Source organism: Zosterops lateralis (assembly GCF_965231275.1).
Source record: "Zosterops lateralis genome assembly, chromosome: W".
Classification (NCBI taxonomy): domain Eukaryota; kingdom Metazoa; phylum Chordata; class Aves; order Passeriformes; family Zosteropidae; genus Zosterops; species Zosterops lateralis.
In genome coordinates, this window is record NC_139801.1 from 182,270 (window position 1) to 249,434 (window position 67,165).

The 67,165-nt window shown below is 44.6% G+C and overlaps 5 protein-coding genes and 2 long non-coding RNA genes across 7 annotated transcripts; 4 read left to right on the plus strand and 3 right to left on the minus strand.

Moving 5' to 3' along the window:
* The first annotated feature begins 1,665 nt into the window (after positions 1–1,665).
* Positions 1,666–5,620, plus strand: LOC310922210 (signal peptidase complex catalytic subunit SEC11C). Its single transcript, XM_083882648.1, has 6 exons — positions 1,666–1,819; positions 2,490–2,599; positions 3,040–3,189; positions 4,336–4,455; positions 4,985–5,042; positions 5,440–5,620. The coding sequence occupies exons 1-6, from the start codon at positions 1,778–1,780 to the stop codon at positions 5,491–5,493; spliced, it is 534 nt and encodes a 177-aa protein (XP_083738774.1). The 5' UTR covers positions 1,666–1,777; the 3' UTR covers positions 5,494–5,620.
* A 3,959-nt stretch (positions 5,621–9,579) lies between these two features.
* Positions 9,580–13,841, plus strand: LOC310922212 (gastrin-releasing peptide-like). The gene is made up of 3 exons (XM_083882650.1): positions 9,580–9,752; positions 10,231–10,481; positions 13,584–13,841. Exons 1-3 carry the CDS (start codon positions 9,611–9,613, stop codon positions 13,635–13,637), a joined length of 447 nt encoding a protein of 148 aa, XP_083738776.1. The 5' UTR covers positions 9,580–9,610; the 3' UTR covers positions 13,638–13,841.
* A 5,335-nt stretch (positions 13,842–19,176) lies between these two features.
* LOC310922209 (retinal homeobox protein Rx2) lies at positions 19,177–20,808 on the minus strand (the record flags this gene model as incomplete). The annotated part of the gene is made up of 3 exons (XM_083882647.1): positions 19,177–19,629; positions 20,191–20,420; positions 20,541–20,808. 3 exons carry the CDS (start codon positions 20,806–20,808, stop codon positions 19,177–19,179), a joined length of 951 nt encoding a protein of 316 aa, XP_083738773.1.
* A 7,582-nt stretch (positions 20,809–28,390) lies between these two features.
* LOC310922211 (complexin-4) lies at positions 28,391–36,366 on the minus strand (the record flags this gene model as incomplete). The annotated part of the gene is made up of 3 exons (XM_083882649.1): positions 35,818–36,366; positions 33,854–33,941; positions 28,391–28,618 (listed from the first exon to the last, which is right to left on the minus strand). The coding sequence occupies exons 1-3, from the start codon at positions 35,982–35,984 to the stop codon at positions 28,391–28,393; spliced, it is 483 nt and encodes a 160-aa protein (XP_083738775.1). The 5' UTR covers positions 35,985–36,366.
* A 2,190-nt stretch (positions 36,367–38,556) lies between these two features.
* LOC310922205 (protein ERGIC-53-like) lies at positions 38,557–51,572 on the minus strand (the record flags this gene model as incomplete). The annotated part of the gene is made up of 13 exons (XM_083882643.1): positions 38,557–41,456; positions 42,506–42,627; positions 43,363–43,513; positions 45,689–45,759; positions 45,866–46,062; positions 46,866–46,998; positions 47,590–47,648; positions 48,004–48,127; positions 48,911–49,010; positions 49,736–49,797; positions 50,262–50,369; positions 50,453–50,607; positions 51,389–51,572. The coding sequence occupies 13 exons, from the start codon at positions 51,570–51,572 to the stop codon at positions 41,420–41,422; spliced, it is 1,503 nt and encodes a 500-aa protein (XP_083738769.1). The 3' UTR covers positions 38,557–41,419.
* A 529-nt stretch (positions 51,573–52,101) lies between these two features.
* On the plus strand, positions 52,102–54,119 carry LOC310922219. The gene is made up of 3 exons (XR_014592346.1): positions 52,102–52,340; positions 52,874–52,926; positions 54,047–54,119. It is a non-coding gene; the product is annotated as an uncharacterized lncRNA (long non-coding RNA).
* An 8,475-nt stretch (positions 54,120–62,594) lies between these two features.
* On the plus strand, positions 62,595–65,710 carry LOC310922218. The gene is made up of 3 exons (XR_014592345.1): positions 62,595–62,651; positions 64,128–64,288; positions 65,017–65,710. It is a non-coding gene; the product is annotated as an uncharacterized lncRNA (long non-coding RNA).
* The last annotated feature ends 1,455 nt before the right edge of the window (positions 65,711–67,165 follow it).

Sequence of the window (67,165 nt, forward strand, 5' to 3'; positions counted from 1 at the left end):
TATGGTATGAAAAACCTTCTCAGAGGAATTGCAGAAAACCTTCTGCTGGGCAAAAGTCAATACAACAATTCAGTGGCACCTGCCATTCGTACAGAACACATAACTTTGTTACACACCTTTTAAATTAAACTCTTAATTGCACAAAGAAAACTCAGAATCTTTTCACCACCTTTGTGTCTGCCCTTGTATGTTTTTCTTCTCTCTTAGTAATTACTTCTGAATACTGCATCTGCTCAAATGCAATAGTAGCAGATGCTTTTCACTGAATATTTAAAGGATAGCAGGAGAACTAACCTGAAATCACGTAAACTTAGAGGAACTCCTGTGTAGTAAGTAGAAGAATACTGGTGTCACGGGAAGAATACTCAGGTGAGAAGGTGAAGGATCTTATCTAGATCATGCCTAGCTGGTGTCCTTGGAGCTTTCTTTCCACTTTGCCATTTGTGTTCATTCCTGAGAGCATCACACTTTTCCCTATGATCTAATGCCAGTTCTGTCTCTCTTAGTCAGTCCTAGTCCATCTTATCCAACTGTTTACCAACATTAAAGTCTTGGTGAATTTCTGGCAAATTACAAAAACACCACTCTGGTCAGACGGGTTTGTTTCCATTTATCTTAGCAGCATTTCCATGTGTTCTCTGCTCTCCCATTCTCAGTCTTCAGGGGCTATCTTTAAACTTGGTGGATGCCTGATTCGGTTTGGCCCATTTAATTCCCAGGAAATCAGGCTCTAGGCTGACCTGTATCTGTGTGGCTGCTTGCTGCTTCAGGCTCATGCAGTTATTCAGTGACGAACTGGAAATGAGTGTGAAGTCTACCTGTGCTGCTGGGGGTCTCACCCACTGCCAGGCACACTCTGAGCAGCCGCCGGGCCTGCGGGGGGCACCGAGGGGCTGCCGCACACGGGCGGCTGCGGCTTTTCTGGACCTCTGTGCTCTCCTCTGATCGAGGCCGTGTCGCGGTCCCTGAGCAAAACCGAGGTCACCGCTAGCTGCTGCCATGAGATGATTCCGCTCGCAGCTGGTGAGGGGGACAGCGCGAAGCCCCCTCTGATCCCTCACGCCTCTCACGGCCCCGCCCGCCCCTCACGGTTTCCCGCGCTCAGCACAGCGCCCCCTGCCGGCCACCCCCGCCCGCCCCTCACGGTTTCCCGCGCTCGGCACAGCGCCCCCTGCCGGCCACCCCCGCCCGCCCCTCACGGTTTCCCGCGCTCGGCACAGCGCCCCCTGCCGGCCACCCCCGCCCGCCCCTCACGGTTTCCCGCGCTCGGCACAGCGCCCCCTGCCGGCCACCCCCGCCCGCCCCTCCCGCGTCCGCGCGCTCGGCACAGCGCTCCTCCTTCACAGAGCGCGCGCCCTTCCCGCCAATGAGCTGCGCACACGCAGCGGCGGCCACAGGGTGCCCGCGGCAGTCGCCTGTCCCAAAACTCTCACCTCTCCCCATCCCCGGGAGACCGGTGAAGCCGGCCCGATGCTTTTTTGGCGGGCGCGGCTCTTCCCGCCGAGCCGAGGGGTCTGAGCGTTCACCGACGGTCCCTCGGTACAGCCAGCTGCTCAGGCACCTTTTAGGGCAGGAAGCGAGGGGCCTCGTCATGAGGACCCTTCGCCGCGATGCATCTGGGCGTTATAGTTCACCTGGCCGGTGAGGTTCTCGGTGCGCCAGCAGGTTGGGAGAGGAAGGAGACTACAGATCCCAGAAAGCAGCGCAGGTCCCGCTGTCGTTCCGGGCACTGCGCTGGGGGCGCAGGTTGTGCTGGCCCAGGAGCGGCGGGGCCGCGATGGATCTTTTCGGGGACCTGCGGCGCATGAACAAGCGGCAGGTACCGGGGCTGCCCCCGCGGCTCTCACCCCTCCGGGGAGCGGGGGTTTTCAGACGCCACCGTTGTCCCCGTGTGCTGCCGATAAAAGGAACAAAAAAATGAACACGAGTGTGTGGTTCAAGCGCATCCGCTGCTGGAAGGGCTGGCGGAGGAGGAGAACGGGGGGGCAGAATGTCAAATCAGTGATTTTTTTAGACAAGTTTCAGTGTGACAGTAGCAGGAAACGATCCTTTGTCGTCTCCCGTCTCGTACAGCTCCTCTTTTTAAACAAAAGTCGCTCTTAGAAAGTCAGCCTCTGCTGACAGTCCGGTGTTCCACATATCCCTTTGGGATATTCCTGAGCTCGGGAGGGAGCCGGGGCCGTGTGAGCGAACCAGGTTTGGTTGTTTGCCAGGTCGCTTCCCCAGCTCTATAAGCCTTTATCAGAGTGTTTACCTCTGTCGCTGACACACAGGAGTGGATTAACCCAAGACTAAGGCACACAGAGGATTCCGGCTTTATGCTGCAGTTTGGTGGATTCTGACATGGCAATCTGTGCCACCAGGCTTGTGTTTGAATAGAATTTTAACATAAAAGCCTAGAATTTGTGGTGCGCCTGAGTTGAAGTTCTATGTTGTGCTTCTAAATACAATATGGTGCCTTTAAAAACTAATTTTCTTGTTTCACGCAGCTATATTACCAAGTCTTAAATTTTGCTATGATTGTGTCTTCTGCCCTAATGATCTGGAAGGGGCTGATCGTGGTCACTGGCAGCGAGAGCCCCATTGTTGTGGTGCTCAGGTGAGTCAGTGGAAAGGCTTTCTGCTTCAAGTCCAGGTATTGTTTTGCCTTTTGTCTCCTTCCCCTTCTTCCCCTTGGATACATTTGGAGTTTAAAATCTCACCTGTTTAAAGAAGGACTTAAACACTTGCTTTCTTCTATCTGCGTTTGAGCTCTGGCAGAAGTCACGCTGTCAGTAGCCATGACCCAGTTTCCACTGAGGTTTGTAGGAGCAGTAAATGTGTGAGACTTTTTAAAACCCAAGTTCCTTCACTTCACCTAAACTGCAGATTGCTTTCTGGGATTTTGGTTCTCTTAAAGGTCTGAGCAGTGTTACTGAATGGTGAAGGTACAGGTCTCAGTTAAAATTGTGGGTTTATCTGTAAGAATTAAATGTTCTTTGTTGTCGTGGTGCTTCTTTCATTTATGTCAACAAACTCTCTCTTTCTTGCTGTTTGTAGTGGCAGCATGGAACCAGCTTTTCACAGGGGAGACCTGCTATTCCTGACAAACTTCCATGATGACCCAATCAGAGCTGGTGAAATAGTTGTTTTTAAAGTTGAAGGCAGAGACATTCCAATAGTTCACAGAGTTATCAAAGTACATGAAAAGTAATGAAACTTGGCGTTCTTTTGTTTGTAAAGCTCCTTTCCTTCCCCATGGCTTTCAGTGACAGTTTAATTGTGGTTTAGTGTGTGAGAAAGGCAAGTGAGGATAAGCAGTGAGAAAAAGCTCAGCTGTATGATGTGATCCATTTCTGTCCCCAGTTCTGTGCCACGCTTCTTGAGGGTCTGAGACCTTTCCCTCAGCAAAGCTGCTCAGGGTTGGTGCAGGTGAAGGTGTGCCCAGGAGGAATCCTGGCAGCAGGGATGTGCATGGGGGCAGAATCCACTCCTATGCTGGTGCAGTGAAGATTTTGGTTGTAAGAGCAAGTTTTTGACAGAAGATGGAGATTCACAATCAGGATGCAGCCTGACAGAATGTGTGAGCTTTGCTAACTGAAGTTTTCCAAATTTGACTCAGGATAAAGAAGAGTTTCTTCTTACTCTTGTGTCTCTTGGCCACACTGCCCACAACAATTCTTGCTGAAAAGCAGCAGAGAGAGGGCTTGGTTTGGCCTTGATTGCAGATGCCCACTCTGCTAAACAGTTCCTTCAAACCACAGTTCTGCTCCTAGTTCTGCACAGTGAAAAGCTAAGCTGCAGCTGGCAAGCATTGACATTTTTGAACTTTAGCTCCATGAGCTGAAGGTGTTTATTTCTTGAGTAATATCTCTTCTTCCATGTTTTTTAAAATTTCCAAGAATCACCTATTTTTATTTTTTTTTTATTACCTAATTTGTCTTTATGAGAACTCCTAATTTCTGTACTTGAGCAAAATTCATTTGAAGACAGTAAACTTAAGAAGTTTATTTGAATTTGTGTTCTGTGGAAGATGCTGATAAACACACTGGGCTTTTGTTGAGGAAGTTCAGTGCCTGGATGGACAATATCCCTTTCACGTCCATTGTGTAATTGCTTACATCAATTGACAATCTAGAAGTGTTGTAAGAAACGTTTCTTGTTAATATCTGTTGATAGATAAAGTCAGTAAACTTTGTAATGTTAATGATTTAATGGTGCTTGTTCAATAAGCAGGGCTGAAAGCAAACATTGTTATCTAATCTTGTAGCATTTTCCATCCTCATTTGCTTTGTAGATGTTAATTGAGATTTTTAAATTAAGTGCTATTTAGTTTATCACCTCATTGCCTTCTAGAGGAAATGGGAACATCAAATTTCTGACTAAAGGGGATAATAATGAAGTTGATGATAGAGGCTTGTACAAAGAAGGACAGAACTGGCTAGAGAAGAAAGATGTTGTTGGCAGAGCAAGAGGGTAAGTAAAGCAAAATGTACTTTGTAATTAAATAGAAAAATTAGCTCTTGAATTGGTTCTGCTGTTGATACAAACCAGATCTGATGTATTTTTAAATTTCTTAAATAGAACTGTAATTTAAAAAGAAAACCTAAAAAAGTTGCTTCCTATAGTACTCCCAGTGATGTGGAGTGTGGGGAAGAAAAAGGACATTTGACAAATAGTCCACCTGAAAGTACAAAATTAATTGGCTTCTGCTTGTAATTGCTGGAAATTACTAAGAAATCATGTTGGCATTCCACAGGAATTTTAATGCAGGTTCGAGCTTTTGACTTTGTTCCCTTCTCCAGCTGAGCTGAAATCTTTTCAGAATTTCTGAGATAACTTTGATTAAGGAAAACAAATGAATTTTACTTCCTATTCAGGTCTGTATTAGTCCCAGGTGTAAATGATGAGATTGCACCGAAATATTCCAGATTGCGTAACATTAAAATACTTCCATTAAATATTTGGGGATTAATTTTATATTCACCTGTTTTCTCACTTACAGGTTTCTGCCCTATGTAGGAATGGTAACGATAATAATGAATGACTACCCAAAATTTAAGGTATGTATAGTGACGTTTTGAATATTCAAAGTGCTAAAATAACAAGTACAGACAGTACGAACCTTGCTTCTAAGTATACATGTAATTAATACATTTGTGTATGTGGTTTGGTACCTAATGTAGGATGAGCTGAGTGTCCTTGCTTACTGTTGGGCAGTAGAATTTGTTGTTTGTAATGAGTTGAAAACATGTTGTTTATTAGAATTTTGTTAGTTAAGTGTATCCAAATATGATGCCTGGTTATGATGAATTTGATCGCTTTAAAATCTTCCTGCAATTCTGTAGGATCAGAGTCCTATTTGTGTGATGTTTGAGAGGGCACCTTTTGAACAGTTTGTGCTTTCAGAGCTCAGTGGAGAGGAGTTGTAACGAGTCTGTGTTCTGTGTTTCTTTGCAGTATGCTCTCCTGGCAGTGATGGGAGCATATGTACTGCTCAAACGGGAATCCTAAACACAAGAACAAAGGGAAATATACAGGGGGAAAAAACTAATATATTTCAGATGACTTCATTTCTGTATACGGTTACAAACTGTGCAAGCTTCTGTCTTGTCTAAATAAACGACACCTAATGAGTGAAGCTGTTGGCTGCTGGCTAATTACAAAATGGCATATTTACCACCTTCTACAGACTGCTTTCAGCTAACCTGGCACTGATTTGGAGGACTGTCATGCTGGAGCAGCCAAGGGCTCTCTTGCCATGCCACAGTAGGTTTTTCTTGACTGGTGCTGCATCTGTACCCACTTTTGCCCTCGTGTTTTCTTGGGGGGTTATTTTTAATCTGTCAGTGTCCTCTTTTCTCCATCATACAAACTGTTTTGATCAGTGCTTGTAAGGACACAGAATCTCTGAACAGGTAGTAAGTAAGTTCTAGGAGTTTAGTCAGACTTATGGCTAAGTTGGCTGGTTGTGGCTGACAAAAACAGCCAAGAAGGGGAGTTTACTCTAACTTGGCACTGAGCAGTGGGGACTCAGAGCTTTTTCCCTTAATTTGACACTTGCTCTTCATGGCGTAAGGAAAAAAGCCCAGATGGCCTGATTTCTAGAGGCCTGGTTTTTAGGGACTGTGTGCATTGCTAGCGTTCAGGCTGTTGACGATTCTGCCTTTTGTGTCCTAGCTCTTAAACAAACCTAACAAAAAGGTTTGCTGGGGCTTTAATAACACTTGTAAATTACTGAATGAATAGCACAGTAGTACACTTCAGGGATATTGCCAAGAAGGGGAAACCAGAACTCTTTTGCCCGTTTGGAGAATGTATTATTCTCACCTATCATATAACACCTGAGTAGTGTTAAACATAAAATTGATTTTTCATTTAAAAACTTACCTGATCACTATCTTTTATGAAATTTGGTATTTTTCTCTTACCTTCAAATGTCAGTGTTGCACCTTCAACAAAGCAGAACTTGTTTTCCTTGCTGGCTTTGTTTTTGTAGCTTGCATAAGGAACAGCACGATGCTTTTTTCTTCTGGAGTTCTGTTTCTTCTGTAATCCCTTACCTCTGCAAAAATACTCTATTTTTCAATAATGACACCTTCTCTGTTGTAAAGCTTATGTTCAACAGACAACTGCTGAATTTCTCCAAGTAATATTACTTCTTTTGTGTCCTACTAAGCGGTTTTCATGTCCAACTGTATTATAAAAATTACTTATTTTGTGTCAAATTGTATAGAAATAAAATTGAGTATAATAAATGGCATGGCAGGATAATGTTGGGATCCTTAATGCAGTCTTCCTGGAAGTGTTTCATCCCAGTTAAGAAAAAAATACTGTGTTTTTTGGAGACAGGGTATGTGGAGTAAGATTTTTTTTCTTTCTCTTGGTATTGCTGAAATCCAAATTTATGCTGTCCACCTACCCCAATGTGAGCACAGTCAGCTCTGACTTGGAGAGTGCAGCTGAACATTTTGCAGCTGGCCAATGTGACATTGGGGTCCAGTCACAGGAATGGCTCAGAGCTGTGCCAGGGGGGATCAGAGTGGGTCTTAGGAAGCATTTCCATACTGAGAGGATGTTCAGACCTGGAGCAGCCCCCTTCAGGAGAAGGTGGATGCCCCAGGCTCAGCATTCCAGCAGCACTTGGACAATGCCCCAGCTTCTGGGCAGCCTGGAAGGGCTCAGGCTGTTGGGCTGGATGGTCTCTGTAAGTTGTTCTGGTCCATAAATGCTTCCCATTTGAATTCTCCAATTACTGAACCCCTCCACCACAAAAATCATAAACCCAAACTTGTGGCTGCCATAGCAGCCTGGCACACATTAAAAGTGCAGTGAGCAATCGCTGTGGTTAAGCTTCAACTTTCCAGGGCTTCCCAAAATGCATCACAAACAGTATCAGCTATCTTACACTGGGCCTTATTAGATAAATGTTATTATTTCATATTATTCAGTCTCTATAAAGTTGTGGAGCTCTTTTCTGAGAAATGTCTTCAGTTCTTCAGGGAACTGTTGCAGCACGGAGTCGATCTTGAGGTTATTTGCAGAACACCTGTCCTGAGTGCAGGTTGGAAATGCTGGAGATTAGTCTATTCAGCATCTTCAACATTTACAGAGTATTCCTCAGTGATCACACCTGTTATTACGTTGGAGATAGGCTTCCACCAGTGTTTGTTCTGTACATACATCCTGTCTGTGTCTAACACCAGGATCTCTACAAAGAAAATGATGAAAGCCACACCATTCTTATATTATCCCTTTTTATAGCTGTCAAATGTGCGTTGCTGATAAAACAATGATGGTTGTCTAAAATGTAAAGGAGGCAGATTAAAGAGTGTTATCGTGGTAATAGCATTTGAGAACTGTAAATGTTTTCCTGCCATGAAGCACTGCAACGTTTTGCTTTGCCATGGGATATATAAAATTAGGAAGGGACTTTTAAAACAGAGAGAGCTGTTTCTTGATGTTCAAACACAAATTTATGCTATCAGGCTTCTTCTCAAAGAGAAAGATTGTCTTGAGTGGGTTGAGTCACTCACAGTTCATAATATCCTGTGGTTGTACCTGGTTACTTTTTTGTTGGGGAGGGTCCAGAATAATATTTCCCAATATTGTCAAGTTATTATTTTTCTTAGAAGGGTAATAAATTAAGAATTAGGATAAATCCTTATTAAGAAGTAAATAAATAATAAAGACATAGTACATATACAACATCCAAGAAAGGTTTATTTGTTTGCGTGGTATTTTCACTAAAAGATTTGGGACTACCGGGCAACAAGGAACTGAGTAAGAATTCATGTTTGGTTAGTTTTGGTTTTGTTTTCTGAAAATGGACAGTTTCCTGAATTTTTCCATTTCCTGCCTTGATTGCTCCAAACAATTAAAGTTTCTCTGGATGGCAATATTTTATTTGATCAGCTGTCACTCAGCACAGAGCACATATCTGTAGCTGTACTGCAGGCAGCACAGTGAAACTTGAGGCATGAGAATACTCTTGTGAATTAAGCAGGAATGCATAATTAATAACCAAAAGAAAAGAATGAATCACATTAATCAGTAAAAGAAGGCGAAACAAACTGTGACTAAACAAGGGAACAATTTGGCTCAATACAGCAGGATATACAATTGACTTCAAAAGGAATTGTACAAGAGTTTACAGGAATTATGTTAATTCACATCCGTGGGAGCTCCCAGTAGGGATAGTTCAGTTCAAGTCATGTGGGGCTGCTGGGGGAGCTGGCAAGTTCCTTACAGTCAGCTCTGCTCCCTGTGTGTCCCACCTCCTGCCACAGTTCTCTAGACAGCAAAATCATCACTTAAACTGCACCCATTACCCGTCCTTCATCCTGTCCCTGCTGTTCTCCTGAGGACAAACGGCACATCGGGACTTCCATCGGTGCTCACCCCCCTTCCCTCCAGTGAAACCACTTTACGTGTTCCGTTCCAGGGCCTTTCCAAGGTTATACTGTCTCCATCTTTTCCCGGCACTGCCTTTTCGGGCAGGAGTTCTTTCCATCCATTTACCACAGAGTTGGCCAGTTCCAGGTGCCTTGGGGCGCTGCAAAGTTTAAAGGGTCCCTGTGCAAAGAAAGCAGAAAGTCCTGTAAATGCGCTTCCACGTCGGTGTCATTTGTGGCAGGAAATTTAGGTGATACTGGAAATTAAAACGAGCCCTTTGCGCGAGATTTTCTGTTGCAGTGAGGGACAGCTTTTCCTCAGGTGCAGGTCCCTCGGGGCGGGGTGGCCTCGCCCCTGCAGCTCCCGGGTCCCCCCTCGAGGAGCTCCCGATGCCCCGAGGTGTCCGCGCCGCCCCCAGCCCCGGCCCTCGCCGAGCGGAGCCTGCGGGACCGAGAGAGGGAGAGCGAGAGAGCGGCCCCCCCGCCCGGGCCGGCCCCGCCTCGGCTCCCCCCGCGGGCCCGGAGGAGGCGCCAGGCGCGGGGGCTCCGCTCCGGATAAATGGGGGGCGGCGGCGGCAGCGCTCGGGAGCCGTGGCGGGGCCGGAGCGGAGCGCGGCTCGGGCAGCACCGCGGCAGCGCAGGGCAGGGCAGGGCAGGGCCGGGCCGGGCAGCGCAGGGCAGGGCAGGGCAGGGCAGGGCAGGGCAGGGCAGGGCAGGGCAGGGCAGGGCAGGGCAGGATGCGCGGCGGGCGGCCCGCGGCGCTGCCGCTGCTGGCGCTGCTGGCGCTGCTGACGGCGCAGGGCGGAGCGGCGCCCCTGCAGCCCGGCGGGACCCCCGCGCTCACCAAGATCTACCCCCGCGGCAGCCACTGGGCTGTGGGTAAGTGCGCTTTAACTCCTTCAAAGGCACTGGAACGTACGGTTCCTGCGTCCCGTGTCGAGGCGGGGTAAGTCTAAAACCTTCTCTGTGCACTTTTACTCCAGCAAATCTTACCAAGCACCTCTCTCTATCTCCAGGCAAAGTGCTTGGTTATCGCTACCCCTTTCTTAGCCACGTTTTCTCTGACAATATAACACAACAGACAGAAGAAATTAATTGTGTGTGACTCTGACAAAATCTTCAGTCCCAGTCGTGCTGCAACTCGACATTATCCAGCCCCTTCCCTTCCCTTCCCTTCCCTTCCCTTCCCTTCCCTTCCCTTCCCTTCCCTTCCCTTCCCTTCCCTTCCCTTCCCTTCCCTTCCCTTCCCTTCCCTTCCCTTCCCTTCCCCAGGCAATAGCAAAGTCCTGCTGATGTTTGAACAATCAAATCTTTACCTGTTTTGGTTAATTTTGTGCTACTGTAATTGTTGTTACAGGACATTTAATGGGGAAAAAAAGCGCTGGAGATTTTCCTTACGGTTTTGAAGAAGAAAACAAGACACCATTTTCAGCATTACCTAACAATATCAAGCAGCTGGAAGAGTATCTGCAGTGGGAAGAAATCTCAAAATATTTGCTAAGGCTGCTGGAAAGGAATGAAAATAAAAGTGGTCACTTTTTAAAAGGAAGGCTTCCCTGGTACACCAGGAACACCTGGGAGACAGATGACAATAGCAGTTGGAAACATGTAAGTAAGATAAAACCTGTAAAGAAACTCCATGTGTTCAATTTTTGGGTTACAGTAACATAGTGACTTCCTCAATCCTCTTCCTGGTGGATTGTCCAGAAAAGCAGCAGAAATGCATCTCATGTATTAGACATCCAGTACAGTAAGCCTCTGCTCTTGATTACAGATTGTCACTCACTGATTGTATTTTTGATTACTTCATTTGCTGCTGGGTGTAAACATGGCATGCATTCAGCACTTTTTAGTCCCTGGGTTCCCTTCAGGCTGCTTGGTTGGGCCATTCTTTTCTCTTCATGCACAGGTGATCCCATCAGCACCACGTATTGCTCAGCAAAGCCAAGATAGTGTGGAAAATAAGTGTGAGGGCAGGAGGAACCACATCACACTGACTGTCCCCTTCCATCACCCTTCAGGATGTTCTGCCTTGGGCTGAGCAAAGCCACGGGGCTGCAGAATTTTCTCTGGTCTCAGATTTGTCCCTGTCTCCTTTGTCTTTTCTCCAGCCCATGGTGCTGGCTACTGCTGTGGTCGTTCCTGGGTTTGCTAAAGGCATCTGGGGCTACTGATAAGCTGCCCCTCCTCATCCTCAAATTCATGTTCTTCCTAGTGCTGTTGCACAAAACAACAGGGTTTTGGAACAGATTAATCCCTATTCTTTTGGGAAATCCTATAAAATACACTGTGAAGGATAACAGTGAGGTTTTACAGAAAATAATTGGGGTCTAATGTAAATCACAGGATCCACAAGAAAACTACTTCACTTATAATGCCTCAGGCACAGTCATGGTGATAAAGCTGCAGAATTCTTTTGGGTGACAATGAAATAGAATAAAAAGATTAATACGCCCCCTTAAAGACATCAATGGAAAGATTTTTTTTTTTTCCCATATTCTTCTGCAATATGATGTCATTAATATTCCTGGGCTAACTTCAGCCCGGTTTCCCTCCTGAAATCCTGGTGCAATCATATTAGTGAATACTTGGGCTTTTATTTGAATGTGGGTAAAAATTCACTCTTTAAATTAAGCTCTGATTTAAGTCTCTCACAACAGTGATACGAATGCTGCCCATAGGTTTCTTTTTGGCTGTTGGCTTTATGATAGTGATGCATCATAGTAACTGATTATTAATACTATTTGAAAAAGTAACTATTTATTCCATCTTCAGTTCTGCAGTTTGCAGCTTTGTAATCGAATTAAATTAACAAATCCCCTTATTTAATGTAAAGAGGGAAATGTTCTGACTTCTAAAAGTGTCTGTCAATAAATCCTACTTAGGAAGGCTGGAAGTTGCCTTTGGTAAGTTGAATCATATCCATATGTGTGTACTTTCACTGTAAATTAACGTCCACCATAAATTAATATTTCTGTGGTCAGACATTGAACATCCTTATGGAATAATGAGATTATTGCCTTAAGCATCCAGATTTCTGCAGGGCTTAGTAAAAAAGCTCATGTTTTTCTTGAGACTAAGATAGAGATCAATTCACAGAACCTCATTTGGCCATAAAACCCTTGATTTCTATATTCAACAATTTCTTTGTCTCCATCCTGAAGTAAAATCTAACGAAAGTTGCTGTAGCTGTACTTTCCTGCTGTTGGACACAAATACTTGATGATACACAGCCTAGGTGGGATATGATGTCCTGTTTTCCCCTTGGCTTCAAGAAAGCACCTGAAATTTAAGGTATTTCTGAGATCTTCCTTCTAGATGAAGAAAACATGAAGATCAAAAGGAATGTACTTTACTCTTTTGAGGGCTGATAGTTTCCTAAACATTTAAATAATGAGAAATATTTTTATTTAGAAGTTATTTTGAATAAAAGAGGCCTTATTTACAAAGGTAGAACTCCAATATACAGAATGTGACATTCATGCACATAGGGGTACAAATGCGTAAGTAACTTTTGGGGGTTGATTGTGTAGATTTGTCAGGACATGAGGGGTTTCAGGTGCACAGACTTGGTTAGACATCACCTTGGGGAGGATTACCAGGTACAGGAAGCCGAGAACGATGACACAGCACATCCAGAAAATTTGTCCTTGGCATGAAATACTTTTCCAGGCATATTTTGTGTGAGTTTGGAATAGAAACTTGTTCTAGGAGGAACCAGACACCAGATTTGCAGCGGGTTACTGTTCCCTGTGCAGTGGCCTGTTGGACTGAGGTACTAAATGTCAGCAAAAGAAGGTAAATAACGAACCCTGCTGCCAGCTTCTGGAATGGCTGTCCCAGGAGCACGTGCCCACCAGGGGCTGCAGTTCCCGTGCACTGACAGAGATGCCAACCAGGAGTCTGTGTCTGCAGCCCTGTGCTCCACCTGCTGCACACAGCAAAGACTGGCTGTGTTGGGAACAAACAGTCTCTCCAAGAACTTTGTTTCATGCGTGCTTTCAATTTTAGCTGATTTAATTCAAAGCTTGAATTTTAAATTTAAGATCAGGAAGTCCCAAAGCCAGAAGTAAATACAGATAAGTACCTCAGTTCAGGGTCTTTCTTATTAGCCCAGATCATCCAGTTCATCACAACTGATGCTCACACTGGCTGTACATTTCTTAAGAAGAAAAGAATTCTTTCTAAAGGACTCACCCAAAGGAGAGAAATGAGTGACACACAAATAGTCAAAAAATGGAAAAGGTGAACCCAATATTTCTTGGAGTTTGGCTTAAGATGGTGCACCTGTGTTATTTTCTTTTCAGTTAATACCTTGCCTGCTCTTTATTCTGTGAATAAATTACAGTTAATGTAGTTAAAGGGGATGAAAATCTCTCCTGCAAGTTGGACTAAGTGCAAAAATAAGTTGGAAAATAAACTTTAAATTGTTTCTATTACTTGGCTTTTTCACACTAATGAGACAGGATATAAATGAGATGGCACATAGAATTATCTAGGAGAATGACTTTCCTCCTACTTTTGCACTTGGTTATTACACTAACCAAGACAAATGGGGTCTGTTTCGGAAAGATTATTAGGAACATGTTTGTTATGTGAATGCACAGAGCAGTTATCTATTAGGCTTATTAACTTATAGTAGGTTTATTAACTTAGTGAATTACTTTTTTCGGGACTGGTCTATAAATAATATATTTCTCATTTTATTAGATGATGGACTATCTGCTTCAAGTTGTGAATATGAAAGAGAGCACTCCAAGCTGAAAGAAGATCACTAAATCATGAAGAAATTGAATACTTTCTGTAAGAGACTATATTTCACAAGCACTTGATTGTATCAGATAATCAACAAAGTCACTTTTCTGTACACAAGAATTCCTTTGTGTAAAGTACTTAAATACACATATTCTTGTATGGTTCAGCAAGGACTAAATCCTCTTCTTCATTTTCAAGGTGGCATTTTCTCGTTTGAATGGCTTTGATATATATATATTGATATATATATATATATATATAATTGTCACGGAAGGGTCTTCCAATTAATTATATGACTTACTTATCGAATCATTTAATCTCTTAGTTTGAAACTACATGACATCGCAACATTCACAATAAATCGTGCCAAGAAAAAGGGGGAGTTCATGCTTTTATTTCAGTCGAGCAGTGAAATTCGCTGTGTAAAAGCCCGTGGCAAGGGCCGCTGCCTCCCCAGGACAGGGCGAGTTGCCCTTTCAGCCGCTCCATTGGGGCCCTCCGTGCCCGGTGCGTGCCCGGGAGCGGCCGCTGTCCCCGCTGTGCCCGCCAGGCGGCGCCCTCGGCCCGGCCCTGAGGGGAGAGTCCGGTGAGCCCGGGACCGGCCCTGAGGGGAGCGCTCGGGTGAGCCCCGGCCGTGAGGGGAGAGCTCCGGTGAGCCCCTGAGCCCCGGCCCTGAGGGGAGAGCTCCGGTGAGCCCGGGACCGGCCCTGAGGGGAGCGCTCCGGTGAGCCCCGGCCGTGAGGGGAGAGCTCCGGTGAGCCCCAGGACCGGCTGAGCCTGGCCCTGAGGGGAGAGAGCCCGGGACCGGCTGAACCCCGGGACCCGCCGTGAGGGGAGCGCTCCGGTGAGCCCGGGACCGGCTGAGCCCTGTCCTGAGGGGAGAGAGCCCGGGACCGGCCGAGCCCGGCCGTGAGGGGAGAGCTCTGGTGAGCCCGCGACCGGCCATGAGGGGCCATTGAGTCCCGGGACCGGATGAGCCCGGCCCTGAGGGGAGCGCTCCGGTGAGCCCCGGGACCGGCCCTGAGGGGAGCGCTCCGGTGAGCCCCGGCCCTGAGGGGAGAGCTCCGGTGAGCCCCGGGACTGGCTGAGCCCCGGGACCGGCTGAGCTCCGGCCGTGAGGGGAGAGCTCCGATGAGCCCGGGACCGGCCGAGCCCCTGAGCCCCGGGCCGTGAGGGGAGAGCTCCGGTGAGCCCCGGGACCGGGTGAGGCCCGGCCATGAGGAGAGAGAGCCCGGGAGACCGGCTGAGCCCCTGAGCCCGGCCGTGAGGGGAGCGCTCCGGTGAGCCCGGGACCGGGTGAGCCCGGCCGTGAGGGGAGCGCTCCGGTGAGCCCGGGACCGGCTGAGCCCGGCCCTGAGGGGAGCGCTCCGGTGAGCCCCGGCCGTGAGGCGAGCGCTCCGATGCGCTCCGGTGCCAGGTGAACGTCGTGGCTGCGGCTGTTTGCTGTATCTCAGTCGCACCACTGCCCGGCTCTGCAATCCCAACTTTAGTGGGGCAGAAGTGTCGTATGACACAGGACTGTCTGCCAAATGTCAGCCAATTTTGACATAATGCCTTGGCAGAACAGAGATGCTCAGAGAGGGGACACAGTATTAATTCTACCAGAGAAACTGATAAAGTCAGCGTCCTGGTCTAACGAGCTTTTAATTTCGTTGTGTTTTGGGGTTTTTTGGGGGTTTTTTTTGTGTGTGTGTGGGGGGGGGGGTTTGATGGGGTTTTTTTTTGGGGGGAGGGGGGGTTTGTTGGTTATTTTGGAGGTGTGTATATGTTTTGATTTGTTTTTGGTTTACTCCACTATTTTCTCCTATGCTAGCATTTTGTGGGTGGATACTCTGTGGCTGACAAACTACTGAAGGAAGTCCCAAGGTTTCTAACAGCGACAAAGGAAGAGGGCTGACTGTGTAGAAAAGAGAAGCTGAAACACTGTAGCTGAAGGGAATCCCCTTGAATTAAGGCATGTTGGGCTCCATAGTAGGTCCCTAGAGCTGAGGAAATACGTAACCAGGAGCTTTGAACAGCTACTGGAGATGTTTCAACAGTAAGAAACTGAACGTCCATAATTGAAATGCCTGTCAGATGTAGCCAGGGCAAATGAAAACAAGATCGTTCAACTTTCTGCACAGAGGAAGGGAACAGTATTGCCCTCAACCCCAGCGGCTAGTAACAGAAATTCAAACTCTGGCTGAGCAATGTGTGTTTTCATGTCACAGGGGCTGTGAGCTACCATGGCAGTAGCACACACAACACCCAGCCTGCTGCTCTGGAGGGAATGACAGCTTCTGAGCCATCCAGCAGGGACTGAGGGTCCCTCCTGCCACAGAGACAGTCCTGCTCCACCGGGAAGCCAATGAGCTGAACCTCAAGCCAAAATTAAAGAGCTCAGGTATCTGCTAGTTTTCTTGAATACTGACAGGAATTTGAGCAGGGATAGGGAGAAGGAAGGGAGACCAGAATACACTCTTGAGAACAAATTCCATCATGGCATTTTCCTCATAATTATTCATTCCCTGGCAGTCTTTTATCTGTATTGTTCTTCCTTATAACCTCAGGTGTTGCAAAGGAGTCAAGTATAGACACTAAAAATACTATCTTGCTAATACAGTTTAAGCAAAAGGAGAAAGAGACCACTCAGAAGGCCATGCTAATAGCCTTAGCAAAGTTAGAGCAAAGAAGTGGTTAAGGATCTAGATGATTTAATCCAGTTTTAAGAAAAGGTTTTACAGTGAGCAATTAGATGCTGTTTAAGGAATTAATCGCTAATGGGTCATTAACTCTGACTGGTATTGTACAGTTAACAAGCCGAGGCAGGATTATTAGACTCAGCACCCAATTAAGGAGGAGAAGATATTTACAACAAAATGAACAAATGGGCTTTTAACATGGAATGGGACAATTTGAAAGAAAGTATAGGAACATGGAGAACTAGACACCCTAGAAGAAAGATGTGTTTGCATATGCCTCTGTCTCTTTGTTTGCCCACTTATGTGTAGCTGGTAAAATACTCATTTTTAGCAATAAACTCACAGCTTTCCTTGAAGAACATGATTGCACGTAGTCGATCCACTTACAGGGTTCACGTGTACAAGGTATAAGACCTGTTAATATGCCAATAAAAGAACAACCATCATAGCTTGCCATAATCTTTACTTGTTTGCAGGTGCTGGATCAGGACCTTATTAAAAGTGAGCAGGTATTTTCAGCTGCTACTTCTGCTGCCCTGTCACTGTGGTTTTATCTACTGCCAGTCTTTGACTATCTCAAGTAACCAAGCATCAGCGCCGGTGACAGCTGATCAGGAAGTCAAGGGATTCTTTCCAACAGCTTTACAGGATACAGAAGAACTTTAGGTAAGAGAAAGGGAGGGTAGTAATGCCAAAATGTGGGAAAGCACTTTTGAAATCTTGGGGACTTGCTTATTAACCATGAGAAATAAGCACAGGTGAGAACCTTAGGGCAGCAATTTAATGTGCTCACCTACAGGAGGGTTTTCAGCTTCAGAGCCACAGGTGGACTCCAGCCAAGTAATGACAAGAGAGATTGTTCCTAACCTGAGAAGGAAGAGTGTGCAGAGCCTGTGCAGTCACTCATTAGTGTGTGTCTCTTGCTGACACAAGCCAGGCAGGCTATGCAGGTACTTCTCAAGCACAACAAGCGGAATCCTTCTCTTGCAGCCACCAGAAAAGCCATGCCTTCTTGCAAGGTGATGCAAGCAAAGCTCACCTGTGAAAGGACCACTAGAATAAGACCTAAAAACTGAAGCAATACAGTTTCAGTTCTCCTCTTTTACTCAGGTGTCCTTACTAGAAGTTAGCAAAATACCTCCTTGGTCCTGATGGCAGCAATGGCAATTCTTTTCCTGGCAGCACTTCCCTCTCTCTGCCAAGAAAGTAAAGAGATGTGTGCTGGGAAGGGTGGACACTGCCACAAACGCACACACAGTAGAATTGTCAAGTCCACAGCCCAGCAGGAAAGTCTCCCTCAGCAGGGCTTCTTTCCCCCAAATTCAGGGGGAAGCACTCACTTGGTTTCCCTGCATGCCCTGGACGAGCACAGCTCAGGGAAGGGAAATAGGGGTCCTGAACACAGTGTGTGTGCTCTGGTCCAGAGAGGCAGGTTGGATCTGCAAGGAGGCTGGGGACAGAGGAAAAGGCATTTGAAAACAAGAGGGATTCCTATTATTTTCTGTAAAAGAAGCTCTCCATACAATAGATGGGGGCTGCTGTGGAGAAGGCTATGAAGGGATGTTTAGAAACTGCTGTCTAAGGTTAAAAAGCTCTCTGAAGTGAAGCTGAACAAAGCTGACATACTTGTTTCTGACAGGACTCTTAAAAGATACGCACAGATTGTGAAAATATAATTAGACGCCAGCCTTTGTCTGGCCACAACGAGTGGGAAATGGTGAAAGGAGAGGTCTCCCAGCCTGCATTGAATCATCCCTAGGACACAATGAGGGCACTTGTGAATCCTTCTCTCTTCTCTAATGAGAAACATTAATTGCCACAACCTCCCGAGTGTGTAGTGCACCCCATGCCCAGCAGAGGAGAAGGGGTATTTCATTACAGCTTCTCAGCCCCATTACAGACAGTAACGGAGATAATGAAAAATAAAGATGGCTCAGTTTTAGGTTCGGCAGCCTGGCGATGGGCACTATGTGGGCAGGAGAGCAGGCACGGCCCAGCTCTGTGCCAGCCTCCAGGGGCTGTGCTGGGCAGCCAGAGCAGGCAGGATGTAGCCTGCCAGGCCCCAGCTGGGGGTAAGTGCCCAGCCAGAGACTGTCTGTCTCTCCTGGTGGGCAGCTGGGCTGCAGGAGGCAGGGGCTCTGGAGGTCCTGCCATTCCCCTTCTCTACAGAGGCAGCAAAGGACTGTCACTGACTCCAGCCTGCAAAGCACACCTGAGCCTGGCACAGATCCACAAGGGCAGTTGTGGGAGTGGTGTGTCTGGCCCAAGGACTGCCAGAGCTCCAGCCCCTCTGTGCCCCGTCCCATCTGGGCGCAGTGTCCATCATGGGGCTGCAGCCCCAAGTGCCACAGCCAGCTTGGTCAGGGTTTTCTTCATGGAGGAGTACAGAGAAGAGCCCACAGCCAGGCATCTCCCACCCCTCTGTGCATCACATGGAGTGGAAGGCCAGCCCAAGATGCCCATTTAGAAACATGATGCACAGCCTCCATGCAGATGGTGCCATTAAATGATGCAAAAGCAGAACCCTCTCCCCAGGTACAGCAGTCCTGTGCTCTCAGCCACTTTACACAGCTCTTTGCCCTACTGTAGCTTTTATTGCAACTAAAGCATCCAGCCAAGGAGGGAGAGCAAAAGAGATTGTTCTTCCTAAGCTATGATTGGCCCCCTAACTCTTCAGGGGTCATGGAAAAGGGAATTAAAAGGGCCACAAAATACAAAAGCAAGTCAAGGTGTAAGGGAAAGGCTGATGGAAGGGACGGCCCTCCCGTGCCTGGCCATCCGCGGCAGCCAAGGCAGGGTAAGGGGGTCCCTTGGGTGTTCTGGGATGTGTCTTCCCCATGGCTTTCTCCCAGGTGCTGAGAAGGAGTTCAGATTGTCTGCCAGGGTTTGCCGATGGACTGGATGTGCTCCTTGGCCTTCAGCCGCAGGGCGGCAATGCTGGTGTTGCGTGGGTCTGCCTCATCCAAAGGGAACTTGTCCACAAAGGTGGCCCCACACTGATAAGGCGGCGGTGGCCCCATGGCCCCCAGGGGCTGCAGCGCATGGGTCACTGCTGGAGAGTTCAGGAAGGGCGGTGGTGTGTAGCTGCCGGGCAGGCTCTGTGGCGAGGCCACAAAGCCAGGCAGGGTCTGCAGGGCTGTGCTGCTGGGCACCGGCGGGCTGAGCCATGTCTCCAGGGGCAGGCTGCTGCTCAGAGGACCCATGGGTGTTGCCTGTGGCGAGCGGTTGAACGAGAGGATAGGTGAGTCTTGCAACTTCATGGAGGTCACCTCTAGTTTCTCCTGCCGCCTCCACTTAGCCCTTCTGTTCTGAAACCAAACCTGCAAACAGAGCTGTATCAGCCAGACCAGCCAGACCCCAGGCGGTGGACAGAGGCTTGCCCCTTGCTGCAGTGGTGTACACAAAACAGAGCGAGGGAAATATGCCTTTCTGAGCTGGGGCGGAAGGGAATCTGGGGAGCTCGGGCGTTCCTCCACGACCCACAGCCCTGCGCTAGATGGAAAACAGTTCCTCAGCGGAGCTGGCCCGCCCATCCACCCGCCACTGCCCTGGCACAACAGCGGGTTCAGCGGCCCCGGGCCGGGACACTCAAGGGCAGCAGCAGCCGCGACGACGCGGCTGCCGGACGCAGGTCGGCCCCCAGCCCCGCGCTGTCCCGCCGACCGGGCCGGCCCGCGGCAGCCGCGCCCAGCGCTCCACTGGGGCCCCGAGCGTGGCCGGAGCCGTGGCCCCGAGTGTGGCCGGAGCCGTGCTGCGGTCCCTGGCCCGCGCGCCGTACCGGGGCTGCTCCGGCCGCCGGGACCACGGGGCTGCGCCGAGCCGCGTCGGGCCGGGCCGTGCGTGGTTTCCCGGCGCCGGGGACCGTCGGGGCCGGGCATTACCTGGACGCGGACTTCGGGCAGATTGACCTTCATGGCCAGCTCTTCGCGGCTGTACACGTCGGGGTAGTGGGACTTCTCAAAGGCACGCTCCAACTCGTGAAGCTGGTACGTGGTGAAAGTGGTGCGGTTTCGCCGATGTTTCTTCTTGGGCTGTTCCTCTTCCGACGGCTTCCCCTCGCCGCTGCTGCCAGCGGGCAGCTCGGGGCTGGCGCTGCCGGGACAGTACGGCTCTGCGAAGGGAAGACAAGGGGGTCACCGGCGGGATCTCCCGCGGGGCTTGCCCGAGAGCGTGGGGGAGCGGCGCCCACCCGTCCGCCCCCCGGAACCCGGCGTTGGTCCACAGCGCTCACCTTGGAAGCGCTCGGCGCGGCCCTGGGGCTCGGCCGGCGGGGGCTCTCCGGGCATCTTGGGCAGGCAGTGCCGGGGCCCCCGCCGGTCCGCCTCCTTGGCGCTGCCGTCGGGCGGGAAGGCGCCCAGCAGCCCGTCTTCCTTGGTGAACCCCAGGATAGCCTCGATGCTGTGCAGTCTCGACGGGTTTCCCCCGGGGCTTCGCGCCGCCGGGGCGGCCAGCGAGAAGGCGCCCTCGGCCATGGCGAGCGGGGCGCCGGGCGGGTGCATGAGGCGGCCGGCCCGGGGCTCCGCCGGAGCGCTGCGGTCCCACCCGGCCTCCGGGCGGCGCGGGCAAGTCTGGCACGGTGTCGGCGGGCGGGCTGGCCTCCTTGGGGCGGGGGAGGAGTGCCGGGGGGCGGTAGGCGAGAGAGAAGGCGAGGCCCCCGCACCTCTTCAGGACGGAGGGGGAGGCAGGGTATCCCCCGGCCCCCGCCGGCCGCCCCGCCCCTCCCCGCGGCCCCGGCCCCGGCCCCAGTCCCAGACGGCGCCGGGCGATGCCATCCGGGGCCCCCGAGGCGGGGCGGGGCGGCCCCCGCTGCAGCCGAGGGCTGGCCCGGGCCGAGCGCCGCGGTCGGCGCCCCGGGGCAGGGGCAGCGCTGCCGGAAACCTCGGTGGGACGGGCGGCGAGAGGCGCGTCAGGCACGGGGGGACAGAGCCGGGACGGCGGGAGCCGCTGCCGGGGGCGCGGTAAAGGGGACTCAGAGAATGGGACGGAAAGGAGCGGGAGCCCGGGGTGCTGGGCCGGAGGACAGCGGGTCCCCGGCACGGCCCCGCGCTGCTCGGCGGTTCTCGGAGCCTCGCTGTGTTTCTCTTGCCCGACGGCTACAGCCCAGTTCCCTCCCGGACGGTCTGTAAGCGCGCCGGTTTCACGGCGGCCGCTCGATAGCTGCCCCGCTGTGGCCCCGGCCCGACTCAGGGGCACCGGGGTAAACGCTGCTGCGCTGGTGCTTTGCGGGACACTCGCCCTGCGCCCGATTGCCTCCAACGGCATTTCACAGACCGGGTGCTTCTGGACAGGATGGACGCAGGAGGTGGGCTCAGCCTTTCAGACTTCACAAACCCGAGGAAGCTCTAAGCAATATTTGCGGGGAAGTTTTCCAGTATGCTGCTATAGGACAGAGCCTGTGAGAAGACCTGATTCTGTGACCCTGTACTCCATGATGCTAGTGGGGCCGGGGGCGTAGCAGGCAGGGCATGCCTTCATGGGGGATGCACAAAATGTTTTTAGAGGTAAGGCCGGGAGCCAAACCCCACACATCACTTTGTACTTGGCTTGTGGAAGACGTGGACCCACCGTAGGACCAACCAGGTAACAGCGTCACGTCTCCTGCACCGATTTTCTGCTTCTGTCTTTCTGTCATTTTATCACTTTTCACACTACCACTTCCCAGTTTCTCTGACGCACCAGCTACCTTTTGCCCCAGCTTGTTTACATGACAAACCCAGTACCATCCAGAGTGGTTTTTAGTCTACGCTTAGCTTTGAAGATGCTTCCATTTGAAGCCTCAGGAGAGTGTTATGTGAAGGAAAAACACCAGTGCTGCTGCTCGTTCTTTCAGATATATTAGGTAGTCTAATAAGTATGACCTCTCAATAAATTAGCATTTTCTTATTCATGTTCTGCTCCAATAGGCTCCATATCATGTAGATTTTCCCGGAGGAATCACTTTAAGGATTAGCAGTGCTTGTTTCTGTCAGTGTCCACACCTTTACAGGTTTATGTTCTGGTGTCCCAGAGTTGGTTTCTTTTAGGGGTGCAGGGTTTTTCCTAGCTCCAGGTGAGGTTTACCTTCACTAACTGCTTGGGGCGGTGGTTTGAGGCTGAAAGAATTCAGACGTCCTTTTTTGCAGAGGGAAGAGGCCAACAGAAGAGACAAGAAAAGGTTAGTGTGGCTTTTGTGGACTCTATAAAAAGCCAGTCAATACCATTGTAGGGACATTGGAGAGTACTCAAAGCAATCAGCCAGGGGCCATTGTATTCCTTTAATCTACATGTGTGTTTCCCAGGAACTCTATTAGCGAAGATGAATGAACTGTGCAATGTCCCTAATTTCTTCTAATTTGAAGCTGGGGGTTTACAGCACTCAAAACCAGCACAAAACACACCTGTCCCTCCAGAAGTCCTGGGCAAAAATGGGAATCGGTTTTGCTTGTTGTAGGTAAGAAAGATAGCAATGTGAGATGAAGGAGCAAAAACTCTTAAGTCAAAGGGCATTGGATCCTGGCACAGATGCTGCTTTTGGGGTACCTGTCAAAGCAAAGTTGTGAGTTTGGGTCAATACTCGATTTTTTTTTTTTCTGTTCATCACAATATGAAGGCAGCAAAAACCCTTCCAGCCCTGAAGCAGGGTGCTTGAGTCTCCCACGGGACACAAGAGACATTCCTCCCTGACAGAGAGGGCTCCTCTTTCCTCAGCAGTAGAACACTCCACTTGTGTTTTCCATACGGAGCTACATTTGTCACTGTAGCATCCTCCTTGCAGGCGAGTGGAATTGTTGGAAGAGGAAGCCACTCCCTTGATCCCAATAAAAATAAAAAATAGCTGAATCAAACCCATAAACCTGTAGCAGAACAGAGAGAGCTCTGACTCTTCCCGCTCTAGATGTCTTTTCTCTCTTGCCATGCTTCAGGCACAGCCTGTGACACGCATGAGGCATTACAGTGCTCCAGGGAGGGAAGAAGTCTAATGGTTCCTCTGATTACACAGAGGGTTTAGATAGGCGAAGAGCAGTAACTGAACATTTCCCTTTGGGTCTGATGTCCTGGCTGTCGGTTGAATCCGTTGCAGCCCTCTGGGATATGTATCATATTAGTATGAAACTGATCCTGTGGTACATCACAGCTTTGCAAAGACCATTGACCTTGGGAAACTTATGGGGGCAACCAGAATCAAATTTGAGAGCATTCTTTAGGTGATGAAACAGGCAAGGTTTGTTGCTTACCTTTCCAAAAGAGACCCCCCCATTCCATAATCTTTTTTATTTTTTTGCAATGTATTATTAAAATTTCTGAAGTTATGCTTGGAAAGTAACAAAAGTTCTCAAGATGGACAATCTGTAAAGTGCAGCTGTCTGCCATACCTCTTTTCTGTACATGTACAGTGAAGACTAAAGGGAAATAGTTTTCATCCTGTACTCGCAGTTGAGACATAGGCATGGGATGTAGTTTCACACAATGAAACCAGCACCATAAAATGCCACAGATTCCTGCTTCCTTTTCTCCTGCCTTTTCTTTATGTCCAGATGAAATAATTGCTGCCTTGCAGAGCAGAGATTTGAAGCTGAAGTCATGCTGCAGGAGAGACATCACTCTCCAGACCAAAGATGTGCAGCAGCAAGGGCCTCCCTGAAAGATAAATGTGGGTTCCAAGGTCAGACTGCAAATCAACAGGAGGGAAGCAAGGAAAAGGAGAAAATATTCACCTAGAGGGAACCTGTACCCTCCTGCAGTTTTCATGCTCTGTATCATCCAGAAAATTGTTAAAAACAACAGAAAAAGGATTTGTTTTTTCCCTCCCCAAAAATTCCTAAATGTGCAGTTTCAGAACCTTCTTGAAAGCATAAGGTGGTATGAGGAAGATGCTGCTTCCTCCTGTCATTGCATCGCTCACACTTTCTTGTTTTTCTGCTGAGACTTTTCTTGATCTGCTCAGGATAGTCAGCCATGTTTTCCCCACCTCCCAGGGTCTGATCTGGCAGGAGTTGCACAGAGATCTTGTTGTCCTGCTGTCTGTTGGGGCTGTGGGTGTGGAGTAGGCTCTGAGAGCCAGGCAGCCCTCTCTGGTGGGAGCACCACGGAGTGGATGCAAGGGTGCTGGCATTTAGGCTTGCCATGCTTGGAGGGAGGTAGGGGAGTTTCATGCTATAAGGCTATATTAATGCAATCCTTCTTTACTTGTTTTCCAATTAGCCTAATTGAATTCGGATTGCTTAAAAGTGGGCACTAGAGACATTTATCTTGATGGGATGACAGTCTTGAGCTCCAGCGATCCTATTAACTCTAAGAACCCAAATCCCAGGTAGGGGCCATCCAGCAGTAGCTGCCATGTGACCTAACCCTTTAATCTACTCCTGACAAAGACACACGGACACACAGACATGTCCCTGTCCATTCTCACACGTGCATAGCCGCATGCAGAAGTATACATGTGCATTTGTGCACAGATGTGGGCACATTCTTAGGCTCATATACCAGCACACGTGCACATGCACACACATGCCATGGCTCTGATGTGACCTATCGCCAGGCAGAGCTGCATGTACCCAGGGTGGCCCCACCACCTCCTACTCATGTGCTGCCCCAGGCCTGTGGCTGGTGGCTGAAGACAGGAGCAGCCGGTGCTGGAGGGATGAGTCCTGCAGATGCTGCCAGGAGCAGGCAGCCAACTCCAGCAAGCTGAAGATCAGGCTCCTGCTGAGGGCAGCACAGATTTGCCACCCTGCCCTGGCTCTGCCACTCCAGAATGAATGTGGCTGCTCTGGTCTAAGGCAGACCTTAGGTGGTGCCTAAGGCAGCTCACCAGTAGCTCCCGTGCCAGCAGCACTTCAGTGGGGCTGGGGCCCATCCTGTGCCCAAGCCACCTCCCGGTGCCACTTGTCTCTGCCAGCCCTGAGACTTTTTTTTTAAATCTCATTAATCATTTGTTTGGTGATTCTGACTGTACTTTCTTCTCTGACTCTTTAAACTGTGAAAATGCTGATCCTATATCTGCTGACAAATTTAATTAGATCGTTTAAAGCACAAAATGCTTTCAGTAAGATTTTTGGGATGTCCCAGGCATATTTTAATTCAAAGGTCAAAACCCTCAGGCTTGTTTATTTTGGTGTTTTATAGATAGGACAATTCAGTCTGTAAAGCAACACAACAGTGTGGAGATACCACCTAGATATATACCAGTGCAGAGGGAAATGCGTTGAGCCTCACAAACTTCAGGCTGATTGAGCTGAGCTGGTGACTATTTTATCTACTTTATGTAAAGACCTCCTAAAAGACCCCACTTGTCTTTCCACATAGATAAATAGATTCTGTGGTGCTATGTGAGAGCAGAATCCCAAGAGGAAAAAATCGGATCAGAAATCTTGGTGGTTTTAGGCAAAATAGCTCTGATGCTTGAGGGACCTGCTGAATATAGGTTTTCTTCACTAAAGAAATTACCTGTTGGATGAGAGCCAGCACCAGGACATCCTCTGGAAAAAGCAAGGAAGGTCAGAACTTGTCAACTCAATGTTTCTTAGGTAAGAAAGAAATGAGCAAGAAGAAAATGCATATTTTCTTAATGCTACAATGGGGAAAATATTGGATAACAGGTTTTCAAGCAAGTCTGTTCAGTTTGTATTTGAAGAGTGATTGATGGAAGGACTTTCCCAAGCTGTATTTGTAGGATGGAATCTCAGCTTCCTTTTAGTGTTAGCAAACTGACTGTGTTCAGGGAAATTAGAGACTACCTACAACAACATTTAACATGTTGGGAGGAGTGATTTTAGAAAGTGCCTGTGGGCTCAGCAGAAACATCAAGGAAAAACTGGCAATCAACTTGAAATGTGACAAAGAATTCTAGTCAAAAATAGGTGAAAGACTTAGAAATAAATGTAATTTGCCTTAATCAAGCATGATCTGTATGTGATGAACACACTATGCTGCCCTCCCTGTTTTTTTGCAGACATGTAGGCAGGCACCACTGTGACTGTCAGTGGTAAGGCAGTAAAGGCAGCAGTTTTTCTCTGGCCTTTTTCTGTATGTCAGTGTTTGTGCCAGTGCACCAGGAGGTGGTCAGGGGACTTTCCCTTGCCACCTTGGCACCTGGGAGCTGTTGGAGCAGGAGGGAGGGGAACCTCTCTCCCTTGCCCTTCTCTCTGCCTCACCACAGAGGTGACTTTGCCAAAAGGAAAATTTGGCCTCCTTTCAAAGTGACTAGTAAAACACTGCAGGCATAGCACACGCTCACATCCTCCCTGAGATTCTGTGTCTGTCTGCCCCTTGTCTCTGTCCCCGTGTAGCTGTGGGTGATTGCTGACCCCTCTACAGGGACAGGGACCATCCCAGGCAAGTGTGGGAAGATGCTCTGTGCTGCTCAGGCTTGGTGGGCTGCCTGCTGCAATCATTGCTTTACTATGGGACCTGTGTTATCTAGACTTTGCCTCTTCCTGGAGACAATTCCTCCCTGGTGATGGGACCTTCCAGGATCCATGGGAGACCTAAATTCTGTCCCCAAAGTCCTGTAACTCCCTGGGGCTTGGCAGAGCCCCCACTGCTTTATGGGGCTGGAGGACATTACCTGAAGCAGGCAAAGGGGGCTCAGCACAGAGTGGTTTTCACACCTGGAGTGTGCTGTTGTATCTTGTGCAGTTCACAAACCAGTACCTGAGGCCAAGATCGAGGAAGAGAGGAGAGGAGAGGAGAGGAGAGGAGAGGAGAGGAGAGGAGAGGAGAGGAGAGGAGAGGAGAGGAGAGGAGAGGAGAGGAGAGGAGAGGAGAGGAGAGGAGAGGAGAGGAGAGGAGAGGAGAGGAGAGGAGAGGAGAGGAGAGGAGAAGAAGAGGAGAGGAGAGGAGAAGAAGAGAAGAGAAGAGAAGAGAAGAGAAGAGAAGAGAAGAGAAGAGAAGAGAAGAGAAGAGAAGAGAAGAGACGAGACGAGAAGAGAAGAGAAGAGAAGAGAAGAGAAGAGAAGAGAAGAGAAGAGAAATAAAATATACTTAGTGCATTTGTTAATTTAAAATTAATATTTTTACTTGATTGGCTGGAGACAGAGAGAGAGACAGAGAGAGAGAGAAAGAGAGAGAAAGACTTATAAAAACCTGTAGGAAGATGCTAGACATATTCATTTCCAAATTTAATTCTCAGGCTAGTTCCTGGAGAACTTACAAAGCCATTCATTTAATATAATTTCTTGAGAGTAGCAGCCTGCTATGTTCCATAGACACAGGTAGATTTAACATTAGTGAGAGCTGTACCTTTCCTCAGGTTTAGGTGCTGTACCCTGACATAACCCTCCATGTTTACCCTTCAATGGAGACAACTCCCAGAATCAGCATGGGGAGCTGGTTTTAGCCTTGTGCTGGTACCCCAAGCCCCAGAATTTAGCACACAGAGCAGACAAGCAGAGGGTCGCTGCTGTCCCTTGATGTTTGAAGTGTCTTTGAGAGGCTGGGAAATGAAAGCAGACTGGAGAAACCTGCACTGCTCCAGAGCAGGGCTCACTGAGCTGAATCAAGCCTTACTTTCCTACAAGTCCCCACTCAATGTATATGACAACATTTTTGACCCAAGCTATTGAGGTACATACTTTACTTTTTGCCTTTTGCTACACTTAGTACAGAGATGATTTTTTAAAAATCAAGGTTTTGCAGCAAATATTAATATCTGAACACTGTGTTTGCCTCAAGATGTTTGAAACAGACATATTTTTGTAAGAAATATACGTGTTTATTTCTGAAAGTAGGATTAAATGAGCGGTTCCCTCTATGTGACGTATCAGAAGTACAATTTTGTTCAAACATACACATTTAATAGCATTTCAATCACGTGGAAAAAATGGAAAAAGGCACATTTTTTCCCCATTATTAACTTCTTTAAAGCCATTTTTTCCATGGGGGAAAAAGTTATGTTCAAAACTGAGGATCAGTTCTAACTTCCTTCTAGGCAGTCCCAGCAGGTAATTTTTTACTCTCCCCTCAGGGTTTTAAGTCTCTCTCTCATCACTTTTCTATATTTACACTGAATGCTATAGACCTACGTGCATCCCTCTGCCTGCTCTGCCTCTGCAGCCCCAGCAACAAGACTGAAGTTACAGCCCTTGGGTAGTGGTGGCTCTTCTACATCATGGAACATTTCTGCTCAGCTGCCTGTTTCATCTCAGTGAAGGTGGCTTGTGCCTTTTCTTTGATGGCGTCCATGTCCATGTTCTGGATGTTCTGCAGCTGGCCCAGGATAGAGTCCTTGTCCTCTTCCTCCTCCTGATCTTCTGCCACCATCTTCTGAAGGTCTTCTGGCAACCCCACATCATCTCCAGCCATTTGTATTTGATTCTCATCCAATTCACTCTAAAGTAAGAAATAAAACCAGCAGATGAGAGTATTTCTGCTCTCCCAGGATCTACCAATGAGTCTCTTGTTTTGTTCTTTTTTTGGTTTTTAGGGAGAACCAAAACAGATGCACAGATTTTTCAATCAAGTTTTTTGGGTGCAACTTGTGAATTCAGGGCCTCAATCAGCCTCCATGAAAGTTCTAAGATTTTTTGGACAATGTCAATTATATTTCTTCAGTCAAAACTAAAGCCCTGAGTGTCACTTGCCATTTTAGAAATCTTTGCCATGGTGATACCACAGGAATTCTATTCCAAGTTATTTGTGTGCCCCAAAACCATGCTGCAGGACATTACTGAGCCTGTCAGCTGCTGTGTCTGTCTGCTTCTGGTCAATGAAACAAGAGCTTTAGAAAAGCTGTGGTACCATTTCCTTATTCAATTGCTGGGGAGAGGGGTGCGTGGGGGGCATTTTTAGGTATCAGCAGTAAACTGAAGCCTTCTGGAAGAAAGATGCATTAAACTTCAGAATTAATTACTGGTGAAAGGGTCCCCATCTTCCCAAACTATCTCTAAACTCTGTCTAGGTCTTTGATTGGCCTCTCTGAGTTGTGATGAAGAGCAGGGGCTTCCTGGCACATAATCAGTGTTGCAGTGCTGGTAAAAGTGGGGTAATAGAAGAACTTGGACAACAAAAGAGAGGAGGGAGGTTGGTTGTGAGTCTGAGAAAGCAGAAGGAGACAGGAGAAGAAACTGGTTAAGCAATTAAAAGGGCTGAGATGCAGCAAGCACTACACACTTGCTTCCTGCCTGCCCACTGAAACACTCCATCAGTGGGATTATGTCAATTTTTCAAACAATGGTGATTTTGTTCACGTTTTCTGGTGGATTCTGATGGATCCAGAGTTCAGAAGAACAGGATATTTTGACACAGTTCACACATCAAAGATAAGCATTAATGCTTCATTACATCTCCAAAATTAAGCATGACAGCAGCAAAGGCCTGATATGAATAAGCAGCAATGCTATCAGCAGGAGGTGTTTTTTAGACTGAGGGGTCTGGACTTTGCATGAATGAAAGGACAAATGAATGCAAGGACATATATGAGCAATGTCTGTGTTGTTGCAGGCCTTAGCAAGGACTGGCAGACTGGGGGTGGTCAGCTGCATAACCACTATTTATGGTTCCATATTTCCACATTTTATGTTTGCAATGACTGTATCTCTCTTTAATCTGATCTTCCCCCATATCTCCTGTGAAACTGTGGAGAGGTCTAGCAGGATTGTTACTATGTGGATAAAATGGTGAGGACATCTCTTCACCTTTTGGGTAAGGATTGCTGCAGTCAAATCTGTGGGAGCTAGAAACAATCTCTGAAACAGAAGAGGTATTTTTTATTGATTGTGTAGCAGGAAAAATTATGTTAAGTTTTTATTTAGCAACTGATGGCTATCAGAGGAGTTAGCCCTTTTGAAATCCTCACCAGTAGCAGTAGAGGATGATAAAAAAAATGTGATTACTGAAAAAGTGCCCCTAATCAGACAATCACACGTTCTTTCCTTTAGAATTATTTCTAAATTAAGGCATCGTCACTGCATGCTAATCTAGTGATTCACATCTTTGGCAACGTGAACCATTGTCTAGCATGTTCTTACACCAAAGCCCAGTGTCCTATGGAAGTCTGAGATGCGATGTGCAACAGTTTGGGACTTCAAAGTGTTCTCTGACCAAAAAGAGAATATATTGAGATATACTTAAAGCAGTACAATTCCGCCTAAGCCACCTGCCTCTACCCACTTGGCATTTAGCTTTAATAGACCTAAGATGAGTTTCAACAGGGTGGGGTTCCTCAACAAGAAGCAAAGAAGCACGTGATGCATGTATGGGCTCTTCTCTTCCTTCTAAAATTTGAGTATTTGATTCTTGTTTGCTTTGATTTGAAATGGAAAAGTGAACAGAGAAACAACATCTATTCTACTAGATTAAGTATGCCTGGCACTGGTCTCTTGCCCCAAGGCCAGCTGGCCTGGAAAAACCCACTGGGATGCTATTGAACTCTGTCGCCCTATCAAACAGGGTGGTCCCATCTAACTGCCGATTGGGAATGCCTGTCCCAACTCCCAAACTGGCCGTGGGAACTGCCTGGGAGAGTGCCCAGGCCAAAACTGGGTCAGACATTATTCTGACAATTCAACAGCATAGGCGATAGAGTCCGAGTGCATGGTAATATTTTTGACCCTGATTATGCATCCGATTCAGTCAGTCCCAGATGTGTTTTGCTACAGATACAATAGATTTCTTAACATATACTATGAAACACAGGTGGATGTGAGATGAAAACCTCTAAGTATCTGCTTTGTTACCATTTGATGGTAAAGTCTTCTGCCCAAATTAAGGTGCAAAGGTCCAGTTCAAGGATACCAACTTTATTTTGTAGCATTAAGTGTGTACAGAAATGAGAAAAATGTGAATGAGCGAGAGAGGGGGAAGGATTAAGATAGTGCAAGCAGGAGATGGTCACCATCTGATATCACACGGGAAATTCAGTCTCTGGCTCCCGCAGGTAAAGGATGCAGTTTAACATTAGACAGCTCCATGCCCCCCGGGCAGGAAAAGCAATTTCTCTCAGGGAGAGACAGCTTCTTTCACTAAAAGTTTTGTCAAGCTCCCTCAAAGGGAGACGACGCCCTCCAGACGGGGAGAACAATCAAAGTTTGGTATTGCTCGTTAAATAGCACTTTCGGTTCTCTGAACAATGATGTTAAAGTCTTCTGTTCAACTTAAGGGACAAAGAGGAGAAAATGCTGTTTTAACCCTGTTTATATGAAGTCTGCTTGTAAACAAAAAAGATCAAAGCTCACAGATTAATCCACAGGGGAACCAAACTCTTTTCCAGCATGGCTGTGTGATGTACTGCTTTCCTTATGCCTAACTTAGCCTGTCATAACATTTACCTATGCTGATGTGCAGAGATCCTTAGGTAGCTGACTCCAGACCTTATCCTGTGATTTATCACTTATAATGCACCAGTAACATACAAAATCAGAGCTCACCTTGCCTTGACCTGCAGGTGGGACTTAAAATTGGCAACGCAGCAGCACCACCATCCTTGTGCTGCAGGTACCTCACAAGTAGGTACGAGGAGCCAGATGTTGTTACCAGCAGCCTTCCTCCCCAGAAATACCCTCAGAGAATCCAGAGAGCACAGCCTGGAGCACAGGGCTGGTGGGTGGGGACTGCTCCCTCCTGACACTGGAACTCTGTTTTCAGCTTACCATCAACTCATGCCCCCGTGTTTAGACCTTGCAGAAGTTCATTGATTACTGAATCCCACTTCAGGAAAAAGGTAGCAAGTGGATAAGAGAGTTTGGTGAGTTTTGGTGTGGGGTTTTTGTTTGTTTGGTTGGGTTTTTTTGTTTGTTTGTTTAGTTTTTTTTAATCAATATTATTATTAAAATATTAATGTCTGTATTTATATAATATTTTTTAATGTTTTGTATGGATGTGATGCACTAGATATGCCAAAGATGAAAATGCTGTTCACAGATCAAATGTCTCATGGCTAAAAACATCTTTCTGATGACAAACCTAAGTTGACAACTCTGTTAATAGGATTAGGTTCATTAAGGGTCTACTTTCTCTTATAAATCTGGCCCAGATAGCACAGAGCTTTAGATTTACATGGCAAAGGGGGCCCTGCTTAGTTCTGAATTTCATGCTTTTACTTAAAATGCTTGCTAGTGATTGATACTGGTAATATTCAGTGTTTCCAGCCCATACTAGGCTACCTGAAATGACTTTCAATTTTCAAAATACTTAATGCATTATCACAAGTCTGAGAGCAATTTGCTGCCAGAATGTTGTATCACAGCATTGAATTCTTTTTCAGGGACATATAGCGTGCATGAAATAATTTCATTTTCTTCCTGCTATAACATGTTTTCATAAGGGCTGATGAAAACCAAGAAATGTTATATAGCGAGAAACAAATGTAGAAGAAAAGTACCTTGCAATATTGTTTTCTGGCTTAGAGCTACTCTCCTACCTTGGAGAAAATCTTCTATTGTTAGTACTGAAATATGGTCCCAGAGAGCACTTAGTACATGCCAAAGCCAAGATCCTGCTGGAGATGGGTCAGATCACCACTGTGTACTTGTGTGTCTATGAGGTGCTCAGGCAAGGGGGACTGGTGATCTGGACACCATCTCAAACTGAAAAAAGCTGCGAGTGGGAGAATTTGAAAACCAGATACCCAGCTCCACTGATGTTTAGTTGAGACCTGGGCACTCGAGTATCCTGGAGCTTTCCAAAGCAGCCCCTCTTGGAGCTGAAAGCTCTGGCGAGACGCTGGGTAAATGCTGCTCAGGAGCTGTCTCAGCATACGCCTCCAAAAGGAAAGCAAAGCTTAATGATATTTTACTCCTCAGCTGCTAATTAAAATGCTGGTGTTTAGAGACTTAGGCCTCCAATCCAATCAATCACTTAAAATCTTGGACTTTTTTTTTTTTGCATAATTAATCTTTCTGTAATTAAACTCACCCGCAAGGCATGTTGTCCAGCTAGAGCACAAAAGAACCAGGCTCTTAGGGGTGGAATACATCTTACCTGAGTTCAGCTGTCACCTGGCCTCCCTCTAGAAGAGACATAGCCACTGGGAGGTGACCCAACTTCACCTTAAATACTTATTTAAAAGTTTGAATATGTGAGGATACACGTGCTGGTCTCTTTCTGTTGATGATGAGTCCCTAAATTACTTGTTTGGAGTAAGCACTACAATTTTTAGCAGTTAAATTTACAGGAGATGGATTCTTTGCCTTCCTCCATTTTAATTAATCAAAGAGCAGTGGAAAGTACTGATTAGAAAATGAGTGGCAATGACTCACAGCTGGCAGGTGAGTAATACAAATAAACTCTCAAATTGCTAAGAACCACCACACATATCCTCAAGGGGTATAAATGAAACATGCCAACATCTTCCCAGTAGTGACAGGTCAGAGCAAATGTGTGATCCAAACCTCTCGAAAGAGTACTCTGTCCTGTATTACCTCTCTCCTGCCCGTGGCAGAAGCTTACAAAATATCACAATAATTTAAAAAATATTTTTAAAGTTTCTTGAAGCTTTTGCTTTCAATATTTTGGTTTTCCTGGAAATATTTGACAGTGCTGGGATCACTAAAGAAAAAGGAATGGGCAGTGTAAAATTGGTTGAAATTTGGTCTCTGGACTAGATGAGCTCATGAGCTGCAGGCTTACCTTGGGCAGTCTGTACTTTTCTCTCAGGTGAACCCTCAGAACGGCTCGCTCTGCTTTTTTTTGTGCAAATGCTGCATCTCTTTCCATCCTGGAAATCAGAAAAAATGTTCCTTCAAGATGCTAATAAAGGCAGTCTTTTGCACTGAACCAGTTGCTTGGCTGCAAAAAGCTACACACCAGAGTTCTTCCCCAAGATAAGTAACTTGTCCAAAGGCACAAAAGGAGCAATACCAATGAAGTGATGCCAAGGGGCCACACTTCCTGTGCTTCTGTCACCTGTGAGTTTTCCTGGTCTTTCTTTGTGCATTCATTGTTTCACAAGGGCAATGAATTCTAAAACTTCCCTGTGTGGAAAAGCACTGACTTAATCTGTGATTTTATAAAATGTTTTCATTAGATTCAAGAACTGGTCTGCACCCTTTAATTTTCTTAGATTATGTATGTATTTATTTGCAAAATGTGTCTTCTCAAAGATTTTTGGTAACACTTGATAACACTCACCTTTCACCTCTCTCTCTCTTTAATTTATTTTTTCCCTAGTAGCATTTTCATGGAAATTCTATTGCAAAATTGAGTATAGGTATTTTGGCACAAAATATTCCAAAAGGAAATATTACTTTTCCTCTGCTTCCAAAATGAGTTTTTGGATTTCTCTCTCTTTAAAAACAAAACCCCCACAAACAAACCTAAAATCTTAGAAGAACCCAACGCTTGGTTGGTTACGGGTTCAAAACTGCCTGAGCACAAGTTCAGCAAGGCATATTTACTTTTCCGATCTCTACTCCTGCACAGCTGAACACCGGGCAAAATCCAGGGAGCACTGAACAAAGAACATGCTCTGCCCATGTCAGAGATTTCTGACACAGAACCACACCTCATCCTGAAGTAATTTTTTTCTCTTAGAGTTTCTAACTGTCCTGTAGGGGTACTCCTGCCCTGCTTTCTCAGTGCAGTTCAGCAGGGAAAGGACACATGCCCCACTTCAAAACAGTATAGGAGTAATTTTTTTCCTCAGGCATTTCCCTATCCCAGGAATCCTGTATTTCTTCTCAGTCTCCATAAAGCATCTTCCTGCCAGCAGATGGTCATTTCCCTTTTAAATATCCCTTGACAAAAGGCAGAGCAAAACATTCTGTGCTTTTTTTCCAGACCAAATGACACCTCTTCAGGGCTTCCTGATGGAAACGTCTGATGCTAAATACAGACCTGGATACCTCAAATTCCATCAGTCATTAACCTGGCACCTATAATCATCTTACAAGTAGGATTTACACAACCATTATGTAATTGACCATTAGAGGAACAGATGCATTTGAGATTTAAAAGTCAATCGTTTTATTTATAATTATGCATGGTTTAAACTCCTACACATGCCAACTCCTCCATTTTACTCATTTTCATAAACACAGCAAGTGATAAAGATTGTCTTTACAGACAAAATTTGAGATTTAATAGATTTTAAAGTTCTGCTTTATTTAGTAGATTTTAGAAAAAAAACCATCTTAAACTTTTGCTCAAGATAAATGAGCACTCAGTACTTTTTCAGGTCTGCCATGATAAATGTGGACAACGAAATATTACGTATTGAAAGCGTATTCCACACGGAGTTCTAGGAGAATTCATCATGTACATTTGAGAATTAAATCCTGCACTACAAACATCTTGAAAAATTTTTCTAGATAAAGTAACATCACCTAGGAATGAGTCTGGCATATCAAGCTGTGGAGATAGCAGGAAAGCATAGGAGAGAGTTGCAGGATGGGGAGGGGGGGCAGGAAGAGGGAACGTAATATTTTATAATTTCCAGATGGGGAACTTTTATTTTGGAAAGTCTTTTTAGCAAAAATTTATCTGCTTTAAAAATAAAATAGTGAAGAGCTGCATGTTTGGCTTTTTCTTGGGTTATTTTTATCTGCACAAAGTTACCAAGAATCAGTACTCATAGTAAGGGAACAGGTACTCACTTCTCCTCAACCATTTGCTTTTGATATTCCTCATACTCCTCTCTGGTCATTCCTGCAGCTGCTGCTGGATCAGAAGGAGTGCTTTCTTCTTTGCTTTCTTCCCCTCCTCCTCCAAGTCCCAAATTCTTTACCTGGTTGCTCAACATACTTTTCATTAGAAAGGCCATCTTCTCAAAAAAAAAAAAAAAAAAAAAAAAGGAGCTATAAGGAAACAACTACAAGAAAGCCAAACAAAAAATGTTTTCAAACACAACAGTTGTAAGCGAGAGAGTTTCTACAGCCACATCAGCTCTTCAAGGGCACAGTGCTAGTGAAACGTGAATGCCAAAACCAGTTTGTCAGCCATAATCTGGATTAAAGAAAGCACTCCTTAATATATAGAGGCAGATGGTTCAGATTACTCTAAAAAAAAATCATTAGATGCAACTACCTACTTTTTCCATTAATACTTTAAGCTAATTGTACACACACACACAAAAATCAATTATAGTGTGCAATGGCATTTTGACATCTTCAGTCTTGAAGCTTGTTCTCACTTTCACAAAGATCACAATATTCCCTGGACCTGAATTGAAAACCTGCTTGATTCAATAGCCATAGTAAAATAGCAAAATTCAGGCTACTCAGTGGAAACCCCTCAGATTTGAGATTTGAAAACTTAAATTCTTCATTAAGAAAAATGCCTGATTCTTTTTATCCATGAATATTTTATCCCACTGAACGGAAATCTTTTGTGTGGTTTTTCCTCAGCCCCTCTTCATATGGTCAGTTTATCTTGCAGATGAATGAGGCATCACTGCTATGATTACTTTATTTCAAGAAAGTAACCCCAAAGAAAGCAAGTCAGATCTTCCTACTGTTCTTTTTCTTGTGTTTCTGTTAGCTCTTCCACAGGCTATCTCCATCTAGACCCCTGCTTTGGTGCTGCATAAAACACCTGATGTTTGCAATCCTAACTGCTGATAAAGTATGAATAAATCTGAATCTGTATACCATAAACCAGTCTGGATACATTTGGGTGTAAATTGTTTCTGTAGGTCCTCATCTTTCAAACCTTTAGTCACATCATTAGCCTCACCAGGTCTACTCAGGTAAAGATTTCCAGGATCTGTTACCTAGGTCATAGACTATTTTGGGAAAGAAAATCACCTGCTAGGTTTCCAAAGTTCATGAATTTGGGTTTTAAGCATTTATCCGACTGCACATGCCTTAATGAAACATTCTGGAGTTTTGATTATCTAAATGGTTCTCCCAGCACTCTCATAATTTTGATGAGAACTGAGAGATGGGAGGATTCCAGTTTGCTTAATGCCTTAATCTATATTGCAGCCTTTCTAATTAAAGCAAACCTATTACTATTATAAAAAAACAAAAACCACAAAACAAAACAAAACCGAACAGAAAAAACCCTGAAAAAAAAAAAAAAAAAAAAAAAAAAAAAAAAAAAAAAAAAAAAAAAAAACCACAAACCCAAACCACAAACAACCTGCCCCAAGACATTCTGAAATCCTGGATTATTAGTGACTAAACAAGAAACTGTAACTTTCTTTTTGAAACTATCACTCAGAATCATTAATTCCAAGTAAGAACTACTTCATCTTTATTTAAAATTCTTTTAGCTGGAACTTTGAAAACACTGATTTTTCAAGGGTCTTCTCCAAGTCTATGGGAAGTGATACCTGTTAAGCTTTGTGTTGTTGATCTTTACTGAAAAGAAACTTCCCTGACTTTGCCATAAGCTTTGATCTCTCTAGAAATGTTTCTAATATAATTTTGTGGCTAAAAGTGATGCTTTCACAGGATTGAGCAAGGCAAGGACTGGCTTGGGGAGAGACTACCAAGAGGTCTTCCCCTCCAGCTCTTAACCTCACTATCAGCAAAAGGCTTTCCCATATTAATTTTGGAATCAAAGATAACAAAGAGGGCTTTAAAAGTTACTGGGCTTAATGGCACTGAAGCTGCTGAGAAACACAGGAGAGACTGGTGACAAAAGGCACAACAGTACCCCCCAAGTAATTCTGTTTTCAGGCAGGTGCTCTATTGAAGTTAAAAACTTACTGCTTTTTGTTGATGACAGGAATCCTAGACTTCATGAAAACGTACAGACAGCAGCTAATTATGTTGCCACTTCCTTTGCTTTAAATCTGTCTTTTTCCTCTAGCTGAAGTGAAATCAAAATTAAAGACTCTGTTCCTGTTTTATCTGATGAAAATGGGTGATTATATAAAAGCCTGAATTCCATACCCAAGGAACACACAGATCTCTAACCCCAGCACAAAACTCAGTCTTGAAACAGGCAAACTCCAGAGGGAGGCCAGCCCAAAAATGCCATCCAAACTCCCAATCTTTTCTAGATTCTGTGTTCCTATCAGTCACATAATGCAAAAATACTTAGGTGTTCTTAAAAGAACCAGACTCTGCCCCATGCTTCATCCCTCTACCGAGAGGATGTTGCCTTTTCTAGCAGCTGGTTCATCAGAAAGAAGTATTTAGGGTTTTGTCAGCTTGAATAGATTCAACTCAGGATTCCTCTCCTCCACTGACTAAAAATCTTGTTCTTGGATGGGGAAAAATGAGAGTTGAAGAGGGAATTCAGACTCAGAATGACATTAACTCCCGAGTGTCAGGTATAACTGAAGCCAGAACTCTAAGTGTTCTGACTCTGAACTGAGGGTAAAGAATGCTTCAAATACACTTACTTAGATTTCATGGACATGTACCAAATGAAAAGAAAAAGGCTTACTAAAAATATGCACCTTTATTCAAATGAGGTTATCTCTGAACTCCAAGTATCAATTTACATCAGTGAGAAACAAACATGAAACTGTCAGCTGTTTGAATTTAAAATTAAAAACCAAACCACTAGACATTTTTTGGTGTTACAGCAATTGATCCATTGAGAAAGGTCAGATTTTCTTCCCACAAAAGTTACAAACCAGAGCAGTTAATTTACAAACCAGAAACCATGTCATTTACAAACCGTAATGTGCATTTGACTTGTGAAAGATTCAGGGGTGACCATGCGTTTAATAAACCTCCACCAGTACAATCTTGTTATCTGTCATTGCCATATATTTGCACTTATCATCCACAATTCAAATATAACTTATTCTCCCTAATATTGTCCAACCACATTCCAAGGTCTTTTACTCCTAGCTGTGAAATCTTACTGGGTAACAATCAAACATACTGTCACTGTTGAAAGAAATCTAACAGGAGGTTACATTGACTGAAAAATATTCTTAAAATCGCAGTTTGTTGCTATCACTTCAAGAACAGGACAAAACTTGAGCTGGGCAGTTGGGAATGTTCTTTTGATCCAGTGAGTTATGGAAGCTCCAAGGAGAGACAACTGTGAACTGAATGATGAAGCAGTTACCTGATGTTCCATGTTAGACCTTCTGTTCCCTACCACAGAAGTTTTCTCATTGCACGTGGGAGACGTGTCTGATCCAGCAGCCTCCTCCTGAAGAGCAAACTGTAGGCTTCACGTTTCCCTCTAGACATCACCCCAAACCTGCTCTTATTTCTAACCAGACAAACAGGAGTATGGGCTGCTCCAGCTTTAAATCAAAGGAATGGGTGGGTAAATTCACAGTAACAAAAATCCAGGCTCATTCCAATTGACACATCAGAACTGCTCCTCATTCTGCCAGATATTTATCAAAATACTTTCTGCATAAGGGGTTTTGCAAAGCCTGCTGTGAGAGGAGTTCTGTTTGGATGTTGCACTGATGCAAGAAGGTCTAAAACCGAAACACCATTGAAAAATTTCAGAACCGTTTAAGAAAATATATTGTTTCATTACAAGAGTCAGGGTTGTAATAGCTTAGACTCAAGGCACCTAAAAATATTTGCTGGTGTTGAAAGAACCAAAGAGATAAATTCCAATGTCTTATTCTACTTTATCCAAAAAGATTTTTATTCATTGATTAGCCTGAGGCAGTAGTCTCTCTCATTAGTATAGCAAAATCTGCTCAAATTTAGAAATGAGTCTATACAGCTATACCACATGGAGTATCCTCCATACTGCAGATGTGTTAATTGGTGTGTAGCCAGTGTCATTTTCTTAGTATAGCACAGACATTCACTTTTTGGTCACTGTATTTGAAGTAACAAAATACATTGCATAGATTTGTAATTTCTCCAAACTGACAGGCACAATACTGAAGTGTTCTTCATTACAGTGAATTTTGGCAGCATGTGTTGCACTCCAAGGGAGCAGACTGTAGAAATGCAATAGGAGTAGTCATATTACAGATCATTCTTGCAGATTCAGACAAACAAATTAACAGTTCTAAGTGAAATATCCTGATGTATTTGTGTATTTTACAGAATTTAGGAAACCACAGAAATATTTATTCTAATTCTACATACAACTTAAGGACAAAATTACCACAGATATGTAAACAAGGCATAATTAATTAATTTCACATTCCTAAGTTGGGCCCTCTGTTTGCTTTTTTTCCTGAAGCAAATGTTCACTTGATAAGTAGTATCAAAATCACATGTTCAGTCTTATGCTTTTGAAATCCAAGCAGGAATTGACACAAAATACTGATTCTACAGATTAACAAACATGTCCAAAGCAAGTTTCTGAAGAAATGGGTTAACACTCAATACCTGCAGATTACAATACTCACCATGTCAAGATTTAAATTAAAGGATCTGTACTTGATACGTGAAAAGACACTAGACAGCTTTAGAAAAGTAGAGACAAGTTCACATACTAAACATATCCTTGATACAATAAGACTGGAAGATGGATAAAGCAATCATCTTTGCTGGAAAAGTTCCACAAATCTCCCAAAAAAATTACAGACTTGAAACTATGAAAAAAGAAATCAGCCTCACAATGTACTTGAAGAAGTTGCTTTATCACATTTTTTCTTACTGCCCAAGATCAAACCACAAAACAAGGTGAGAAGTCTTTCTTTGCATGTTCTGTATAATTTTTTATATCGGGTATCAAGAGTCAGGGTCTTAAAGGCCTGTCTTTGTGTCCACATATTAAAAAGTGTTTAAGTAAGAATTAATGAAAATATTCTTATACTGTCAAATCCAAGTGGTAAACAAAACATTTACAATAAATTTTTACAAAAAAAAAAAAAAAAAAAAAAAAAAAAAAAAAAAAAAAAATCACCAAACCTCACAGAAGAACGGTTCTTTGAGGTTTGGGATTTTTTACCTACTTCTCTTTTATTTTAACTGCTATGTCAGGACACTTAGTAGCAAGTCTTCTGCACAAATCATCCATCTGCATTTCACACTCTGAACAAACACCAAGCCTGGGTGTTTCAACTCCTCCTCTGCACTCTTAACAACAGCAGAGGAATGGGGAGTTTGCCTTTCAGTATTTATGAAAAAGTCAGCTGAAAACACAGACCTAGAGACCTAGATAGGGCGCACAGTCTTCCCCCATCCAGCATTTGCTTTCTGGTTTTAGCATGAACACTTGAAATGAGAACTCATTTTATTTAACAAAATTCAATAATTTATAATATTGAAGTATCTCCAACACTAAAATTTCCCTCATTTACAGAAGTGTAGAATTTTCTGTGTATACAGACTGCTGTTATGTACACACAAGTGGAATACGTCATCAAAAGAACTTCTTGGCTGCTGCTTCTTGTTGGCTCCTGAAAGAAAAGGCAGAAAAGAATTCTTCAAGTCTTTTATTATCTTCCACTTGAAACTAGCTAACTGCTTTAAATTTTCATTTATTTTAGGATTAGAAGGTTCCATTCCTTATCAATAGAGACTTAGAGAAAATATAAGTCATATCACGAAAACAGAATATAATTTTTTTCTATTCACAAAGACATAGGTAGCATCACTTAATTCCAATTTTGCAGCAGACACATAAGGAAAAAAACAAACAAACAAACAAACAACCCCACATTCTGGACACAAGCCAGAAACAATGAAAGAACAAAAAAGCTGACTTTTAAAATCCTCTTGAACATTTTCTGAAGCTTCTCAGTAGCTGATTTACCTAAATATCATCTTAGAAAAGGAAACCCATGCAACTAAGCAGGGAAAGAGTTGACTTTAAATGGGATTTCCTTTTCCTTCTGGCGCAAATCATTAATTTTCTTAGTGGACACAGACATTGCAGATCAACCACATCCAGGAATCACAAGTGCATCACAAAGAAGTGGAGGGAGACCAGCTCCTTGTTTGTCTTGGAAATCATTGTTCCAGTTGATGGCAAAAAGACTACCAAGCATGGAGGTTGTCCTTTTCATCAATGCAAATAGAATTCCAATATTATGACATCAGAAGGAGGGGGAAGAGAACAGAAAGACCATCCCGATTTGCTTAGATTTAAAAAAAGACACAACAGTCAGGTCAAGCTCCCACTTGATACACGGTAGATGAGTGGGGGTAAAATAAACCAAACATCTTTATGATAATTCAGCATTTCCAGTGGGTTCTTAAACAGAGGTAAATTTTACATTCTTAGAGGTTTTGAAGACCTGGCCAGTTTAAACCTCAAATGACTCTGTCTGAATTCAGTGTGGACCCCATCTGGAGCAGAAGATTGAATGGAGACCTCCCAAGGTCTCTTCCAATTTGAATGATTGCTTGTTTTAACAAGATTAACACAATGATACCATTCCAATGGCATCAGTCAGCAGTTCCAAAACTGTCTTGCCCTGCTGTCTTTAAATCACACAAGACTTACCTATACATGACATAACCAATGAATAACACAGTTTGCACTGCCACAAATATGAAGAAATGCATTGTAGATAAGCAGGATGGAAACGGTGGCAACTCTGGACACTTCTGTTTCTCACCGGATGGCTAAAAACCAAGAAAAAGGCAAACGACATCCCATCAAAAGACTTACAAAACAGGGGCTTTGCAATGTGATGTAAAAAACAGAACATAAGCAGAAAATGGAGAGAAATGACAGTACTCTGAAAAATAATATTACTCCTCATCTCACTCTCCCCTCCCACTTTAACATTTCTCAGACAAATTGCCTGATGTTAAATTGAGGGTTATATGGGAAAGAATAGATAAATACAGTAAATTAATCAAGAACCTTCTACAGATCATAAGCTAATTCAACTTAATTGCTACCTAGGCTAGCCTAAGGTACTCTTGAATGTGAACAGAGTCATTTTTTGCATTAAGAAGCCTGAAGCAGAGCCTGCCTGAGTTTCCCCTGATTAAAGCTCTCCCTGTGTGCAGAAGCACCACAGAATCTCCCCTCTGTACAGAGCTGTTAAGTAGGGGGACAAACACAAAAAAAAAAAAAAAAAAAAAAAAAAAAAAAAAAAAAAAGCACCCAGAAAACCTAATTGCTTGACCTTGTTTCCACAGGAAATTAGACTAAAAATCGTGCTCTTTGTGCAAAACTTCTCATCAAGACCCAGATCATGCAGTTAGGTCAAGGCAGCATAGTTTTAGCGAAGCAGCTTAATGAAGGATTAATTGCTCCCTAAATTGCATGCTGGCTCATCCTAGCTTTTCACTAACAGCCAAAGAAAGCTGTGTTACACTCATGCTTTACACTCCCAGCACATAAATTACCATGTTGCGTTGTACTAAATGTTCTATGTCCCTCTTTACTACGTGAAGGTGTTCTTTGATGTCATTGAAGTGCTGAGTCGTTTCATAGACTCCTGCAGAGCCAGGGTGTTGAGCCCCACTGATGGATCTCAGAGCATCAGTCACAGAACTTCTGAAACAAGACCAGTAACAAACCAGCTTTCAACACACACCAGCTTTTGTACAAACAGTGGTTATTCTGGACAGCTTTCAGTTCATTAGAATTAGGCAGAAATACACAGTTGCACGAAAAGGCAGCAAATTTCAAGAATACCTCTCAAGAAATAATCTTTTAGTCAAACTATGATTTTTAACAGTAGTTAATTGTGCATACAGTTGTCATTTGTAGAGTGCCCCATCTCTCAGTCACACTGAGAATGAGAACTAACAAATATTCTGTTGCCAGACATCTGCTTTGCCTGCCTGCCTGCCTGATGAGGGCCATAGAACAACAGCTCTGTCTGAGGTGCCTGCCAAGGCTTTAGGATCAGTAGAGTTTAATGCAATCTTTGAAGAAATCCAAAAGCTCTCTGAAAAATAAATAAATAAATAAATAAATAAATAGATAAAAGCAGTCATGTAAGAAATAAAAATAAGGAAGAGGCTTTAGGGATAAGAAAAGATTTAGATACATCCTTGTTTTGTGATTACCGTTTATATGAGGTACTCAATTCCCATATGCATTGTCATAATACTTAATATTGTCTTATTGTGGATTCATTTTGCTTCTACAACAAATGAAATTAAATCCAGAAAAAGTTAAGTTTTCATAACTAATTTGGTTTGAGGTAAACTAGTCAATGAGAGAAAAAAGCCTTAATCTCTAATCAATATGTTTATATAATTTTCCCCTACTGTGCTGTTTCTTTTGAGTTGCAAAGAGGATTATTCCACAGCTAAAATATTTATCATGTGAATGATAATCTCTTCATTATTAACAGAATAGACAATCAAAATGTATGCCTTTGGATTTTTTTTTAAATTTACTTAAAACTTTCCATTTGGTTCAGATGGGAGCGTATTTCAATGCTTTCATGGAGCACTCCTAACTCTCTGTAGAGTGGTCAGCAATTTTTCATTTACCTGGACTTGCAGTTAGTGTTATAATAATGTATTTTAGAAGGAAATTTCTCACTGGAAAGTTTTATTTTAAATAACTCATCATACCCACTGTCTAATAACCACTGACAGTAATTCTGTCATTCCACATACCCCAGAGTGTTACAAAACAAGTGGGACACTCACTTGGTTCTTCTCCCTCCTAACAGAACCATCTCTACATACTGAACAGAAATCTGCCCACCCACCTTCCCCCAGACTGATCCAGTCTTTGTTAAAAGCAAAATAATTTCCCTTAATAGACACGGGCTGTATCAAATTGAATTTATATTGACTTTTGCATTAATAACACCCTGCTGACAGTTTCTATTGTAAGAACATGCAAGATTCTTCTGTAATCAGGTGATTAAGAAATGCACAATCTTGCCAAGAAAATTACTAGGCCCCTAAGTCCTTTTCCTGCGGGATGACAAGCGATGCCCCAAGGGGCTGTTTATTTCTCTCTCTAAATAAAGCATTTTTTTAATCTAAGAAAAGTATTAGGATGATGTTACGCAAACTCCAGGCTGGTAAGTAGTCACTAAAAGGGCAGACTGCCAATGTTAACAAGAAAATCTAATTTGCTTGCAAGGTATAAAGATTTGTCAAGAATATTAACATAAAAGCCTCTGTGGAAGAACAAGTGCAAAAATGGAAGCACTCTAATCTTCATTCGACAAAAAAGCTGACCTACTTAGATAAATCACAAGAGCTGCCCTTAAACTAATACAGGGGGAAAAAAAGCACAACTGAAGGAATTGTTTTCCTGTTTTTTTTTTAAATACAAGGTAAGGAATGTTTTAGCTGCTACAAATGAAGGACTAAACCAGCTTAAAACCATTCCTGATTAAGACAGCAACAGCAAAACATCTTAAAAGAAGTACTGAGACATCCCAATCAAACACAAGCATCTTCACAGATCTATTTCAGCAGTATAGCACCTTCAAGATAAGGGATATATTTCACTGTTTTTAATGTGGCTGAACTTACCTGTTGAAGTGGATTTTATGATAAAAAAGAGACAAATTAGGGTGCTTAGCAATCCTTGGGGCACAAACTGATTTTATTACAGAAATTCAATATATGCAGGGAGTCTTCACTAAGGAACTGACACAAACATCAAGTTTGTCAATATTATCCCACTGAAATAATACACACAATTTGAATCATCAAATTCAAAACACTGCCATACTATTTGGAAGGTAAATACCTTATTTCTTTTACTTGTCTAATGACCTCTTCTTGGGTTTTCACAACTGTCTCTATCTCTTGCTGGGAAACCTGGTAGGGACGGGGGAAGAAAAAAGATCAACATATCTTGGAAAAAACAAATGGATCCCACTGCTGAAATCAGGCTGGGCTCTGAATCACAATGGGTTTTATTTACCTGTCCTTGCTGACCTGGAAACCCAGCTCCTCTTTTGGCAATCTCCTCTGTGACTGCAGAGACATATTTCCTCTGCTCATCCAGAATCATATCCAGTTGCCTGTTAAGCTGTTTGATTTCCAGATGAATTCGATTCTGCCCCTCAAATATTTGCCTCAGTTCACGATCACTCACAGTTTCAAAAACATCATCTGCTGCTAAGAAAAAAGCACAAGGGGTTCTTACGCATGTGCACGTTCACAAGTTGCATTGGATCATTCTTCTTCTCCCTTAACATGGCCACATCCATCTACCTTCTCCTACAACTTCACCATCCCAAAGTCCAAAAGACTCTGGCAAAGGGATTATTTCTTATCAAAGAAAGGCTGAGCTGTATCTCAAAAATGCGGCTCAAAATAACGTATTAGGACCTTTAGAACAGTCATAACTTATCACTGTGCAATAAAGATGACAACCTGAAATTTCACATCTGGATGCCCAAAGTACATTCCCAGTGTATTTGCAGTCACATACAGCTATTAAAATCCACGGAAGTAACAAATGGCTTCCACAATATTTTCAACTAATCAGGTTCTTGTCTCCCCATCATTAGCCAAGCATTAAAAATCTTTTCCATGGTAAGCATATGTTCCAAGATATGCACTAGCCCACCTTTAAAAAAGTTTTCTATGAATGTGCATAGAACAGACCAAAAAGATGTCCTCTAAGTAATGAAAAAAGGCCATGCTTTCTAAATCACCACTTTACAGAGGGATGCACGACCTTCTCTCCCTTCTGTTGTTCATAATTCCCACCACGTTTCCAATCATTCCTTTTGTTCTTAATCCAGGCACCACCTGAATAACTTTAGAAACAGGAAACATACTCCAGTGAAGATTTTATAATAATGTAAGTAACATCAGTGGGAGCTTAGCAAGACCAGCCAGAGTATCCCTAATTCTGAACATCCTGGAAAACAAATATTTTCCTGGACAACTGAAAAACAGCTCAAATAACTTGCCTGGCTGTCCTTGCACATCAGGATGTTCCCTTTGAAATTCTTCCTTCTTCTTATCCAATTCTTGCTGAAAGTGTTCAAACTCTTCTTGATACTTCTCTTTATCTTTCTGAGGGATTTCTGCATCTGGTGTTGGCTTTAAAACATTATTGGAGGGAAGGGCTCGTGTGAGATTTTTCTCATGTTCTCCTCCACTCTTAACATAACTGAGTCTGCAGCAAGGCTGTTCAGATCTCAGATGTGAACACAAAATTACTGCAGCACATTCATACATTTAGCTGAAGTGAAAAACTCCAAATTCACATGGGAGATCAAACAGAAATTTTTCCCAACAGAAAATTAAAACAAGTTTTACAAGGATAAAGCTGTTTAGCAGTACAGCACCATTCTAGAAGTAGGTAAAGTTGAAAGTGAGAACAGACATTTGCCCACTTCCAAAAGAAAATGTACTTTGTAGTACTGCATAGTTTGATTTAGCATCACAAGTTTTGTTGCTTCAGTGTTGCTTCCAGAATTCTGGTCTTGAGAATATTAATGACAATATAACTGAAACATTACAATACTAGTATAACTTTTGTAAACCAGATAACAGCACAGCTACATGCCAAAATTGTCAAACAGGACTGCAACGTGTGACTTAAGAGGAAATACCATAATCTGTTGCTGCATATAAAATAATTAACATGCACAATAAAATATTTTACCAATAATGCATAAAAATGCTTACTGCTTCCTTCCCAGGCTCAGTCAGCTGGAAGGTCAGAAATGACAGCACATCATGGTCATCTGTATTCAACAAACAAAACAAAACCACCTTACAAATGTCTGTAATTTCCAAGCCAATCTTCCATTTGCAAAGGATCTTAAAAAAACCATCATCCTCCCAATAGTTTGTGGAGTGGGGAATAAGACTATAAAGGGGCTTGGTCAGGAAAAACCAAAAATTCTTTAGCTGGAGTCAGGAAAAGGCCAAAGCATGTCAGTAATTTGGGACTGCAAGAGGGTTAATTACATCATCATGGTCCAAAATTGGTATGATGGCTCAACACAGGTAGTAAAAGAACCCAACCACCCAACCAACCTCTCCTGCAAGGCCTTGCAAGTCCCCACAGCACTTGCTGTAATTTTTCACATTTCCCACCTGCAAGTCCCCCAGTGGCTGCAGATATTCCAAAGTACCCTTGTGATGGCAACACCATATCTTCCACTTTGGCACAAAATTCATAGTCCTCTTTATCCGGAGTAAAGCCATTATTAATTAATACCTAAAAGGACAAACACTTAGGATTTTCATCACATTTGTGTTAAGTGTTTTGTCAGTTTGCAGTAATGCTCACAAAATACAACTTATTTTGTAACTCAGCAGCTCATACCAGAAACCAAAAACTATTTCTTTTCTGAAAGAGACATTTTACATAAGCATTCTATTTGCAAGAGTCCACATTCTAAGAAGATTCTGGGCAACTGATCTACACCAGTCATCCCCTGCAGTTCTGATTCAAAGTTTAGCGAGAGTCTGCCAGTCTGCAAATGCACCCCCTGAGAAAGAGAGAACTGCTAAGTTTAACAGCAACATCTGGGACAGAGTAGCTCCTAGAGGAGGCATCAGGGCCCAGGTGAAAACAGAGCAGCCTTGGAGGCTGAAATTTAACTTTCATTCAAGAGTGACAGGCAGCTTTTCCCATTACAACACAGTACAAGGTCCGCCCTCTTCTAGGTGCAGTCATGTTTACTTTTAGAGAAACTTCTACTACAAAATGATAGCTTTGCACTTTATGGCTGCTACATATGAATATATGAACAGCACATTTCCAGAAGGAATCAGAAGCCAACAAGCACGCACTGTAGCTTTCACAACCTAGCACCACATGAGTATTTTTCTCTCTTTATCTAGAAGGAATTCACAATCAGCTGAATAGTATTTAAGAAGTCTTAAAGACACCCTTATACCAGTGGGTTTTAATATAGGTTTTCAGAGTTGCAACAAGACTAAAGTCTCACATTTAAGAAGCTGAGAAAGACAAGTAATTCTGTTGTTTCAAACTTACAGTCAGTGTTTTTTGGTAGTAAGTGATCTTGACTCGAACAGGATAGGGCTTGTTCCGAAAGTCCCTCTGACAAGATGCCAGTGCTTGCGTGGATCCATCACTGTGCAAAAAGAGAACATCAATAAAACCCTGTGTTATGATTAATCAGCTGGGCCAAAAGTGTCTAATTCTCACTAAGCAACCTCATCCCAGTTTTTCAATATGCAAACTTTTCCAAGGCTGTTCTGTAATTGCACTAATCTTTCTGCAGAGATCTCCAATACTGCACTCTGTACACAGGACACAATGCAGAGGGAATGTAGCAATGGAGAAATCTGTTTTCTAAGATACATTCTAGGATATAATTTTCAGATATATTCCTGCGCCTGGGAACCTAGATGGAAATAAGCTGTAGAGACTGTACCAACTGAGCTAGACATCACTCCTCTCCAAAATCGAAAAAGGTATCCATTGTGCTGTTGATAAACAATCAGAAATCAAAATTAATCCAACTAATTTTAGTAATAGCAATTAGTTTTCAGGTAGTCACTTCTGCCAGTTATTAGCTGTGCATGGAGGTTCCTCATAAGCAAAAGTCTGTATAGTGCCTACATTTATCTGAGTTCATCCATCCCAAAGGGCATATGCCACTTAAATATCCATCAGTTGCCAATCTCTCTGCTGTTACTGCCAAAGCAGTGTTTTAACAAATACAAATCATCAAACGTAAAGGAAAAAGCAAAGTTTCATATGAAAGAAGCCTTTACAATGCTTCTCAAAGGCTTTCATGGAATATTTCATCATTCAAAAGCAAGCATTCAGCAATAACACTGAAAATAAACTTACTTCTGATGGTCATACAGCAGCTTTCCATTGTTGCCTACAACAATCACTCCCGGATTGTTTTTCTAGGGAAAGAAATGGCACACAAATGGATTAGTTTAATTTGAAAGGAAATATCAGAAACATCTCAGACAGCCTTCTACTAAATCAGTCTAAAATGCCTAAAAGCAAGCCAAAGTTGTGCGGGGAAAGCAAAAGCACCAAAGCAGTCCTACAATGTATTGTTTAAGTTTCAGGATCATTCTGGACTGGAAAACTGAGAATTGAAAACACTAATTGTCATCCTCATCTGCTACAAAATCTTTGCTGCTGAGCTACTCAAGGCAGATATCTTCCATGAAAAAGAGCATCTCTGAAGACACACATAGAAATTGGTGTTTCCCATATAAGGGAAACTTGACTGTTTTGTTTTATTTTATTCCCTTTGAAGTGAAAGACGGGAAGAGTAGGAAAACAACATCCTAGTTTTTTTCCTCAGCAGGCAGGAAATTAATTTGTTATCTTTGCTACGAGTTTCCTTCCAACCAACCTTTCCATCATTGTCAAACGAATCAAAGAAAATTCCAACACCGTTCCATTTATCAGCTGCCCCAAAAACAGGGCCTTCCAAGCCTTGCTCTTCTGTAAACCAGACTGCCTATGAAGAAAGCAAAAAGTCATAAGTCAAGATTCACTTTTAAAGCACATCTATTTTTCTCAGTTAGATCAAACTGCTCCTACCAATCCATCAGCACCGATGCGACCTCTTCCTGTAACTCGAAAGGTCACTTCCACTTCCCAATATTCAAATATTGATTTGTTTTTTGTCCACACTGAGCCTTTCTGGCTTTTCAAGGAGGTCGTTATACGGATCTGATCTGCACTTGGGATGGCATCTAGAAAGGAAACAAGATGTTCTAACTTTCTGTTCAGCAGTGTAAAAGAACAACAGGCATACATTCAGAGACAGATTCATTTGCTTGCATTAAATAACATTTGTTTTAGGTATTATTTTCTTGAGAAAGCAGGGCAAACCCCCTCATCTAGAGACAGTTTCCCTCATGTCACTTGCAGCATAATGTCAAGTAAAAAGATTACATTTAAGAATTAAGCAGTAGCAACTAAATTAAAGTCTGACAAAACCCAAAACCACAGCAGAAGTTATTGCAGAGAAACTATGCGAAGGTAGAACTGTAAGTGTCAACACCTTTCACAAAGGGGGACACTCAGGAAAGGCAACAAGCTTTCGGAACCATTAATCCAGAGCGCACAGAAACCGTACAAACGTTGTTCAACCAAGTCCTATTTGCCAAGGCACACTCTGCATTTCGAGCTTTGGAACCCAACAGTTTTTCTGGCAGCGCGGCCCGGGCCGACCCGGAGCGCGGCCGCAGTGACACATCAGCACTTCCCGACAGCGCCACGAGTCCCTGCCCGGGGCCCGCACCAGGGGATCGCGGGTGCCTGCGGGAGCTCGGGGGGCTCCGGGCACTCTCCCGCCACCGCAGGATCTCCTCTGCCCCTCCGGTGCCACGTGGAGTCCGAGGGCACGGAGGGCACCCACTGCCAGCCTCGCCCGCGGCTTCTCCCCGAGACCCGGCGTCCCCGACCGGACACTGCTGCCTCCTTCTCAGGACCGCCACCGGCCCGGCCCCGCCATCCCCGCCCGGCACTTACTGCCCGTGTGCACCCAGAACGGCACCGTGCCGTCCGCCTGCACCAGGTGCGGCCCCTTGAAGCTGTACTTGTACTCGAAGCGCCGATGCGGCGCAGCCGCCGCGCCCTCCGTGGCCTGTGCCCCGGAGAGCGCCGGGCGGCCGAGGGCGAGCAGGAGCACCAGCGGGGCGAGCGGCGCCGCCATCTTGGCCAAGCTGCGCGGCGATGCACAGGGCCAGCGGGGCGGCCTCTGATTGGACGAGCGCGGGGGCGGGCGCGCGCGGGGCGGGGAGAGAGGCCGGGCCGGGCTGAGGGCGGGGTCGGGCCGGGCAGGGGGCGGGAACCGGCTGAGGGCGGGGCGGGGCGGGGACCGGGCCGGGCCGGGCCGGGCTGGGGGCGGGCGGGGCCGGGCTGAGGGCGGGAACCGGGCTGAGGGCGGGGCGGGGCCGGGCTGAGGGCGGGAACCGGGCTGAGGGCGGGGCGGGGACCGGGCCGGGCTGGGGGCGGGCGGGGCCGGGCTGAGGGCGGGGACCGGGCCGGGCCGGGCCGGGCCGGGCTGGGGGCGGGCGGGGCCGGGCTGAGGGCGGGGACCGGGCCGGGCTGGGGGCGGGGCGGGGCCGGGCTGAGGGCGGGCGGGGACCGGGCCGCCGGGGACCGGGCCGCCGGGCACGGTGGGAGCGGGGCCCCCATCCCGGTCCCTACCGGTGAATTGCCGAGGTGCCTCGGCCCCGAGGGGCCCCGCGCTTGTGAGCTGGTGTGCCGGTCCGCCGCATTCGTGCGGCCTCCCGGGCAGCTGCGAGCGGCTAACAGTGAACAGCCTGTCTGAAAGAGAAAGAATCTGTTCTTTCCCCTTAATATTACTTTCTTAGCAAAGACCGCACTGCTCTTTTCAGTTAATTTGCAGGGTAGTCGGAAGTCCCGCAGAAAAATCCACACTGTTTCTCTGAACGTGCGAGGCCAGCCCTCCGCAGAGGTGAGCAAAACAAACCTCAGGTGACAGACGCGCCCGGCCGCGGGCGGCCCCGGGCAGGTGACAGTGGTGACAGCTGGGGAGAGCCCCGGCACTGACACGGCGAGAAACACGGCGAGAAACACGGCTGCCAGTCCGTGTGCAGCGTCACAGGGCAGGGGCAGGGCTTGTCTCGGGGTTAAATCAAGCCCTGAACCAGCAGTTAAGAGCGTCCTTTTTCATTCTCTCCGTTTTCATTTAGCAGCCTGTCTACAGCCTTATTGGAAAAGAAAATAATTATCAGGAGTGGGATGGGGTTTTTTTCAGTTTCTTTACGTCTTTGGGTTTTGTTCTACATTTTTCATACCCGTTTGATTCTGACATCCTTTCTTTAATCTGTGAATATGAGCAATCTAAGACTCAGTAGGTTCAGAGCCTGCTAAAGAAGAGGATGATCTTGGAGGCATTCAGGAGAGACTAAGTTCTTTTTCTAAAATCGCACACATTTTCTTCAGCATGGGTGAAAGTAAACCCTTACATTCTCACTTCTTTTTCAGCTACACAAACGAGTAAACAAATGTATGACCAGATGAGACTTGGCAAGCAAAATGTTTCTGAGACAAATTTTAGAATTTCAATATATAAATATATTGAATATTCTTGATCAGTTAACACTTTCTATAAAAAGAAGTGCTTGATGTTTTGCTTTGTATAGTGCCTTTCATCTAACAATACTCTAAACCATCCCTGATTTATGAATCTGTTTTGCATATTTAGAGCATATATGTGGGAGATGTGAAGGGAATTGGTAGAGTCTTCTTGACAGCTTTCTAGACACACAAAACTCAGTTGTTTTTCTCTCCTATAAAGATCTAGAAAGTAATTTTTGAGTTCAAATTCTGGAATTACTTAAGGAGGATAAAATGGTGTGTGCATCAAAGATCCAAACAGAGCAGCATGAGACCCTGTCCTGTCTCTATCCTACATTTGGCAGTAACCTCAGAATTTATGCCAATAAAATACCAGAACCGCGCAGAAGGAGACTAGAAATCCAAAAGCACAAGCCTTGAAATGATTCCCTCTTACCCACTCACCCACACAGGTGAAAGGAGGCTGAAATTTTGCCACTTAGAGGCATTGGCATAGACACTGTCTTAGCAATTGTGCGTGGAGGATTTGTAAAACCTCCTTTGAAAATGGAAATGCCTTTAAAAGTCTTCTTCCCAGGCATGGAAAGCTGCCCTCCAATCTGCTGTGACATGCAGGAAAACATCCAGAGACCCCCAGAATTATAGATACTAGGAGTTTAGACTCTTCAAGTTAAGTCTCTTTGAATTGTTTTGCCACATGAGCTCACTAGAGGAAACAAAGAATGTTTCCTATTTGTAAGAACTTTCTTGAATTCTGTCCTGAAAATTACATTTGAATTCAAACCCAGTAACAGGGAAATGAAGGCTCAGCAAAGAAAACAGAAAATTGCCCACTGGCCTGAAACTTGGATTGACAGGGACTGAGAGCACTGGCGGGATGATAATCTGTATAATCATAATTCTGTACAATCACAGAAAGTTAAATACCTTCATTGCCTCAAATTCTGCCTGGAAATAGGTGGTATAATTTCTCTGTCGTTATTCTTATTAAAATGCCATGATATTTTCCAAAGATCTCATCAGGGAAGTCAAGACCCCTCTGAACACACATTAACTCTAAATCTCTCCTTCATCTTCCAGAGCTCTGAGCATTTGGACACATTAACAAGCCCACACCAGAAAGGGATGAGGAGGAGAAAAAAGGAAAAAGAAACATGAGGCTTCGGTGAGTGAACTCTCCTAAAAAGCACGGGGAGAACCGCTGCTTATGCTAATTAACTTTTGAGGTATCTTGTGTTGAACTTGAGGATTTTGAGCAGGAATGCAAGTGGCTGTATCTGTCTGTATCCAGAGGACCTGTCTGGTCTCTTCCCATCTCAGTGATCAGTTCATGATTTTTATAAATATCCCTGAAAGCAAGCCTTTGCACACAGGCAGAATTATTTCCTGTGTCACAATAGATAAGAATGCTGAAACAGACTGGGATTTTTGCACTGGCTGTGCTTGAATATATGTGCAGTTAATGAAATGCTGTGTGGAAGTCAGAGAGGATTTTAGCTTTGGTTTTTCCTGAGACCATGCTTAGCTTTTGAGCCTTAGCACAGCTTTATGAAGCCACTCGAAGCCAAAGACTCACTGTCCTTGAGTTGCCACTGGAAACAATTGATAGGAAAAGCACTGGGCATCTTTAAGAGTATTACGTTTTCTCATTGTGTCTGTTTATCAAATCAGTGAAGGGAAGGTGGACTTTTAGAAGTTTTAAGCCGTATTTCAACAATCCAACCCCATTTCATCTCTATTCCAAGACATCTAGAAGTAACAATTTTTCTTTTTAGAATAATAAAACTATTAAGGTTGGGAAAGGCCTCTAAAATCATGAATCCAGCCTTTAAAAAAACCTATTTTTTGACAGAGAAATTTATTTAAATGTACCACGATTTAAAAAACACAATTAATATATCGAGCCCCGTTTTTCTTCATCTCCCTGTCACAGCCTTGAGAATTTTCCCTTGCTCCTCCTCCTAGGCCAGCAATCTGTGTATGAAGTGTATTATTGAATTTCAATTACACTGTTAATTACAGAAGACAAGTGGTTACTGAATCTTGCACCATAATTAATCAACCTGATATTTACTTACTCCGTTGTTCACACTGGATTAAGCTGGGTTTGGACAAGCAGGGCAAGGAAAGTGAGTGACAGGAGCATTATCATGGCACACTGCCTCCCATTGGGAAAGTTCATCTTCCTTCTGAAAGAGACGCCTTCAGGGATCATGGAATTTGAATTCCCTGCGAATTTAGTGTCATCTTAGCTTGACCAGCTCTGGAAGAACATATTAACCTCCTCTTGTGATTTTCAGAAAACCTTTCTAATTTAGCAAGTAATTAAGGGTCACATGTAGGATAAAGAGCTAGATAAGCTTGGATTACGCACAGGAAGCTTTGTTTCCAAGGCAACCCGAGCAGAGGGGGTGTTATTGCTGAGGTCAGGCACTTAATGAACTGGGAATGGTTACTGGCTGCAAAATGTATTCGAACTGGGCAAGGCGAACTAACAACTGAATTACCATTTAATGATTTGATGAGAGAAAACAAATGCCTACAGAGCTACTTATCACGGCAAATAGTGAAGGCAAAGCTTTCAGGCGGTGGCACCGTTCTGCTAAGTGAGGTCAGGAGAAGTCCAAAACAATGACGCTTGACAAGCCCGAAATACTTCAGTCAGCACTGATGGATTTCGTGACTTCCCAGTGTGAAGGTGTCGCTGTTTGCGTCAGCTGCCGTTGCTGACACACTCACCCTGTGCTGGGTGTTCTTTTCCTCCCGAGGTTAGTCCTGCCCGGAGGTTGCTGCCTGTGGAATCACCCTGGGGGATTTAGCACGCTGAAAAGCAAGACAGCTCTTCCAAGAGCTCAGGACGCAATACACTCCTGGGACTTTGGACTCTGGGAATTAATCCCACGGGAGATTTGACAGGGCAAATCTCACACACAAATACCATGGACATGGATAAAATAGCCAAACAGCTCATCTGTAGCAAAATAGATGGATTTAGTAAAACTCGTTAATATTTTCAAAATGGATTCTCGCATTGTTTTGTTCTGTATGACTTAGGAACAGTTGGGAATGAGATTACTGTGCTTGAAGGATATTAAAGAGTACAGAAAGTGGAGATGACCCATTAAATATCTGCCGCTTTCTCAGTTCACTTGGGCCATAGGTCTGTGAGAGAAAGAATTGCACAGGCATTTTGCAAAACTTTCCTTAAAACAAACAGGCGTTCTCTGTTTTTTGGGACAATCAGAGGATATTCTGTAACAGCTGGGGTGTTCTTGTGGCAGGAATACAGGCACCTCTAGCTTTGTGCCATGCTTTTTGGAAATATGTGGAGTTATAACTCAGGACAATTTTAGAGGCCAGCTGATCTCTGTTTTTCTTCTGTGTAGCCTTGGCATAAAAGCAGGTGGTTTTTACGTTAGGCCACCTGTTTGCACAGGGGAAGTTGAAACGCTCTGCTTTCTCAAACATGAACTGTGGGACTTTCAGTTAAGGGTAAGACTGTACTGAAGGTGAGCTGGCAAAACCTAAGCCCCTCACAATATTCAAAAACAAACCAAGACACAAAAAAAGCCACCAACCAAAAAAAAACTAAACCAAGCTAACAAACAAACATCCAGAAGGGAATTTACTTTCTTTGCCCACAGGTAGCCAGAAAAAAAAAAAAAAAAAGTGATAGCCTTAAATAAGTTCAAGGTTTGAACAGTGGCAAGGAGAATTTATGCAAAATATTAGGGAATATTTTGCTTTTCTTCCAACTGCCAAATACCTGGCGAGAGGGCCAACAAGGCCAACAAAGCCTCTCTACGCAAGATTTTTGAGGATGCCATCACAGGTTTTTTGGTTGATTTTTTTTTTTTTTTTTTTGAGACATAATTTGATAATTATTCCCGGATCAAGGCTAAATCTTACAAATAATGGATGGGCAATTGATTAATAATGGGCATCATGCCTTCCACAGCCCACTTCATTAAAAAGGCTAGATTTCAAAAGGATGCATCAATTGGGTGGCTAAATCCACTAAAGGAACTGCCAAGAGCTTAACATGCTTGTGAAAATCAAATGCCTTAATCCAAATTTGGCCTGTAGAAGCCTCATGGTGGTAATTACTGTTTTGATAGTGACCAGATAGTGGCCATAAGATGGAATGAAGCTGCACCATCCTCACTTTCCTCTTCAGTGAGAGATGCCCTTCTAACATGTCCTTCTGTGGTGCTGGATGGCTCTTTTTTATTTTGAATTTTATTAAAATGAACAATTGAGCCATTCGTGTTTATCTCAAACAGGGATGAGCTGAACAGATTTAAAACCATCTAAACCTCTTTGAACATTAGGAGTTGTCAAATTTAGAATCTCTTTCATCGAATGACCCAGAAATGAGCCATGAAAACCACGGAACATCCCTGCCTTTGAACTTCGGCTTCGGCCACTTTTCTCTATTTCTGTACGTGAGCAGGAAGGAGTTCTCAGTGGGTTTGGCACCCAAAGGAATAAGTCAGGGGAAGTCCCCTTCAATTGAGTTTTGTTGAGAAGAGCTCTGGAAACACCACGAAGAAACCTGTGGAACTCAGGGGAAAATAGACACACCTACTGACACACCCACACCAAGTCCTTTGCCGTCACCCCTCGTGTTTTTTGCCTTCAAGCGAAATTTGTAAACCTATTAACATTACCCCAAGTGAATTCTTACTGAACTAACATTTCCAGAGTGACCAAAACTGAGGAGAAGCCGTTTTCAGACTATGAGACAAAGCAGCAGGAAGGAGGACAGGGAAAGCCAGGGCAGTTTCACTTCCCAGCCTCTTTTCTGCTCCTTGCTTTCTCCAGCTTTATTGATGCCAGCAACTGATGGATGCGCTGCCATCTGCCACCTCTCCTGCAGGGATAGCTGCCAGATTGCCTCTGAGGTCAAAGATGAGATTTATTTGCTCCTGATGGTAAGAGCCACAGATGAGATGGTCTGAAAATGCACCCAGGTCCCACCAGAAACAAATCAAAATATGCTCTGCTCTAGCAAGCGCAATGCTGATTACAAAGGTGATTTGGGATGTGGCACTCTGGGAGCTTTGCAACCACGGAATTGCTCTCTGCCTCTGCAGGAAGAAGCAGGGTTTCCAGTTTCGCATCTTTCTTGGCTCTTTTATAGCTGGGCGGCTGTGGGCACCCGTTTGGAGGAACTGGTTGTAACTTCGTTCTCTTGGAAGTTTCTTTCTTAGCCGCGAGCAAGAAATCCCTCGTTTTCATGACAACCGAAAGAAAAGCAAGTGACCATGCATTAAAGTGAATAGAATCCAGTTTAGAATGTGAATAGAGCTACAAGTTACCAAGCATAAACACAAACCCAAGGAACCTGATGTTTGTAAACTGACTGGGTTTTCTATTCACAGGAAAAAAAAAAAAAAAAAAAAAAAAAAAAAAAAAAAAAAAAAAAAAAAAAAAGGTGAGGAAAGGAAGAGCCCTGACACTTTATTGCTCATCTATATAAAGAGATAATAGAAGTGGTCTTAGTGAAAAGTTCATTGTCTTCTCGAGCTGACTGGAGGAGTTGCAGCTCCACTTTCCTCTTTCCGTCCCATAGGAAACTACTTAACTACTTAGCTGATGGATTGTGAAGAATTTCGAGATTGGACTGTTGGTCCTGAGCCTGTGCCAGAGTGTCTGAATCGGTCACCATTGGGCAGCCTCTCCCTGGAGCCCTAAAAGTGTTGCTTACTTGGACAAACACCCTGAAAAAGCATCCTGTGCCCACGTGTGCCTAGATTGGAGATTAAAAAAATCAGAAACGGCAGAGGATTGTGTTTAACACAGGGATTTGCAGTGTCACCTTCAAAAAGCTCACAGAATTATATCTGTGTCTTGCCAGGCAACATCAGCAATACAGCAAGGCCTTTTTGTACTCTTTAGCACTCAGAATACTCTCAGTCTCTGGGAGCTACAAAATTGGTCTTGAAAACCAGGAGTTAGTATCAGCCCACCTACAGAATACATGGAAAATACAGCGTATTTAATATTTTGCAGACCCTTCTTTAGAAAATGCGTTTGGGTATGGCAAAGGCAGGACCTCTGGATCCAGCTGTAGTGACAACAGGGTTAATTTAAACAATAAAAATAATGCCAAGAATACTGGCCAAAGTGTGGGCATTCATTTAGTGCTGGAATTGTCTCTTTCTCTCCCAAAACTCAAACTACTACAGTCATTTCCCTTCTCGGTTTAGTTTCGAACAACAGGAGTTAGTTTAGATTTAGGCTTTTGAGGGTGGTTGGTTTTGGTAGAGTTTTGTGGTGGGTTTTTTTGTTTTGTTAGGGTTTTTTTTGTTTGTTTGTTTTTTTGGTATGTGTGTGTGTGATTTGTTTGGTTTGTTTTTTGGGGTTTTTTTGGGGGGGTGGTGTTGGGGTTTTTTTTTTTTTTTTTTGGGGGGGGGTGGTTTTTTGGTTGGTTTTTGATTTTTTTTGTTTTTTGCTAAGCCCTCATTAACTCCACTCACGCTGTCTTACTCTGTTTGCCAGTGCTTAAGTAGTGCTTTTTTAAAAAAGCAACCAATTAGCACCTCATCAGCTTCAATTAGAGGAGACAAAAGCAGTGTAAAGATAACTCAATGAGAGGGGGTGGCACAACATCATGTAATCACTTAAGACAGCAGTGAGCATTCACTGTGCTGGCTCTGCCGGGCCGAGCCTATTCACCTTTTTTTTGCTTCTTTCTGGATGCATTTAAGGTTGGTTTTGGTTGGGGGTTTTTCGGGTTTGTTGGTGGGTTTTTTTTTCTCCCTTCTGGGAAGCCAGGCCTCCCAGGAGTCTCAGAGTCTGTCATTCAAGGCTACCTGTTTACAGCTCAGCGACCAGAAGGACCTAAACAATCCTATATTGTACGCCCAGTGCTTCCTTAAACTTAGGCCTCCACAAAGGCATGTTTTCAGAAGCTGGGCAGAATAAGTTAAAGGCTGGCTTTATACTCATTAAGTGTTCTGCTTGTACTGTCTTCTAATTACATGGCAGGGCAACAATGTCTTTTTTTTGTCAATGGAGTTCTTTGGAGCAGTTAATTTGGTGCCTATACTAAATGCCCCCAAACATTAATTAGTGTGGAAGGAACCCTAATTTCCTCAGCGGCTTTCCTCTCCATTTACTTCCCTTGTTTTCACATAGGCTTGGATGAGCCTCTATAATGAAATTACCTCATTAATGCCTTTATTCTTTCAGAATAATTCATTCAAGATCTACCATTTAGTTTTAATTTAATGCTGTCAAAAGCAAAAGGTGCATTCATGTCTTTGATTAGTGCATTTTTTTCCTCTCTAAAGAGTGGACAGATTTAAATTATTAAGATGGCAAGCAGTGAGTTATAATTGGATACAAGCAGCACTTCAGTGAATATTAAATGCTTTCAAAGCCTGGCCTATCTGCTCTGCTGACTATTAACTGTGTCCAGTGAGTTCTTCTATGGGGTTTGAATTAACGGCACATTAGCTACTGTGAAGCAAATGAAGTTTAATTTTGTTTATAAAAAACGTTGCAATTGCATTTATCAACATGACATTTCCTTGTAGCAGAGCTCATTTTGCCCCATTATCCTACCCTGACCTCATTGCTTGGTTAGTCCAGCTCACATGGGAGCTCATCCTGGGCTCAGCTTTGCAAAATCTGCCTGGTGACTTACCTGAGTATGGCTTGGAGGATAAGACCTGGGAAATTCTAAATATTGTCACCTTAGCTGCATTTAACCACCCTGATAATTTGCTTCAGAGTAGAGGGGCACCAAGTGTATTTATGATTAATGGAGAATGCACAGGCATGGACTGAGCAGGGAGGATTTAACACCTGATTCTTGATCTTTAACTGTCTCTATCCTCCCTCCTTTCGTTCGCACCTCATGTCACAAACTGCCTGAGGTGTATCAGAGAAACACGGGTGGAGGAAGACTTTTGCAACCTGCTTGGCACGTGCAATTTAGGATTAATTAATTAGGGTTTATTGGGCGGCTGCAGCGCTCCCAGTGGTCAAAGATCTGTCACATACTTGGGCCAGGACCTCTGCAGGGGTAATAGGAGCTCTGTGCTCCCAGAGCTTTTTGGTTTGGAGTATCTTCAAGGATGGAGATCCCTCAATCTCTCTGGGTACCTGTTGCAATTGTTACCTGACTCCAGAGTGATGTTTTCCTTCAGTAATTGGCAGGGAAGTATTATATATTCAATGCAAGCATCAACTGTAATAGCATAACTTGAATTGATAATGCTTTACAAATAGCATATATTATAACTATATTGTGTATTATATTTATTATCGATATCTGACATATTTAGTGTATATTACATAGGATACATGTGTGCTATATTATACATCTATTATGACCACAATCACAAGGCACGCACAAAGCAGTGCTGTTTATCTTTAGAATCTTTCCCACCTGTGCTGTAAAAGCGTCTTGGGTTTGGATTAATTTCTCCTCCCACACGAGCTGGAGCAAACCTTTGTATTTATTTGTTTCACGGTGGAGCAAGGTCAGGAGAATTGTGAAGTAATCTCTGAATGCGTGGCGTTCACCATAGGCTGTGTCTCACTGCCCTCTCATGGCTGGATTTTCCATGGATATCCCACTCTCATCTTCCTTGGGTTCTTGCATGAATGTTCTGGCCGGCATCATCTCTCTGAATTCCTGCCCCTCTCGGCACAGCCAAACACCTCAACTCCCCCATCTCAAACGAGCTCTGGCATTTGCCTCTTCACCCATCCCCGCCCTTCTCCAGCAGACACGGGTAGCGCCCGCCCGTCAGGAATGTCATTCCCGAGGCAGTTAGTCCCAGCAGACAGGAAAAAAGTTTCCGGGAACATGAACACAACTCCCGGAGTCCGTCCCGCACTCAGCGGGGGCTGCGGGGAGCTGAAGCTGTCCGTGGGAAGCCCTGCCCGGCACACCCTGCCCGGCACACCCTGCCCCGGCCCCGCACCTCTCACCTCTCACCTCCCGGCAAAGAGCAGCCGCCTCCTCCCGCTGCTGCCGCCTGAGCTGGCTCGGGCAGCCCCGCCGACTGTGCCGCGGGCAGGTGACAGTGTCCGTGGGTCACACCAATGCCGAGGAGCCTCAGGTTGTTTGCAGGGAGCAACCAGACAAGCAGGAATGCTTTTCCCCTGAAAGGGAACAAACAGGGACAAGAACTAAAGAGGCTGGGGCAGCACAGCCCCCAAACCTGCCCAGTCTCCAGCTGCCACAGGCTTCTGGGGCCAGACAGGACCCAAATCCACACCCAGAACAGCCTGGGGGGAGATCCAGCTGCTCATTTCCAGCCGTGCCCAAACATCCAGTGCCAGTGTCTGTCAGCTCTTTCTCTCTGTCCTGAACTACTGAGACATGTTCTCAGTCCTCGGGTCATTCTTCTTGCTGAGAGTTTTCTGTCCCTGTTGTGTCCCCTCGTTTGTTGTGTCCCGTGTCACGGGTGACTGTGTGTGTTTGGCCCCGAGCTGCTCTGCCCTGCTGCACAGCTGGGTGTAGGGGTAATAGGACAAGTCCTGGAGACTTGAAATTTTTAATGTAGGATGCAGTTGGGCTCTAGGTGATATCTGTAGATTGACACGAGATGTCTGGAGCTGTCAAGTTACCCTGCAGCACTTTGACTTTTATCTTAACTTTCTTTCAGATGCGGATGGATTACATCCATGGCAGGGCGCCCCACACCTGGGAACTCCCGAACAGGTCAGTTGCTGATAAAGACAATAATCACGTATTTCACATTCATTGGCACTCCATTGCAGGCCACCAACATGAATGACTTCAAACGAGTGAGTGCCTTGCTAACCCTCCCTGGGGAGCAGCTGGAGCCTGCTCTGGGCTGGGCTGGGGGAGCAACACTTGGGGCTGACACAGCTCCACACTCAGGGTACTTGGGAAAATGAGTAGCTTTGTCCTGGACTAGTTTTGAGCTTTCTACAAAGGTTTTAATCGTCAGCTTGGTAAAAATAATTGGTAAGGACTGAAAACATGAGGGGCTGGCAAGTTATAGGCTACAAAGACAACTTTTTTTTTAATACCTATGAGATTTGTATCTTGATTATGAGACTCACTTTTTTTGGCAAACTGTGTTGTAAAAAGTCTTATTTTAAAGTAAGCTACTCCAGTAATGAATCTGTGGTACAAATGCCCTCTAATGTCAGAAGGTTAAAAGCATTAACAGCAACATGGCACCTCCTTAATTTTAAGCAGCAAAATTTGGTCTTGACTAAACTTAAAACTTAATTTTTCTGCTGCTAATAAGTTAATAAAGGAGTTTATCAGCTTTTGCTGCCCTGCACTGCCACTCAAAGTCATGAAAAAATGCTCCACTGTTCTAAAATAAGTACAGATTTTAGACCTCCCTCATTCTCCCTAGACTAGAAACACGTGAATTGGTTTTTGATCTCCTTTCTTTGGCTGACTGTGGCTTTTTAGGCTGCATGGAGAAGGTGCCTGTGGACATGGCACTTGGGGAACAGTTCTGGGAAGGGCAGGGTGGGAAGGAACTGCTCAGAAATCCAGAAGCAGCAATGGATTGGGAGCTGGTGATCCTGCCTCAGTCACACCCTCCTGGGCAGTCTGTGTCATGATAATATTCCTGTTTTCCTTCCTGAACGTGGAGTCGGAGGAGAACAGAAGTCTTTGCATTGGTGGAAAGGGGAACACCAGGGAACAACTGCTGTTTGTGTCCTCAGAGAGCAGTGGGTCCATGAGGCTCAGGGCTGGAAGGGGTTGGGGGTTTGTTTTTTAATCCCTGTAAATCCATGGATTTCTGGATTATTTCCATGGGTTCTCCTATTTTGTCACTATTCTGAGGGAGGCCCTGGCAAAGCTGCCGAGGGCAAGGAACATGGAGCATCCAGGGAACATCCAGGGGGCTTCTCCCACCTGAGTTTCTCCTGGAGCGTGCTGCGTGTCATGCTGGATGTTTAACCTGGCTTTGGGGTGCTCTCCTGCAGTCCCAGCTCCAACTGCTGCCCCTGAGCCGAGGCCTTGCTGTGTCCCAGCACTAAACCCAGTAGCTGGGTGTGCTTTTCCAGCCCTTTAATCCCACGGGCAGTCCCAGATTCCCAAGGCACAGCCTGGACTCGCTCCCTGGGAGCTGCACTTCAATCTGCCTCAACCAAGGACATCCTGGCCAGGTTTGAAACTTTATTCCTGTTGTTTTTACTCTTGCAGGTAGTTGGCAAAAAAGGAGAGAGCCAGTAGGAAGTGAAGCCACTGGATGGCCTTATCCAAGTCCAAGTTTCCCACTTTTCTCTCTGGCTCCTGGATAATTGCCTGACCATAACCAGACAGAGACTATCAGTTTGTTTTCCTGCCTTTTCCAATAAATCAGGGTGAGTGTTCCACCTAATGTTTCTCAGTAAAAGCAAGCAGTTGTGGTATAAAGCAAGAATAGTCTCAAAAAGTGTGGGATTTTTTTGTTTGTTTGTTTGTTTTGGGGTTTTTTTGGGGTTTCTGTTTTGTTTTGTTTTTGTTACCCAACACCACTTAGCTTTACTACTGTGAGTTTTAAAGTTTTCTCCAACAACTCTGCATGAAATTCCCCATTCTGCCTCACTGGTATCTCTTAGGAAAAACTTCTCCCTTCCATCTTCACTGCCCTATTTTGAAGCAGTGCTCCAGTTTAGCCTGTCCTGATGGGTCTTAGATCCTTTTCTGGTCAAGTAACTAAAGCATTTTGTTACTGACATAGCTGTAAGCCAGAGGAGCTTCCATTACTCCAGTGTCATTTGGGAGGCAGTTTCTGCTCTAACATGTTTTTGGATACTGCTCAACAGCAATAGACCTCATTCTGGGTGTTTGAGGTTGAGACAAGAGATGGTCCATCCCAGGAGCCTGATTTTGGAATGCTTTATGGAATTGGCCGAGCAGCTTTTACTTCTGGGGTTCCCATAGTCTGCCCTTGGCAGGTGCAGCCTGTGCTTCAACCTGGAGCCCTCAGTCCGCAGGGAAATGGACCTTTGGGGAAGTTCTTCCAGCTCTACTTAATGTTTTATGGATGATGCTGATTTTCTGGAAGTAGGCTGTCCATTCTGACCCATTTTCTTCTTTCTCCTTGCAGACTCTACCTACAGATATCTGCAGAATCCAGGATACTCCCAGAGCTGTGTTAGGAGATGGCCTGAGGGGAGAGATGAATTTATTTAATTTCTTCTTTGATTTTATGATTTTTTTTTTTTTTTTTTTTTTTTACTTTTTGAATTTTATTTTTTTATGCTCTTTTATGTTACTGTGTTTTGGTTTTTTTTATTGGATTTTTCTTTGTATTTTAAAAAAGATTTTCTATTTTATAACTTCTATTTTAGTTTTTTATTTAGATTTCTTATTTTTTCTTTTAGTTTTTTATTATTTTATTTTTTACTTTATTTTAAATCACTTTTAAATTTTTAAAATTTTATTTTATTTAATTTCTTTTATTTTCTATTATTATTTTAATTCTTACTTGATTTTTTATTACTTTTCAATTTTATTTCATTTTTAAATGTTTATTTTATTTCTTATTTTATTTTTATTTTTATTTTATTTTTTCATGTTTTCTTTGTTACTTTTTTTTTCCATACTCTTTCTTACCCCGAGTATGTGGAAGTTTGGCTGTTGCAAGAAAGAAGTTGAAAAATGACCTCAATGTCTGCTGGACGTCTGGATATAAATGGGAGCACAGTTAGCAAAAAACCCTCTGTATTTTCTGCTAAAATAAAAAAACCTGAACAGAGAAAGCTGTGAACACCGTGGTGCCTTTTTTTTTCTTTCATCCCCTGAACAGGTCTCATTCTCCCCGTGCACAGTATTGCCAGCACTAACTTGATGTCGACGTGTATTTCAGAGGCAGCGATAAAACTAAGTAGACATTTTATTTTGTAACTCTCCGAACCTCCTTGTTTATTAGCCAAGAAATCCAAAACAAAGGAAACAAAAAAACCCCACAAAACACCCCCCCCACAAACACCCCCCCCCCAAAAAAAACCCACATAGAAAGAGAAAATATGCCCATATTCTTTTAATAAAAATTAAATCTTGACCCCTTAGAAACCCAGGCTCATTTAATTCTAATTAATTGTGGTTCTGATGTCTTAGGTTAATGAATTTACGTAGTTTAAAATACAAACAAAAAACCACAAATTTAAAAAAATAAATACAAACCTAGAAAAAAAGTACTAAAAATAGAAATTTAAAATACAAAAATTAATATCAGTAATATAAATAAATAAAATATATAATATTACATATTACGTATATTAGAATATATAATAGAGATATGAATAGAAAAGATAAATGGTAATGATAAATATAAATATCAAACTAATAAATATAAAAAATATTGAAATATAGCCTCAAATAAAGGCTTTTTTTGTTTTATTTCGGTTAATGGCAGGATTCTCGTAGTTGTGGGTCTTTTGGGGCGTTTGTTTTAGAGGATGTTTGGAAGGGGAATTTTGGCCACGTTCTTTTTGCCTCCGCTCGGTGCCGGTGCCCGGGGCGCGTGGCGGTGCTGGGCTGAACTTTGCGGCAGTGCTGCCACCGTGTGGACACAGAGCGGTACTGCAGCTCCCCCCCGGTGCCCGTCCCCCAGGCGCGTACCAGCCCCGGGCCGAGCTGTGCGGCAGTGCTGCCATCGTGTGGACACAGAGCGGTACTGCAGCTCTCCCCCGTGCCCGTGCCCGGGGCGCGCGGGAGCCCCGGGCCCAGGTGAGCGGCAGTGCTGCCACCGTGTGGATACGGAGCGGTACTGCAGCTCTCCCCCGGGCTGTGAGCTCACGGGCAGTGTTGCCGCCCGAGCGTCGAAAGATCACGGCCAAAAGGGCGGCAAAAATGCAAAGCCCCTCCCCGGGCGCGTGGCAGCCGACTGCCTGCGCGTGACCCAGACCACGGAACCGCCCGGGAGCGATTTTCCGCGGCGTACGCAGGTGCGCGGACACGGGATGGGGGCTGAGCGGCGCCACGGGCGGGTTCAGGGAGTCGATTTAGTCCGGCGCCTGTGCGAGCAGCCGAGTGGGGGGGGGGAGTGCTTCGGTGTGCCACAACAAAGATGGCGCCGCGGCGCGACGCGCTTGACCTTCTAAAGATGGCGGCCAAAAGGGCGGGAAAATACAAGGACCGCCGAGTGTGTCTAGTTGACTGCCTGTGCGAGGCCTCAACTACGGCGCCGCTCGGGCTCAATTTTCTGCGGCGTGTACCGCTTTTTAAGAACTGACTGTGGGCTCAGCGGCGCC

Coding starts and splice junctions, on each gene's coding strand:
- LOC310922210 (XM_083882648.1), top strand. CDS start 1,778: ATGGATCTTTTCGGGGACCTGCGGCGCATGAACAAGCGGCAG. Junction 1,820..2,489: donor GGCGCATGAACAAGCGGCAG/GTACCGGGGCTG, acceptor TGTTTCACGCAG/CTATATTACCAAGTCTTAAA. Junction 3,190..4,335: donor GTTATCAAAGTACATGAAAA/GTAATGAAACTT, acceptor ATTGCCTTCTAG/AGGAAATGGGAACATCAAAT.
- LOC310922212 (XM_083882650.1), top strand. CDS start 9,611: ATGCGCGGCGGGCGGCCCGCGGCGCTGCCGCTGCTGGCGCTGCTGGCG. Junction 9,753..10,230: donor CGGCAGCCACTGGGCTGTGG/GTAAGTGCGCTT, acceptor TTGTTGTTACAG/GACATTTAATGGGGAAAAAA. Junction 10,482..13,583: donor ACAATAGCAGTTGGAAACAT/GTAAGTAAGATA, acceptor TCATTTTATTAG/ATGATGGACTATCTGCTTCA.